The sequence below is a fragment of the Sorex araneus genome, chromosome 6 (assembly GCF_027595985.1).
Source record: "Sorex araneus isolate mSorAra2 chromosome 6, mSorAra2.pri, whole genome shotgun sequence".
Lineage (NCBI taxonomy): Eukaryota > Metazoa > Chordata > Mammalia > Eulipotyphla > Soricidae > Sorex > Sorex araneus.
The window spans coordinates 151,991,501-152,063,589 of record NC_073307.1 but is presented as its reverse complement, the minus strand read 5'-3'; the positions used below and the strand labels follow the sequence as shown (position 1 = coordinate 152,063,589).

The 72,089-nt window shown below is 36.7% G+C and overlaps 4 protein-coding genes across 4 annotated transcripts; all 4 read right to left on the bottom strand.

Annotated features, from left to right (window-relative positions):
* Positions 1 to 11,945: 11,945 nt before the first annotated feature.
* LOC101552426 (olfactory receptor 5D14-like) lies at positions 11,946 to 15,506 on the bottom strand. The gene is made up of 2 exons (XM_055143741.1): positions 15,337 to 15,506; positions 11,946 to 12,888 (listed from the first exon to the last, which is right to left on the bottom strand). The coding sequence occupies exons 1-2, from the start codon at positions 15,504 to 15,506 to the stop codon at positions 11,946 to 11,948; spliced, it is 1,113 nt and encodes a 370-aa protein (XP_054999716.1).
* A 5,620-nt stretch (positions 15,507 to 21,126) lies between these two features.
* On the bottom strand, positions 21,127 to 27,918 carry LOC101551887 (olfactory receptor 5D13-like). The gene is made up of 3 exons (XM_055143740.1): positions 27,910 to 27,918; positions 24,268 to 25,240; positions 21,127 to 21,194 (listed from the first exon to the last, which is right to left on the bottom strand). The coding sequence occupies exons 1-3, from the start codon at positions 27,916 to 27,918 to the stop codon at positions 21,127 to 21,129; spliced, it is 1,050 nt and encodes a 349-aa protein (XP_054999715.1).
* Positions 27,919 to 39,313: 11,395 nt separating this feature from the next.
* LOC101551627 (olfactory receptor 5D18-like) lies at positions 39,314 to 59,441 on the bottom strand. Its single transcript, XM_055143739.1, has 3 exons — positions 59,289 to 59,441; positions 51,853 to 51,950; positions 39,314 to 40,235 (listed from the first exon to the last, which is right to left on the bottom strand). The coding sequence occupies exons 1-3, from the start codon at positions 59,439 to 59,441 to the stop codon at positions 39,314 to 39,316; spliced, it is 1,173 nt and encodes a 390-aa protein (XP_054999714.1).
* Positions 59,442 to 66,050: 6,609 nt separating this feature from the next.
* On the bottom strand, positions 66,051 to 67,034 carry LOC101551355 (olfactory receptor 5D13-like). The gene has a single exon (XM_004621635.2). It carries the CDS (start codon positions 67,032 to 67,034, stop codon positions 66,051 to 66,053), a length of 984 nt encoding a protein of 327 aa, XP_004621692.2.
* Between the last annotated feature and the right edge of the window lie 5,055 nt (positions 67,035 to 72,089).

Genomic DNA, 72,089 nt, shown 5'->3' with positions numbered 1-72,089 from the left:
AGAGTCGGGAGTTAGCCCTGCGTGTTGTCATACATGCCCATCCAATCCCAAAAAGTGTGATGCTTTAACTATTCTTTATTTTTTCTTCAATTAGACTTTAGAAGTTCCACTACTAGAGAAAAAAAAATAGTGAAATTAAATGCTGATCCTGTAAATACCTTTTTAGATCCTGGTGACAAATCTTAAGATTTACAATGACATATAAGAACAGGATTATATAAACTATTTAGGAGACTGAATTTTCTGGCATAGTTAAAATAGAGGTTTGGGTAAATCAGCAGTTGAAAATTCACCAAATCATTTCTACTTTGTTTTGGGGTTTCTTATCCAATGACACTCAGAGCTTACACCTGGATCTTGGCAGTGCTGGAATAATATGCAGAGCCAGAGATTCAAACAAGAATAGGCTACATGTGGAAAATTGTCTTCAACTCTGTACTATACCTCTGGCCCTACATAAATTTTAGTACTGATTTTGCTTTACTCAATGAAGTTAGAAATGACTAAGAAAATATAAAATGTCAGAGGCTGGAGAAACAGTACAGCAGGTAGGGCATTTGCTTTGTGTTTTTAGAAACAGTTGGAGCCTGGGCATCCATATGTCCCACCAGGACCACCAGGTGTAATTCCTTTGTACAGAGCTTGGAGTAACCCCTGAGTATCCCCAAATGTGACCCCCAAACCAAAAATAAACCTAAAATTAAATATCAGCTTTCATGAATCATTTTTCTCTTAGCATTAAGAATACCTTTGGTTCAGTATTTTACATGAGATTTTTTTCACTGTCATTGTCACTGTCATCCCATAGCTCATCGATTTGCTCAAGCGGGCACCAGTAATATCTCCATTGTGTGTGACTTGTTTTTTCTGTTTTTGGCATATCGAATATGCCACGAGTAGCTTGCCAGGCTCTGCCATGCGGGCGAGATACTCTTGGTAGCTTTTTTTCAGGCATTATATCTAAAACATTCTAAGAAACAGATCAGTTTTAAAAAACAAATTGATGAAAACATAAATTTTGTTTTTTTATCATTTTAGTAATACTTTATAATTTTATCCAAGAATACATTGATAAAGGGGACTCATATCCATGTCTGTGAGGGAATTTAAGTACAAAGTTTTATTGTGAATACAGCCCTATGTGAAGGGAAAAAGAGAGAGAAAGAAAGAGAGAGAAGTAGAGAGAAAGAGAAAGAGTTGTGTCAAAGATTGCAGTCATAAATTCTTAGTCTTACAAATTTTATATTTATATGCAAATTTTCCTTTGAAACTTTGAATGCGATGCTATTTTTATCAACAATGTGTTGTTGCATTAAGGCAACTTGAACACTCTTCACTTAAACTTTAAACTTACATAAAGTTTAACCACTTTCTTTTAATAGACTAAGCCATCCAGACTAACACTAATGCAATAGTGGGTAAGTAGGCACACTAAAATTAATATGCACAAATATATGCATACATAAAATATATAGGCCTATGAATTTATGGGATAGAAAAATAGTTGAGGGCACGAGGTGCCTGCCTTGTGTCCATCTTATTACAGTTGAACTCCTACCCAAAGCTGTGTAAGTCCCCTCAGGCCCCACCAGAAGTGATCCCTGAATACAGAACCAGGAGTAAGCCCTGAGCATTGCCAGGTATGGACCTCAAGCAATAAATTTAAATTAACTAGATTGAATTCAATTAATGGAAGGTGCCAAGGGCCAGAGCTATAGTACAGGAGGTAGGGCATTAGACTTGCACATGGCCAAATGGATTGGATCAACAGCATCCTATGTGGTCCCTTGAGGCCACCAGAAATGAACCCAAAGCAAAGGGACATACATAAATAATGAAGAAATGGATACATTAATAAAATTTGTGTGTTTTACCTTATTAGCATAGAGAGAGAACCAACAGAGTGTGACTAATGGTGGGTGGGTGGAAGGGAATTATTAAACTAAGGACATTCCTTTCAAGGACAGATGTATGTACCAGAATGAACTTTGGAGCTATTAAAATAAGAAGTTGTTACTCTATCGTATGAGTGGAAAACTTGTTTTCAATACAGGAAATATCTCACTCTTCTAGAATGGAAGAGTTAACAAACCTAAATTGTTGCCTCTCCATGAAGCTTTATATTTGGGAATTCATAGCCTTAAACCCAGATTTGCAAACATATAAAGAACTTTTATAAAGGACAGAGCAAACTTCCCAAGCTGTGGCATAGAATAAGGCCCTCATGAGTGGTATATTTGATTGACTTTTACTAGATTAAGAATTGTATGTCTGCTTCTAGCTTGCTAAGAAATTTATTACATTTTCAATAAGAAATTAATATCTTATTTACACTGTGTTCTGTGTCTGACCCATATTCTTGATAATTAATGTAGACCCTTAAACATTGCGTATAATATAATATGTTTTATATCAAACCGATATTCCCTTTCTTACATCAAAGCACTTTGTACTTTTATAGGCCTATTTGTATTTTTCATTTAATATCCCTTAATTCTTTTCTCTTGATATATTAAATATTTATAGGTTTTACCTATTTTTTTAAATTTTTATTTTTTTAAAAATTTTATCACCATGTGGAAAGTTACAGAGTTCTCAGGTTTATGTCTCAGTTATACCGTATTCAAACACCATCCCTTCACCAGTGCCCATATTCCACCACCAAAATCCCCGGTATACCCCCCGCCCCGCAACCCAACTGTATAACTGATGAATTTCACTTTATTTTCTCTTCACCTTGATTACGTTCCATATTTCAACACAAAACTCACTATTGTTGTGGGAGTTATATCCCCAAACAAGATAACCCCAATAAGGAGGCATTTGATAATTAGTTTTCCATTCAAAGATTGTATGTTTTCAGGTTTTAGAAAAGGTCGGCCGCGCGGTTTGGATGTATCCCAGTCCCGCATCCCGGAGCCGTGTTAGTTGCTGCTCAGTGTCACCAGGGTTCCATCTGGAGAAGGTGTGCTGGCGGCACCTCCTCCTTCCGGCCCCCCGGTGTTGCTGGCCCCAATTCGGGTCCAGAGCATTGTCCGGGCCGTGTTGCTCACCAGAATGCCTGCCGCTTCTCTGTGGATTGTGTCAGCAAGATGGCGCCGAGCAGGTTTTACCTATTTTATAGAAATTCTAAAAAAGGCATTTTTTTATTAATGAATCACCTTGAGGGTACAGATACAGATTTACATATTCTTGTGCTTGTGCTTCAGTCATACACAGCTTGGGTACCCATCCCTCCAGCATTGCCTGTTCTCCACTGATGACCCCATTATCCCTCCCACCCCTATACCCTATCCTCCCCACACCCTGACTCTGTGGCAGGGCATTCCCCCCCTGTTCTCGCTCTCCTCCTGGGTGCTATAGTTAGCAATGGAGGTATTGGGTGGCCATCGTGTTTGGTCCATAGTCTGCTTTGAGCATGCCTCTCCCATCCTGAGTGGGTCCTCCCACCACATTTTTACTTGGTGTTCCTTTCTCTATCTAAACTGCCTTTTCCCCCAGCATGTGAGGCTGGCTTCCAAGCCATGTGGCAAATCTGGTACTTATTTCTGCTATTCTTGGGTGTTGGTCTCCCATTCTGTTGTTTTATATTCCGCAGATGAGTGCAATTCTTCTATGTCTGTCTCTTTCTGGCTCATTTAACTTAGCATGATACTTTCCATGTTGATCCACTTATATGCAAAGTTGATGACTTCGTCTTTTCTGACAGTTGCATAGTATTCGATTGTATAGATGTACCAAAGTTTCTTTAACCAGTCATATGTTCTTGAGCATTCGTATTTTTTGCAAATTTGGGCTATTGTAAACAATGCTATGATGAACATATGAGTGCAGATGTCATTTTGACTATACCTTTTTGCCTCTCCAGGATATATTCCCAGAAGTGGAATTGCTGGGTCAAATGGGAGCTCAAATTATAATCTTTTGAGGAGCGACCATATTGTATTCCAGAAGGGCTGAACCAGTCAGCATTCCCACCAGCAGTGTAGGAGGATCACTTTCTCCCCAAATCCACGCCAACAGTGGTTGATTCTGTTCTTTTGGATGTGTGCCATTCTCTGTAGTGTGAGATGGTACCTCATAGTTGTTTTGATCTGCATCTCCCTGATGATTAATGATGAAGAGCATTTTTTCATGTGCCTTTTGGCCATTTGTATTTCTTCCTTGAGAAAGTTTCTGTTTATTTCTTTGCCCCATTTTCTGATGGGGTTAGATGTTTTCTTCTTGTAGAGTTCAACCAGTTCCTTATATACCCTTGATATCAACCCCTGATCAGATGGGTATTGGGTGAATATCCTTTACCATTCTGTAGATTACCTTTGTATTTTTGTCACTGTCTTTTGGGGTGCAGAAGCTTCTGAGTTTAATATAGTCCCAGTTGTTTATTTCTGTTTCTACTTGATTGCTTAGTTGTGTGTCATCTTTGAAGATACAGTTAGCTTCAATATTGCGGGGGTTGGGGGTTTCAACCTTGTCTTCAATGTACCTTATGGATTGGAGGTCTTTAATCTATTTTGATCTGATTTTATGCATGGTGCTAGATCGAGGTCTAAGCCCATTCTTTTGCATGTAGTTGACCAGTTATGCCAACACCATTTGTTAAAGAGGCTTTCTTTGCTCCACCTCACATTTCTTGCTCCCTTATCAAAGATTAGATGTTCATACAATAGGGGCGGTGTGTAGGGAAATTCCACCCTGTTCCATTGGTCTGCGGCTCTGCCTTTGTTCCAGTACCATACTGTTTTAATTGTTACCGCTTTGTAGTAGAGTTTAAGGATAGGGAGGGTGATGCCTCCCATCATCTTTTTCCCAAAAATTGCCTTAGCTATTCATGGGTTTTTGTTGTTTCATATGAATGTCAGGATTGCATGTTCAATTTATTTGAATAATTTCATGGGTATCCTTATAGGGATCGCAATGAATCTGTATAGTGTTTTAGGGAGTATTGCCATTTTGACAATGTTAAGTCTTCCTATACATGAGCAGGGAATATGTTTCCATTTCCTCGCAACTTCTTTTATTTTATGGAGTAGAGTTTTGTAGTTTTCTTTGTAGAGATACTTAACCTCTTTAGTTAGGCTGATTCCAAGGTACTTGATTTTCTGTGGCAGAATTGTGAATGGCATTGTTTTTTTTATGGCACTTTTCTTTGTCTCACTGATTGCATATAGAAAGGCCATGGATTTTGGGGTATTGAATTTATAGCCAGCAACTTTACTATACAAGCCTATTGTTTCTAGGAGTTTCTTAGTAGAGGTTGTAGGATTCTCTAGGTATAGAATCATGTCATCTGAGAATAGTGAGAGCTTGATTTCTTCCTTTCCTATTTGGATGCCCTTAATGTATTTTTCATGCCTAATTGCTATTGCAAGTACTTCCAGTACTATGTTGAACAGAATTGGTGAGAATGGACATCCTTGTCTTGTCCCTGATCTTAGAGGAAAGACCCTTAGTTTTTCTCTATTGAGGATAATGCTTGCCATGGGTTTGTGGTAGATGGCTTTGACTATCTTGAGGAAAGTTCCTTCTAAACCCATTTTGGTGAGAGTTTTCATCATAAATGGATGTTGGACCTTGTCAAATGCTTTCTCTGCACCTATTGAAATGATCATATGGTTTTAATTTTTACTTTTGTTGATGTGATGGATTATGTTGATTGATTTTTGAGTGTTAAACCATCCTTGCATCCCAGGGATGAATCTGAATTGGTCGTGATGTATGATCCATTTGATGAGTTGTTGGATTCTATTTGCAATATTTTGTTGAGGATCTTGGCATCCGTTTTCATTAGGGATATTTGTCTGTAGGTTTTCTTATTAGCAGTGTCTTTATTTGCTTTTGGTATTAGGGAGATATGTGCTTCATAGAAACTGTTTGGGAGAGTTCCTGTTTTTTCAATTTCCTGGAAAAGCTTGAGGAGAACTGGCAACAGGTCCCCTTTAAATGTTTGGAAGAATTCACTAGTGAAACCGTTGGGCCTGGGCTTTTGTTTTTGGGAAAAATTTTGATTCCAGTTTCAATTTCGTTGATATCAATTGGTCTATTCAGATACTCCAGGTCTTCTTGGTTCAGTCTTGGGAGATTGTAAGAATCAAGGAATTAATCCATTTCTTTTAGTTCTCATGTTTCGTGGCATACAGACTTTCAAAGTAGTCTCTGATGATGTTTTGAAATTCACTGGTTTCTGTTGTGATGTCCCCTTTTTCATTTCTGATTCAGTTTTCTAGGGTTCTCTCTCTTTCTTTGTGAGTCTTGATAGTTGTTTATCAATCTTATTTATTTTCTCGAAGAACCAGCTCTTAGTTTCATTGATATTTTGGATTATTTTTTGGGTTTCCATGTCATTAATTTCTGCTATAACTTTTATTATTTCTTTCCTTTGGTTTGGTTTGGGTTCCTTTTGCTGGTCCTTTTCTAAGATCTTGAGCTGCAAAGTCAATCTATCTGTGTAGGCCCTTTCTTACTTCATGAGTAATGCTTGCGGGGGTATAAATTTTCCCCTTATCACAGCTTTAGCTGCATCCCATAGTTTCTGGTAGCTTTTGTCTTCATTCTCATTTGTTTTGAGGTATCTTCTGATTTATTGCTTGATTTCTTTAGTGACCCACTCATTGTTCAACAGTGAGTTGTTTAATTTTTCCAGGTGTTTGATTTGGTTCTCCTCTTCTGTGTGTGATTAAATTCTGTCTTCAGCGCATCATGGTCTGAAAACATAATTGATAGAATTTCTATGTTCCCGATTCTATTGAGATATGTTTTGTGACGCTGAACCTGGTCTATTTTGGAAAATGTTCCATGTGCACTGGAAAAGAATGTGTATTCTTTCTTTTTGGAGTGTAAAGCCCTGTATAGGTCTATTAGCCCTCTCTCCTCCATCTCTTCCTCAGAGCCATTGTTTCCTTACTGAGTTTTATTCTTGTTGATCTATCCAGAGGTGATAAGGCAGTGTTGAAGTCTCCAACTACTATTATGGTGCTATTGATGTCCCCCTTAAATTCTGTTAAGAGTTGTTTTAAGTATTTAGCTTGTAGCTCATTAGGTGCGTATACATTTAAGAGTGTGATTTCTTCCTGTTGCATATATCCCTTGATGAATAGAAAATAACCTTCGCTGTCCCTTCTAATCTTTTTCAGCCGGAAATCTATGTTGTCGGAACTAGTATGGCCAACCCAGCTTTTTTGAGGCAGTTGTTGGCTTGTAGGATTGTTTTCCATCCTTTAACTTTGAGCCTGTGTTTGCTCTGACTGTTCAGGTATGTTTCTTTAGGCAGCAGAAAGTTTGGTTTAGTTTCTGAATCCACTTTGCCACTCTGTGCATATTGATTGGGGCATTTAGACCATTGACATTAAGATAGATTAATGTCATGGAATTTTGTGCCATCTTTCTGTAGTGTTTGTTGTTCTTCTAGGATTTTTCCTTGTCTTATGGTAGCCCCTTTGGTCCTTCTTTCAAGTTTGGTTTTGAGTCTTTGAAGCTCCAGAGCTGTTGTTTATCCGTGAAATAGTGTATGGGTCCCTTAGGTTTAAGTGAGAGTTTAGCTGGATAAAGTATTCTTGGTGAGGCATTCATTTCATTGAGTTTTTTCACTATATCCCACCACTGTTTTTGGTCTTGGAGGGTTTCCTCTGATAGGTCTGCTTTAAATCTAAGGGGTGCTCTTTGTATGTGATTTCCTTCTTTGATCTTGCTGCTTGCAGTATTGTGTATCTACCCACGGTATCCGTATCTCTGACTATGATATGCCTTGGAGAATTTTTATTGGCATCCATTTTAGTTGGCACCCTTCGGGCTCCTTGGATCTGGATGCCCGAATTCTCTATCTCTGGGAATTTCTTAGCAGTGATTTCTTTAACTGTGTGTTTTCATTGGGATTAGTTCCCTGTGTTTCTGGTACTCAAATGATCCTTATATTGTTCCTCTTGAGGTCATCCCCTAAGACTCTTATTCTCCCTAGAGCCATTTTTAGGTCTTTTTCCATTATTTGTTGTTGCCCATTTGTTTTCTGCAGTTCATCTTCAAGCTCACTGATTCTGTCTTCTGCTGTAGCCATTCTACTGTTGAGGGCTCCTACTGAATTTTTTGCTAGAGTTTGTGGGGCAGGGGGAGCCCCCGATGCTTCAGTTTACTTCATTGCCTTCCAGCTTCTTTTTGTTTTGGGTGGGGGCCCATACTTGGCCGTGTTCAGGGCTTAGTCCTGGATCTGCACTCAGGAATCACTTCTGGTCATGCTCAAGGGACCATGTAGGCTGCAGGGGACAGAACCCAGGTCTACCACATGCAAGGCAAGTGCCCTACTCATTGCACAATCTCTCTAGACCTCCAGCTCTTTTATTTTAAGTTTTGGGTCATAGCTGGTAATGCTCAGAGGTTACTCCTAGCTCTCCACTCAGAAATCACTCCTGGCAGTGCTGAAGGGATCACATGGGATGTTGGGAATTGAACCCGAGTCAGCCGCATGCACGGCAAGTCCTACCTGTAGTACTATATCTTCAGCCCCTATATTACACTTCTTTTTATTGTTTGTTTGGGGGGTCACTCTTGGCTCTGCACTCAGGAATTACTCCTGAACGTGCTCAGGGGACCATATGGGATGCCGGAGTCAAATCCAAGTCAGCCATTTGTGCCAGGGAGCCCTCATTGCTTGACTATCACGTAAGCCCCATTCCAGCTTCAACTTTTTTTTTTTTTTTTTGCATTTGGAGACTCAGAGGGTTTACTCCTGGCCCATGCACTCAGAAATCGCTCCTGGTGGTACTCAGGATACCACATGGGATGCTGGGAATCGAACTCAGGTCAGGAGTATGCAAGGCAAATGCCCTACCCGCTGTGCTATCACTCCAGCCCCCCTTCCAGCTTCTTATCCCATGACACACCTTCATCAAGCCCTCTCTGGCACCTCTGTGAACGTGCTAAAGGTCTTCCTCTGTGACAGGTGACAACCATGAAAACATTCCACAAGTTTTTCTGACACTGCTACTCTGAATACAATGGAGTCAGGAAAGAATCCCACTTTGGGGCCAGATATCATCATGGCATACATCTAGGGAGGTTGGGGGATGGGTGGGCGTCCCAGGACACTCAGAAGGCAGATGTAAGAACACTTAGACAGGGCACAGGAATGGGGAAATGAAAATAAATAACTTTAATTAAAAATAGAGACATCATCCATCAGCCCAGTCTTACCGATTCATGATTAAATCTCTCCCAAGTGCACCCGGAGTTTATAGCAGGGAGTTTCATGTATTCACGAATTTCTGTGGCTAGGAGATCTCTTCTGAGATTTATCTGTACATAACCCTATATAAAAATATGATGTGGCCTATACTCCACAAAGAAATTGTACCAAATATAGGCAATATTTTTGACACCAGAACTCATGTACTTAAAATTTTCTTTAAAAACAAATTTAATGAAGAAGAAGAGATAGCTACTAAGTTAAAAAATACAGTTAAAAAGTTAAGTATATTCTATGCTTAAAATATATTTCAAGTGCTAATACAAGTAGTAGGGCTCTTGGCTGGCATGTGCAGGCCAACTCAGTTTTAATCCCCCTACTATACATACAATAGAATTAGAAAGACTCCTATATTCATTTTTCACTATACCTTTTCATAAAAATAGCTGCTTTACTGTAAGCCTAATTATTACTGAAAAATTGATGACAAATAATAGTCAGACGTTACCTATTTCTATAGAATATATATAAATATGTACAGAGAGAGTGAGAGAGAGGTTGATCTGGGAAGGCAATACAGAAGTGCATGCCTTTCAAGAATCCCACCTCCTATCAATCCTGGCATCAAATGCTCCCAAGCATTTGCATGTGGCGTTGGGAACCCCAAAGGAAAGTCAGAATTAAAATATCCTGTGTGTTCTTGGCACTGCAGGTTCCAATTTACACTGAAGCATCCTTTGGTGCTAGCTTTGAACTACCCAGTCAAGTTGGCAAAAATTAGTAGGTGTGTCCTAGGGGTCTTTTGACCACAACTGGAGGCCCTCCCAAGAAAAGTACCAATTATTCTGTGGTATGTCTTAAAAAATTTAAATTATGTTAGTGTTTTAAAGTGCATTAAGTAACAAAAAAAGAAAAAAAAACATTTAAACTCCCAATCTGGACATTTAACTCATCATTGTTTGAAAATTTATTTAAAAAAAATTTGGAACACACCTTTCTAATTTCATAATGGAGAAAATAGTAAGATGGTGAAGAAAAACACAGAGCATTAGCAAGGCTGACTTAGAACATGAGTTCATGGATAGCATCCATCAGAGCATGGAAATGGAATCAAGATTACAAAGACTCCTCTATTCATCTTGCATTATACTTTTTCATAGCACATAGCTTCTTACTGAAAGCCTAACAATTACTGAAAATTTGATAAAAACAAATAATAGTTGTGGGTTACCTATTTCTAAAAAAATTATTTATCTACATTGAGAATATTAAAAGGGTCTGGGGCAATAGCACAGTGGGTAGGGCTTTTGCCTTACACACAACTGATCGAAATTCTATTCCCAGCATCCCATATGGTACCCTGAGCACTGCCAGGGGAAATTTCTGAGTGGAGAACCAGGAGTAACTCCTGTCCATTGCCAGGTGTGACCCAAAAAGCATGAAAAAATAGATTTAAAAAATCCATTATAAAAGTATTATAATCAACCTTTGTGAGATGTTGAGTTAATTTCCTCACTTCTACATTCACCACAAACAGTTGATGTCAAACTTTAGTGTTCTGTAAGAGAGAGAAAACTATCACACTTAGAATCCAGGCTTAACCACATGATGTAACTTGACTCACAAAATAGCAGCATATAGATCTGAAAATGATATAAAATATGTTTTGGATTTGGGAAATATCCAAGAGAGATGATATGCAGATGAACTAGAAGAAAAAGATTAATTGACATAGCATGATATTAAATCTGAAGTTACAAGTTGGTGTCAGAAGAAATAATAAAAAAAGAACATAGATCAAATTGATATTATTATGCATATCATTGGAGAAATATTTGATTCCAAATAATACCTGTGCTTATGTCTTTGTCAACATACTTGTGAAAAATATAGCATACAGAAAAAAGCTTAGAAAAAGATACTGGGAACTCATATTTAAATGAAAATGAATTAGAAACCTCAATGTTTTTAATGGATAGCATAACTTGGTGACAAATGATAAGTACAATGCAGTTTTCAAATAAGAAAATGACGTGCAAATAATGAGTTATAATATGTCCTAGCATGTATAAGAAGATATTTATACTGAACTAAGCTTGTGATCGTAAATTTTCTGTCATATTCTGATATTTAAAAAAGAATTAGGTCAGATTTCCCTGTGTGATCTTGACACCGCAGTTTCCAAGTCTTTGAATAATTCAATGTAAACTATGCAGGATGGGTTTTTAGAATTGAACTTAGATTTATGAAATTATATTTAAGATATCATGTTCAATCTTTATATATAGTCTACTTTTGTATTAATGAGTAAATGTCTTCATCATAAGAACTGTTCATATTATATATGAGATACACATAAATGTATTTCAAATTCTTAAATAGAAATTTGAAAGGATATCAAATGGTACAGATCGTAAAGGAGAACTGTTAATGTTGTGAATTTTAATTAAATCTTAGTTTACAATTTGGAACTTTATCACTATTAATGTAAATAATGTTCTTATTGAAGGATAAAATATTTGCATTAAAATCATTTTAGAAAGAAAAGAGGGAAATTGGAAAATATAGAGAGCAATATTAAAGAATTTACACCCTTGAATTGAGATGTGGATGATTTCAGAATTTGAACGAAGCTAAGAAATTTTCAATTTACATTACAAGACATTAGACAGGTGAAAATATGTCACCTAAAATATTATAATATTCAAGATGAACTCGCTATAGAATAACTATACCAATACTTTCTAAAAAAGTAATCTCATATTTTGTTTTATATTTCATCACTGGATAATTTGATATGAAAGAATTTCCTAACTGTTTCTTTCATAACTTTGTTCCTAAGACCGTAGATCAATGGATTGAGCATGGGGATACCCACTGCATAAAATACATTGCCCACCATGAACATCAGCAATGAATTTTTGGAGTTAGGAACACAGTAGAGAAAGAAGAGGGTCCCACAGAAGACGACAATAGCAGTGAGATGAGAGGCACACGTGGAGAAAGCTTTCATCCTCCCCCTTGCAGTAAGCATCTTCATGACTGTGATAAAAATGTAAGCATAAGAAGTAATAATGATGATAAGGCAGCCTAATTCATTGAAATTTCCTGAGGCAATTATGACCATGTTGGTTATGTAGAGATCAGAATAGGAAACAGAGACAATGGCATTATATTCACAAATAAAGTTGTTAATGATATTTCTTCCTCTGAAAGATAATCTGAAGAGCAAACTGCAAAAGGTCATGGAAAAAAATATAGCACCAAAGTATGATGCAGCCACCAACATGGCACAAAGCTTCTGGGACATTGCAGTTGTGTATTGCAAAGGATTACAAACAGCCACAAACCGGTCATAGGCCATCACAACCAACAAGTACTGTTCTGTCATCACAAACATACATAATAAGGTGAATTGAGCCATGCATTCTGGGAAAGTGATGGATCTGTCTTCCACAACTAAGTTTTCTAAAAGCTTGGGTATAACAATTGTAGAGTTACAAAAATCAATAAAGGACAAATGTCTGAGGAAATAGTACATGGGGGTGTGGAGTTTGGGATTGCTCTTGATCACCAAGATCATGCCTAGATTTCCTACCACGCTGACTATATAGATGGTGAAGAACAGTAGGAACAGAGGCACCTGGAGATTTGGGTATTCTGAAAAGCCCAAGAGAATGAATGTGGCTTCAGCACTCTGGTTTTCCCAGTACCTGTGAATAAAATAGAAATGTTTCTTAAGAGAACTCAGAAACTAAATTTGGAATAAGTATATTAAATATAGAAGTAATGATTGATTCATAATTCTTAAATAGTGATTGGAAAATCCTTGCTTTCAACCATTTTGTCCATAAAGCTAAAATTGTTTGCTTTCTTAATTGATAGTAAATATAAAGATTGTGTACGTTCAATTATCTATAAATTAAAACAGATTATGGGAAACAACTACAGTACAACTGGTCATTGATTATTTCACAAGATGATACACATCATTTACAAACACGGTATTTCACAAAAATAACCAATATCTTCTTCCTGCACTAACATTTGCCTCAGAGACCTTGGCTCTATGCAAATAGGATGAGAAGGCTATTTGGGTATCCCAAAGAGGAACCTAAAGAGCTATGCTAGGAGTATCACGTCTCACTCAAGTGAGAGAAGGAGGAATCCAGAGTTCCAACCTCAGTCAATGGTTAAGAATCAGTGATGCTATCTCATTTGCCAAGACATCAAAAATCAGATGGGCCGGACATGTAATGCAATTCAGAGATGACCGCTGGACTAGAGCTGTTATTGACTGCACTGCATGGCCACCCACCAACAAGATCATCAGACTTCTTCGTCAAAACCCTGAGTGAATGGTTTGAGGCTCTTCCTCTTCCTGGAGTGATTAGATATCATTGGGCTACACAAGCATGTGACATGGACAAATGGAGATGTTACTGGCGCACGCTCAAGCAAATCGAGATCAATAGGAAGACAAGTGATACAAGAACAATATCTGGTTACAGGAGTATGGCAATTATGTCTCTGCCTAGTAAACCTCCAAGGTTTCATAGAATATATGTAGACACTTCTCTAAATATTCCCTGGGTTTTTCCAGACATTCTCTGAATTTCTTACCTCCAAGTTAACCTTATTTTCATTTGACTTGTTCCTCATGGTCAGAAAAATACTTATAATTTTAAAACTATTGAGTCATCAAGAGGGCCAATTTCACTCACTAGTAACTATATATATATCACTTATATATATGAATATATACATATATTATTAAATTTTCATGTCATATTTGTCATTTCCTTATTAGTATATGATTCTTGAGATCAAAATATGACAGAATACTCACATAATAAGTGGTAGATAGAACACACTAAGATAGAATACATGCTCAATAACATTGAGTGAATAAATGAATAAGTGAGCATTATATTTTGATGACATGGCAAGTATATTTGGATTTCACCTGGTTTGGGCACTTACCCACAAATCTTTAAAGTTTTATAAAGAATAAGAAAACTAAAACAATATTTTCACATGTATATGACAAAATTTTGGAAATCATATGTGAATGGAGACTATTTTCCAGCCAACTGATCTTATGACCTGATTGCTGGAACTTTTTGTCACACTAGGAACTACTGAGAGTGAGCGAGTAGCTAGAGGTTGAATAAACCTACCAGAGTCAACAATTTTATTCTGTATGCTTGGAATAAAGCCTCCATAAAATCCCAAGTGTTATGATTTGGAGAATTCTCTGTTGGTAAATAGGAGGAGATGCAAGGAAAGAGTTGTCATCTGTTTAAGGTGTAGACACTCTGAAATTTCCTACTTATACTTTTACCATCTGTGATTTCTTTGATGGTATATTCCTTAACAATAAGCAAGAGTACAACAAGTAAAGCCTCATATATGACTTAAGAACTTAATTAGCACCAAAATTGGGTCTTAAAAACCTCTCTCTCTTACCTGTGATCAGTGTTTGCAAAGGTTGAGTAAGAGTGTGAATTTGCAACTGGTTTACGAAGTAGTGATGGGAATTGCAGAGGGCTGAGATTTAAACCTATGGACTCTGATTATAGTTACAAGTAGAGCGTATGAAGGTTTAGTTAAGTATTAGCTGGTTAATTGTGTCTAAGAATTCTTACATATGGAAGACTCCCCAGCACATTCGAATGAGTTAGTGCCCCACAAATCATCAATTAGCAGATGCATGAATTGGAGGGAAGTCTTAGACTGCAAAGGACAACAAAATTAAGTAAATCTATCAGTTATCTCTGAATGTTGTAAATTGCAATGTATTACAATAATCTTGAAACCTGTTTCACAACAAGTAGTCGTAAGACCTTATGGGAAAAAGGATTTCTGAATTACATAAAATAGTATAGATTGGTAAAATCATACATTGGATAATTTTATCAATGCCCTAGCACTGATGTGGCAGGAAAATACGTTTCAAGATGCAGAAGTGATTTATACAACTTCTCAGAACCTGGAAACAACAGAGGTGAGTTAGATCACTCTCAGAAATTTCCATTAGGGCATCTGCCACCCTCTCTTCTGGATCCCCTCTGTGGCTTCCCTGATTGTTTGCTGATTCCATTTTCTTTGCTCCCTGTTGTCTCTTTGCTAATGACACTCCCTTGGATCCTGCTCTTTACTTTGGGATCTCATCAAAGAAAAAGCACGCTGCTTTGCTGTGCTGGAGGCTGAGACTTTGGAGAGAAAGTGTTCTAAGCATGCCAGCATAAAAATAAATCTGTTTCTCCCTGAGTCTGTAATTTGGATATTTGACATTATTCAGGTCAAATTCTGCAACATTTATCTGCATGATGCCTCAACACTGTTATGTTTTCTAGTATTTTTTCCTATTATGACATTCATTTTTTTTGAAAGCCTGGTTTCAAATACTTCCTGAGATTTCATATTGCACTAGGCAGATGGAAAATTATTCTACCATAGGTGGCCTAAAAAATCATAGTCCTGATTACTAATAGAAACTAAATGCTATGTAGTTTCAAATCAGTTACCATACAAAAATTTTAAGTTTTCATACCCACATTCATATGTATATATGATTGCATCATTCAAGTATCTCTGACCATTTTTTAGATCAAGTATCATTATTTTTAACATTTGATTCTACGATAGTTTCGCCATAGGAAATTTTATTTTTCAAAGGTACTTTAAAAACTTTATGAAAACAATATTGCATGCACATAATATCAATAAGCATATTTTATTTTGTGTATTTTCCATGCTTGGCTATTTATTCTTTGGGGTTAGTACAAGACCATCATACAGTGTAGGATTAAAAGTGAAAGCACAGCCTTGAAGGATAAACATAATTCAGTGTATTCTGACCCATCCCTTGTCCACAAGTATAGTTACAACATGGTTTATCCGAGTAGTAGTGTTGAGACTGAAAGGAAGCAACAAAAAGCTTAATCTTTTGATAAGTTTATTTATTTATTTATTTTTAGCTGATTTCACTGTGTCATTTCATAAGTAAACTGAACTTCTTTAAATGGCCTGAAAACCAATAATGGATTGCAAATGAAACCTGGGATGTTGGGGTCCTTACTATACCCGAAATTCCCTGGATCCCCCAATGCTGTGTGGTCCTATCAAAGGACCACCAGAAACAATACAATTGCAATTTAGAGGAGTCTTTACTGCCACCAGCTCTTGGGTCATCCTGCTAATAGCAAGAACTGCAGCCTCACAGCTGAAGCATTGGACTGTCATTAGGATAACCTCATCCTTGTGCCCCAGTCACTCTCCTATGAACCTAAGAAATTAGTTTAGTTCACTGGGTCCTCATCCAGGCACCTGGTAAATTCATGCCAGTGTTGAATCAGAAGAGAGAAAATGTGGCTATTGCAGGAGCACATGAAGTATACAGTACCCTTCGGGCATATCCCTTAGGAACTCAGCCCATTGTTCCCATTTGAAACCTGTGATGGACTTTCAGACCCTTTCGGGAAGTTTGGGGACTTAGGGAATGACACTGTTAAATCAGCTAAAAAATAAACTTCTAAAAAAAACCTAAACTTCTTTTTGCTCCCTTTCAGTCTCTCCAACTTCGCTTGACTGCCATCACAGCCTCCTTATTCCATTTCTACCATGAGCTCAGCAATATTATTGATGTTTTTGAAATGATAACTTGAAACTATAAGCCCAGTGTAATTTTATTCCTATTGGAACTGCTTCAGGAACATTGCAAAACATTACAAAGAATACAACACAGCAGATATATAATTATGAATCTACATATGTCTCTTTTTTTCTTATTGTTATTACTTGTGTATAAAGGCAAGGATAAGCATATTGAGATAAAGAAAACTAAAATTATTTTCTATTGAAAAAGATCAGTGTATAATAATACCAAATGAGATAAAAGAGAAGGAACAACTGAAGAAAACTAACTAGGTGACAAGGTAGTTAGATATCAGTTTATATTTTTATTTTCAAGGATTATTCAAACTTGATGGTCCTTGAAAAAATGGACCAAATCATGAAATAAATTGGCTCACCTGAATGTAGTAAAATTTGACTCAGTCATATGGAAGCTTCCTTGTTAAAATGAAAGGACACAAGAAAAGTTCTTGCCGTGAGACAAGTCTAAAGTATAATAAATCTAAAAATATAATATGAACACTAAGTGTATTCCAGTACAAGTGGCAGAAATAAGATCTTCTGTTTAAGGATTTAAAAATATGCTATGATGACAGAGACAATGGAAGACCAAATAGATGACATAATAACCATAATTGGTTTATACTTTCAGGACCTTAATGATGCAAACCCAAGAGAGTTTCACTCAGGAATTGCTCTAGAGACCACACAGAACAATTATATAAGATAACAGTTCATTTAATTTGGAGTATGTACCTTCTTCTAAGTCCTAGTAAACATTTTCATCTCGCTATGATATTCATTAATCTTTTTGTCAAATGTTAAATTAACTGAAAATTATTTTATATGTAGATACCTATGATGCAGAGAACATTCAAAGGAAAAAGCATCTGGAAGCTAAAATAGAAATAAGCATTTATCTAAATTATGTTGTGTGTTTTTACATAGAAATATGTCAAACTCTAATTGGCCATAAAGTTACATAATTAGTTCTCATACCTGTATTGTTTTTTATGTTCTGTCTCTTTAGTATTGTGTGGTGAGGTTAACTTTCCTTTTTTAAAAAAAATGTGTGTTGAAGCACTGTGATTTACAAAGTTATTCAGGGTTGATATTTAGGCATTGAATGTTTGAGCACCAATCCAACTTCCAGCCTCAACTTCCCTTCACCAGTGTCTGTCCCCAGGTACCCTTCCCATCTCCCCATCTGTCTCCTTGGCAGGAATATTTTTAAATTGGTTGTACTGGTTGGAACCTCTTGTTCCTAATGCTGTTAGTTTTTTTTGGTTCACATTTATAGCTGTACCACTTCTCTACACACCAATGCAAACAAGACCCTTGAGTTTTACCCCCTGTTACTTCCATCTGCTTCTGAGATGTTACTTTTTTTTATTTTAATGAGTCACCATGAGATACAGTTACAGACTTACAAGTTTTCATGATTACATTTCAATCAAACAATGTTTGAGTGCCCATCCCTCCACCAGTGCCCATTCTCAACCACTGATTTTCCCAGCGTCCTTCCCGCCACCACCACTCCTCATCCCCTGCCTCTGTGACAGCCACATTCCCTCTTAGTCTCTCTCTCGGTTTGGGTGTTGTGGTTTGCAATATAGGCACTAAGAAACCATCACATTTGGCCCATAGTCAACGTTCTGCACATATCTACCATCACGAGCGATCCCTCAACACTCATTTACTTAGTGGTATCTTTTCCATCCCACCTGCCTTTCACCCCAACACATGAGATCAGCTTCCAAACCATTCAGTGATTTTCCTGACCCTTCTCTCTTCTATCCTTAGGTATTATTCTCTTATTATGTTACTTTACATTCCACAAATAGGTGCAATCACTCTGTGTTTATCTCATTGTTGTTTCGATTATATTTTACTAATAATATGTAATGAAGAGCATTTTTCATATGCCTGTTGGGCATCCATCAGTCTTTGTCAGAGAAGTGTTTTCTGTTCATTTTGTATCTTCATTTTTTTTTCACTTTTTCAATTTCTTTTCTTTTTTTTTTTTTGATTTTTGCTTTTTGGTTCACACCCAGCGATGCATAGGGGTCACTCCTGACTCAGCACTCAGGAATTTACCCCGGTGGTGCTTAGGGGACCTATATGGGATGGTGGGAATCAAACCCTGGTTAGCCATGAGAACGGCAATCACCCTACTCTCTGTGCTATCTCTCCAGGCCCCTATTTTTCTTTTTTGAGTACCACTTTTCCCTTTAGAAGTTTCTTGGGGTGGGGAGCTCCCAAGTAGAACTCTAAAATGAATAGAAGACTAGGAGTTTCATTTAGCAGGATTTTAAGTGTAGCTACATTTAGTTGTCACAGTAGTGGTTATTTAATTGTGCCATTATCTTGAAATATCAAGAAATTATAACCAAGATGTATATATCAAGCTGGAAGCAGATAATATAGCAGTCAAGAATTTGGACAGATGCTGCTAAAAACAGTCGTAAAGTACAGACCAAAATGGCTGATAAATGAATCCCTTTTTAAGTTTTTCTGATAATTTATCTCTTTTTTTTAAACAATAGTATCAATCCTTTTAGAAAATAGCCTTCAACAAGCTAAGAATTACCTGTAGGGTTTCCAGGTCCATTGACCACTCCGTGGGACACTTTTCACCACCAAATGTAAACCTTTCTAAAACTCAGAAGCAAGTAAATCAAAGCAAGCAAATAGAAAAACCAAAATAATCAACTCCTCGCAGAATGTCTCCAGCCTGAGAACTAAACCTCGGCCCCGTGCCCGCCCAGGAGGGGAAAGGTATTTCTCTCTCTCGCCTCTTTCTCTCCGGGGATGAAGGGCGCGGTGGCCGCCATATTAAGACGACCACAGATGGGGTTTTCAAGCCTGCAATTATCTATCTGGAAGAAATATCCCTGGACTTCTTGTTAAAGTACATAAATTCAAAACCTTATTTGTCTTCACAGTAGGTCTGAATCTAGTGGGGTACTCCTAACAACAATAGTGAGGTTTGTGTTGAAACATTGAATGTAACCAAAGTAAAAAGAATGTAAAATGAAACTTATCAGTTACAAGGTAGGGGGTGGGGGAGCAGGATGGGAGGTGTACTGTGTGGGTGTTTGTTTTTTTTTTTTTTGGTGGTGGTATATGGGCACTGGTGAAGGGATGGTTGTTTCAGCATTGTATAACTGAGACCTAAGCCCGAAAGCATTGTAATCTTCCACACGGTGATTTAATAAAATAATTAAAAAAATACTGCCCTAATTAAAATGCTTTTCAAATGAAAACTAAAAAAAAAATAATAATAATAAAAAGTCATTTATTTTTATGATGCAAACTATCGCATTTACATGTACTTACATGCATATATATGGTATAAAATGATGAAAATAAAACAATAAACTTTAAGTTTAGAGGCATTAATTTTGTTTATGTTATCAATTTCCTTGATATTAATGAGCCTATCCAGGTTCTCCAAGTCTTCTTGGTTCAGTCTTGGGAGATTGTAGGAATCAAGGAATTTATCCATTTCTTTTAGGTTCTTTTGTCTCCTGCCATACAGACTTTCAAAGTAGTCTCTTATAATCTTTTGAATCTCATTGGTTTCTGTTGTGATGTCCCCCTTTTTATTTCTGATTTGGTTTACTAGGGTTTTCTCTCTCTTTCTTTGTGAGTCTTGCTAGCGGTTTATCAATCTTGTTTATTTTCTCAAAGAACCAGCTCTTGGTTTCATTGACCTTTCAGATTGTTTTCTGGGTTTCCATGTCATTAATTTCTGCTCTAATTTTTTTATTATTTCTTCCATTCGGTCTGGTTTGGGTTCCTTTTTCTGGTCCTTTTCTAAAATCTTAAGCTGTGAATTCAAGCTATCTATGTACGTCCTTTCTTTCTTCCTGAGGAATGCTTGCAGAGCTACAAATTTTCCTCTTAACATGGCTTTAGCCATGTCCCTTATGTTTTGGTAGCTCATGTCTTCATTCTCATTTGTTTCGAGGTATCTCTTGATTACTTCCGTGATTTCCTTCCTGACCCACTCATTGTTCAATTTCCATGTGTTTGCTTTGGTTCTCCGTGTCTGTGTGTGATTAGCTTCTATCTTCAGCGCATCGTGGTCTGAAAAGATAGTTGATAAAATTTCTGTTTTCTGAATTCTATTGAGGTATGTTTTGTGGCCCAGTACATGGTCTATTTTGGAAAATGTTCCATGTGCCCTGGAAAAGAATGTGTATTCTTTCTTTTTGGGGTGTAAGGCCCTGAATAGGTCTATTAGACTTCTATTTTCCATTTCTTCTTTCAGAGTCAGTGTTTTCTTGCTGAGTTTTGTTCTTGTCGTTCTATCCAGAGATGGCAGTGTTGAAGTCTCCAACTACTTTTGTACTGCTATCGATGTCCTCTTTAAAGTCTGTTAGAAGTTGTTTTAAGTATTTAGCTGGCATTCATTAGGTGCATATATGTTTAAGAGTGTAATTCCTTCCTGTTGTACATATCCTTGACAAATAGAAAATGACATTAGCTCTCCCTTCTAATCTTTTTCAACCTGAAATCTATGTTGTCGGATACTAGTATGGCCACTCCTGCTTTTTTAGGGAGTTGTTTGCCTGCAGGATTTTTTTCCATCCTTTGACTTTGAGTCTGTGTTTGTCCTGAGTGTTCAGTTGTGTTTCTTGCAGGAAGCAGAAAGTTGAGTTTAGTTTCCAGATCCATTTTGCCACTCTGTGTCTCTTAATTGGTGCATTTAGGCCACTGACATAGAGAGAGATTATCATGGAGTTTTGTGTCATCTTTCTGTGGGGTTTGTTGTGTTTGTGGGGTTCTTCCTTGTTTTACAATATCCCCTTTAGTCCTTCTTTTACATTTGGTTTTGAGTCTATGAAGTTCCTGAGCTATTGTTTGTCCGAGAAATAGTGTATGGTTCCTTGGAGTTTGAGTGAGAGTTTAGCTGGATAAAGTATTCTTGGTGAGGCATTCATTTTGTTCAGTTTTTTTCACTATGTCCCACCATTGTCTTTGAGCTTAGAGGGTTTCCTCTGATATGTCTGCTGTAAATCTAAGGGGTACTCCTTTGTATATGATTTCCTTCTTTGACCTTGCTGCTTGAAGTATTGTGTCCCTATCCACAGCATCTGTTATTTTGACTATGATATGCCTTGGAGTCTTTTTATTCTGGACTCTTTTTGCTGGTATTCTTCAGACTCCTTGGATCTGGATGCCTGCCTTCTCCAGCTGTGGGAATTTCTTGGCAATGATGTCTTTCACTGTGTTTTTTTCATTGGGGTTTCTTCCCTGTGCTTCTGGGACTCCAATGATTCTTATGTTGTTTCTCTTGAGGTCATCTCCTAGGACTGATTTGTTCTAGAGCCATTTTGAGGTCTTTTGCCATTATTTGTTGTTGTCTCTAAGCTTTGTGCAACTCATATTCAAGTTCACTGATTCTGTCTTCGGCTGTAACTTTCTACTGTTTAGGGTTCCTATTGAGATTTTTATTTCATCTATTGATTCCTTTATTTGTGTGACTTCTGTTCGTAGCTTTGAAGTTTATGCTCTCATTTCTTCCTATATTTTCTTCGTGGACCATTCCAATGCTTTATTTATATCCTTCCTTAATTTACTGGATGTCTGTTCCATGGTTGCTTGAAGTAGGTCGACTCTCCTCAAGATGTCCTCTCTGAATTCTTTATCTGAGAGGTCGTATAAGTGGGTAGCCTCTGTTGAGTTTTCTGGAATCTTTTCTTTATTTTCTCTATGTGGAGGGGATTTTCGCTGTTTCTTCATATTGTTATGGAAGTATCAAGTTGGATCCTTCTAATTGTCTATCTCTATTCCCTGTTGCTGCAGGGCAGGGGGCTGCTCTGGCTGTGCTGAATTGATGACGGTAGCCTTTTTCCTATTCTAGAATTCTTCCTTACTCTTGGACACTCCTCCGGATTTATGTGGGGTCTCTAGTGAAGGATTTAAGGCTATGCTCTATTTCCAAAGATTTTGTGCAGATTCTATTGTTCACTGATAATTACTGAGAAGTTAGTATAAGCTAGTGGTCTATTTGACATAGAGTGGTTGAGATGGCCAGTGCATTTTTCAGAGAAAAAGGTTATACAGATTATACTTAAATTAAAAAAAATAATAACTGAGGCCGCCACTGCTCCAGCAGGAGACCAAGACCCTTTTTGGGGGGAGCTCTGGGGAAAGCCGGGACGGCAGGTCCCATGTGAGAGCCATCTGCCCAGGTACCAAGTTTTTGAATAATTGAATGTAAATTATGCAGTTGGCTTTTTAGAATTTAATTTAGATTTACAAAATGATATTCAGGGTATTGTGTTCAATCTTTATGTATAGTCTACATTTATATTAATGAGTAAGTGTCTTCATCATAAGTATGTATGTCACAAGTATGTCTTCTTCATACTGTTCATACTTTGTTTGATATTCAGCTGTTAGAAAAGATGAAGTCCTGAAATTTGCACATAAGTGGATCAACATGGAAAGCATCATATTGAGTGAAATGAGTCAGAAAGAGAAGGACAGACATAGATAGAAAGACTGCACTCATCTGTAGAATATAAAGTAACAGAATGGGAAACTAACACCCAAGAGTAGTAGAGATAAGGACCAGGATGTCTGATCCATGGCTTGGAAAACAGCCTCACATGCTGGGGTGGGGGGGACAGCTCAAATAAAGAAGGGAACACTAAGTAAATGATGTTGGGAGGACTTGTTCAAGTTGAAAGATGCGTGCTGAAAGTAGACTATAGACTGAACATGATGGCCACTCAATACATTTATAGCAAACTGCAACTCCCAAAAGGAGAAAGAACAAAAGGGAATGCCCTGCAGCATAGGTGGGGTGGGGTAGTGGGGGTTGGGGTAAGGATGGTGGGAGGGATACTGGGAATATTGGTGGAGGAGAATGGGCACTAATGAAGGGATGGGTAAACGATCATTGTATGACTGAATTGCAAACACGAAAGTTCCTAAGTTTGTGACTGTACCTACTGGTGATTTACTAATAAAAAAATTTAAAAAAATAAAAAAGAAATACACACAAATTTATTTCAAATTTTAAATAGAAATTGGAAAGGATATCACATGTTATAAAGGCTAAATAAGGAATGCTAATGTGAATTTTAATTAAAATATTAGCTTTACAATTTACAATTTTGAGCTTTGTAACTATTAATATGAATAATATTATTTTTAGTAAGCAAAAGATTTGTATTAAGACCATTTTAGAAGAAAAAGAAGGAGAAATGGGAAATATATAGAGCAAAATGAATGAATTTTACACCCTTGAATTGAGGTGTGGATGAATTCAGAATTTGAACAAAGCTAAGAAATTTTCAATTTACATTACAAGACATCAGACAGGTGAAAGAATGTCACCTTAAATGTTATAATATTCAATATGGACTCAATATAGAATAATTATATCCAATACTTTCTAGAGAAGTAATCACATATTTTTTATATTTTATCATCACATAATTTAATATGAAATAATTTCCTAACTGTTTCTTTCACAACTTTGTTTCTAAGACTATAGATCAGTGGGTTGAGCATGGGGATAACCACTGTGTAAAAGACAGAGCCCACCTTGACCATCAACCATGAATTTTTGGAATTAGGAACACAGTAGAGAAAGAGGATGGTCCCATGAAAGACAGAAATGGCGGTGAGATGGGAGGCACAAGTGGAGAAGGCTTTCTTCCTTCCCCCTGTAGAAGGCATCTTCATGACTGTGATAAAAATGAAAGCATAGGAAGTAAGAATGATGATCAGGGTGCTTACTTCATTGAAGGTAGCAATAATATTGAGGAGCAGCTGACTGATGTAGGGGTCAGAATAAGAGACAGAGGTAATGGCAGCGTGTTCACAAACAAAGTTGTTTATGATGTTCCTTCCTCTGTATGATGAATCCAGTAGAAAGTAGCTAAGAGTGGTGGAACAAACTACACCCCAAGAGTATGATGCACCCACCAACGTAGCACAAAGCTTATGGGACATCACAGTTGTGTACTGTAGAGGCTTACAAACGGCCACAAATCGGTCATAGGCCATCACAGCCAACATGAATGTTTCTGTCACCACAAGGGAACACAGAAAGAAGAATTGAGTGACACATTCTGCAAACTTGATGGTTCTGTCTTCCACAACCAAGTTTTCTAGCAGTTTGGGTGTACCAGCTGTAGAGTAACAGAAATCGACAAAAGATAAGTGGCTGAGGAAGTAGTACATAGGGATATGGAGTTTGGGATTGATCTTGATCACCAAGATCATACCCAGGTTCCCTACAACAGCGACGATGTAAATTATTAAGAATAACAGGAACAGAGGCATCTGGAGAACAGGATATTCTGAAAATCCCAGGAGAATGAAGGTGGCTTCAACACTCTGGTTTTCTGGGATCCTGGAAAGAACAGAGCCAATTTTATTCAGAGAACTGACACACAATATCTAGATATGGAAAGATCTGTGAGTAGTGATATAATAGATATCTGTGTTCAGTGAATATCTTGCCTCAAAAACTATAATCTACTACCATCACAATTGTAAAATGTCAGGCAACTTTCTATAAAAAGAGCAATTGAAATGTCACTGGATTAAAGAACATAGGTAGAACTTAACAGCATACATTTAAAAAGATAAACCATAATATTTGCAGAGACACTTTGTTTACTAGTAATAAACAATCTAAAAGTTTGCATCTATTCATTAAAAATTTTGACTTTAAGGCAACATAGGCACTTGACAATTTTCCTACAACCTATTCTGTTTGACTATGACTAATTAAAATTGAAAATTAAACAGAGGCATGAAGTCATGGTTCATCTAAATTTGTTTTTAAAGAGTTCATATGTCTATATCTAAATTTTCTTTACCAAAAATCCATAGTTTATTTTCATTTGTGTCTTAATGTTTTCTACTTAGGAGAAGGATTTCTGTGAATAACAACTTTTAAGTTAATATTAAAATCACAATCTTTGCCCTTTATTAGTCTATTCAAATACTGCTTAGAGAACTTTGTGTTATAAATATTACTGTCATCCCATTGCTCATCAATTTGTTCGAGCAGGGCACCAGTAATGTCTCTCATTGAGAGACTTATTGTTACTGTTTTTGCATATCCAATACACACGGGTAGCTTGCCAGGCTCTGCCATGCGGGCTCCACTTAAGTTTTTATGTCTAATATATACTTTGCTGAAGACTAATGCCGTAGCAACAATAAATGTTCAACTTGGTCTACCTCTAACTTGCCAGGTGGAGAACATATTCCTTAGGTATTCTTTGTGATTTAAAAAATATGAAATTGGGGCTGGAGTGATAGCACAGCGGGTAGGGCATTTGCCTTGCACACGGCCGACCCCGGTTCTAATGCCAGCATCCCATATGGTCCCCTGAGCACCGCCAGGGGTGATTCCTGAGTGCAGAGCCAGGAGTGACCCCTGTGCATCGCCAGGTGTGACCCAAAAAGAAAAAAAATATATGAATCAATTGTTTTTTGCTTTGCATAGTATATTTCAAAGAAACAAGTTAAGTCTCTTCCATATGGTATACTCTTGACTTTTTTATTTCTCCATTCCCATTACTTCTACTTCTTCATTTCTCATGCTCATTATTCTTTATCATTTCCAATGAGTATGTTCTCACCAATATGACGATTTAATTTACAACAATATTTCCTATTTCACTTATGTTATCTCATTTACCATATAATCTTTGTGTTTTCTTCTACAAAGTCCAGTGCACAAGAAAAAGGTATTCTAGAATAGAGTGAGTATTCAATGATACAAATACCTGTTCAATAAATATGTGAACATGACTTTCACTACATAATGTCTATATCTTTCCATTTATTTTGATTGTACATTAAACCTGTGAATTCTCTAAATAATAAGAGCGACCAAAAAAATTTTATGTCTCTAGATTGACTTTGAAAGTTACCAAGAGAACCAGCACTGAGATCAGAGGATCAGAATTGTCAGTGGAAATTTGTTCTCCCTCAGAGAGACAAAAAATGAAGATTGACTTTATACTTCAGGTTTAATAATTAATCCTCTATTTATACATAAGAAATCTTCATAGAATACAAGGATAAGCAATAGGAGAGTATTCTTCAGGATAGGCAGGGATGTACCAAACCACTACATGGAAGTTCTGTATCCTTTCCCCATACATAACTCCTATCTGACTATTCTACATTATGTTTATCCATAAAAAGGCAAAGTGCTTCTTTAGTTTTGAACACACTCTAGCAAATCAATAGCACTGTCATCCCGTTGTTCATCGATTTGCTCGAGTGGACATGTCTCCATTGTGAGACTTGTTGTTACTCTTTTTGGCATATAAAATATGCCATGGTACCTTGCCAGACTCTGCCATGCAGGCAGGATACTCTTACTAGCTTGCAACCTCTCTGAAAGGTACAGAAGAATTGAACCCGGGTCAGCAACATGCAAGGCAAACACCCTCCCCACTGTGCTATTATCGCTCCAGTCCATATTGATTTGCTAGTTGCTGCTTCCTCCTCCTAACAAATCAATATAAAGCAAAAAGACAGTACTATAATCTCTTCTCTGTAGCCAGTTTAATAAGAGTACAGATAAAACTGTGGTCTTGCAAGTGGTATCTGAAGTAGGGATGTATATGGGTCCTGAGAGGAACTCAATAGTTCTGAAAAGTAAATGAGTAAAATCTTAAAACATTTCCATGTAAGTGTGTCAGGATTAAGTAGACCTGTAGATTCCTGCCATTGTCTAAGCACTGTGCTACTATGTGAAGTCTTCCCCAGATACACTGGGATTACATGCATTCCTCAATGAAAGAGTACTTGAATTAGTGAATACTAGTAATATGTGTTAGTGAAAATGACAATAAAGTGTCCAGATGAATTTGTTAAATCAGAAATACATTATAAACACACCTTTAGGCTTAGAGAACCAATAATAATCCTGAAATCTCTTGGGACTGAAGAACCCCAAATTAGCCTCAAATAAGGTCTCCAGGGCAAAAAATAGTGATGAGTAATCTAAATTGTAAATGTCCTGTATTGCTGTAAAAAATCTCAAGTGTATTTTTACCAGTATGTAAAATTACTGTCTCAGCTAATTCCTGATTGCTTACTGAAACCATGGATGCACTAAGCAAAAGAGGAAGGTCATTGCACATAAAATGCCATAAAAAAATTCTGGGTTATTATGGTTGTAATTAAGAGCTCTTTAGATTCCACTCAGTTATGCAATTTCTTCCAAAACCATGCAAAGTTACTATATGGATTCTACTCATAAACATAACTGCATCATCAATATATACCTGTCCTTTACTTCAACTGCACTTTTATATACCTTTTGTTAGTTTCAAGTTTTCTTCCATCACACATACTACATCATTTTAGTATATTTTCAATTTTACTAAATTTTACAAAAATTTCATGTAAAAATGAAATTTTCATCGATACACATATATCTTCAATGCTTTTCAAATAATCTTTTTCATCCTCTAGTATTATTGTGGCAAAGTCTGAGAGAGAAATTATTGGCTTAAGGATAACTTCAACAGCCAAAATCTGTTCAAGTTGTTCTGACCTTCACATTTTTCCCGCAGGTATATTTGTTCTTTCACTCCACCACCAGAAAACTGGTATAAGAACAGAAGATCTGGTCAATGTTCATAGTTTTTTGTTGAGTTCTAAGTGTTAATAACTGTGTTCACATGTCTGAACTTGTAAATTTCTATGAACACCTTTCTCAAATTTTCAGTGACACCTGTCACATTATTTTAATTGCCACCATGTATGCCCAGAAACATAAGTTATTTGAGAAACCATTATTTGTAAAACGCATTTTTATAAACAATGATGTTTTACTCTAAAATTTTTCTAGGAACACTGTGCATAACTGCAAATAGTATGACAAAATTTTTGTCCATAGACAGTTTAGAAAAACTGATCAAGAAAATCCTGAAAACATTCAGTTATATTCAGAGCTCACAGACTTTATAAATAAGCAAGACAAATTCAAAGATATGTTGCAATAAAAGTCACATTCACACATTTATGTATTGAACAAATATTTTGCTCATTAATACTCACTAGATTCTAATATGATTTCTCCTTTCAATTCTACAAATTGGAATTTGTAGAAGAAAATTCAGAAGCTGCATATGCACATGTTGTAAGATCAGGAATCAAATATTTCTAGTAAACTGAATTAAATAGGAATTAGGAAGTTAGGCTATAAATATCATTTGATTTTTGCAAAGATTGTTAAATATGAGAAAAAACATGATATCGTTCTTATTGAGTATAATAAAAACTAATTTTACTTACCTAGCTACAGAATAATTTGACTCAGTCATTTATGGAAAATTCTTTGCTAAAATTATCAACATCGGTAATTCCTGTTGATCATTTAGCAACTTGCAGACAATTGCAAACTTTAAAAATGTTATTAGGAAATTATGCATTAAATATACATTAAATAAAAATGAACTTATCTTTCACTGTTTTAAATATAACCACAGATGTGTTCACAAAAGAAGAAAATCCGAAAGGTAACTCTAACACCACACTGTTATGTGTCTATATATATAATACATATATATATAAAAACAAGGCCTTGGGGATGTTAACTCTAGAGAATGTTATTGCAATAGGGTTTACATGATTGCAAAGAGACTACTAGATAAAACACCTGATCTTTTAATTATCTTGAAAATACACTAATTAATGATCAAGAACAATCTCATCGTAGAAGTTAATTCATTAATCCTTTTTTTTTCAAATGCTTGTCAGTAGCAGAAACATATCGAAGAGATAATTCATCTACAGGCCATGATCTCTAATTTCTTCTTAAAATTGAACAATGACATACTCAAATGTTTAGTTCATATATCAACATCATTCAAATATTTATATTGAAGCATCTACGACATTATGACATAGAATTTCTAAATCTCTTACAACGGGTGTCAGCAAACTTTCATGTAGTAAAAAGGCAATAGTTTAATGGTTCCAGGGTAATACAACAATCTTCTCACACATTCCTCTAAGGAAATATTTTTGGATCATCTTTAAAGGATTATTCATAACAAGCAATACAAAATAAGTTGTTATATTCTGCTTTGATGGCAGGCTTGGGGGACTGAGGTGGAATAATTCTAAATACGGTGTGGGAAGTATAGTGATGGTGGGGTTGCTGTTGGAATATTGAATATAATCAATTATTGTGAATAGCTTTATATAAAATAATACATAAAATAATTTATGTTTATACATAAAATAATTTTTAATGTCCATATGTTTCATTGGGCTGGAGCGATAGCACAGCGGTTGAGCATTAGCCTTTCACTCAGCCGACTTGTGTTCTATTCCTCCGCCCCTCTCTGAGAGCCCGGCAAGCTACCGAGAGTATGGAGCCCTAGCGGCAGAGCCTGGCAAGCTACCTGTGTGTATTGGATATGCCAAAAACAGTAACAATAAGTCTCTCAATGAGAGATGTTACTGGTGCCCGCTCGAAAAAATTGATGAACAACGGGATGACAGTGACAGTGACAGTGATATGTTTCATTATATAGTTAATTAGTTTTGCAGTATAATTCAACAGATAATAAGAAATATTATTTTTTAAATTGTAAGAAATTTTAGAGCCACCAGAGAGATCTATGGAACAGGCATATCTGGAAACTGAACTCATAATTATATTATTTGTTTTATAAACTGCCTGACTTGAGAGACACAGACCTGGAGAATCCTAATAAATTGTCATAATAATTAGAAACAAAATAGAGGATACTTCTTCTGCTTCAATTCATAGAGTTTTTCCAAAATCATTAGTGTGTGTATCTTTATGTTTCAATGCTTAATTTACCGTATTGTAGAGACTATGTCTCTTGAATTCATGAAAACTTACAGGTACATCTATTCTAATACTCCTCAAATCAGTATATTGCTACTATATACTTTTGAATGATTTTATTTTGATCACGTGTTTACTACCAAATTTATATAGCAGACATTATTATGATTATGTGCATATTTATTTCATTATGGTGCTTAGGCTTGGGTTTGTGGAGGAGGTAATGTAGTTGGAGTATATGCATCGCATGTAAGAGGCTCAGTATAATCTGTCATATCCACAAGCTCAATTTACCAACCTACCCCAACATCACACCCACCATGGCATTACATGATAATAAAAGAACCTCCTGGAGCAACACCACTGCACCCTCAGCACAGAACCAGAAATAACCCCTGAACTATGGCATGTGTGACCCCCAAAACAGTACAGGAAAAAAAGCAATTTAGCATATTCTTTGTTTTTTCCTAAACGTGTATGTCTTCAACTGAGGTGAGAAGAGTAGGAATATATTAGGTAACCCTGTTCTAAGGATGTGTCAAATTCTATTATCAGTAGGCCAATAATAATGCTTCGTATTTTAACTACATCTCTGTTATGTAGTTAAAAGTGTGGTGCTTTATCTAGAGACAGGTAGGTACTTGTCTCGCATTCAGCCAAACAGGGTTTGATCCTTGGTACTACATATGGTATTCTGAGCACCACCAGGAATGATCCCTGAACACAGAGCCAGGAGTAAGCCCTGAGCACTGCCATATGTCCCATCCCACCCCCCAAAAGTGTGACATTCTAACTATTCTATTTGGTTTCTCCAATGAGACTTTTAGAAATTCCAATAGTAAAGAAAAAAATGGAATTAAATACTGATATAATAAATGCTCTTATCAAACCCTGATTACAAATTTTGAGATATATACATTGACAATGACATATAAAAGCAGGATTACATAAATTATTTAAAAGAATGAATATTCTGGCAGAGTTAATATCGAGGTTTGCCAAATTGGCAGTCCAAAATTTACCAACTCATTCCTAGTTTCTTTGTTTTGAGGGCGCTTATCCAACAAAGCCTAGAGTTAACTCCTAACAGTACAACAAGTAGGGTGTTTGCTTTGTGTTTGATGACCCAGGTTGGACCGTGGCCATCCCAAATGGTCTCTCAAGGACCACCAGGAGTAATTCCTTTGTGGAGATCTTGGAGTAACCCCTGAGCATCACCAAATGTGACCACCCCAAACGCCAAAAAAATGCCCCCAAATTAGATGTTAGCTTTCATATATCATGTTTGGCTTAGCACTAAGAATACCTTTGGTTCAGTATTTTACATGACATTTTTTCAGGGGTAAAATCTAAAACATTCTAAGCAAAAGTTTAGTATTAAAAGAAAGATTGATGAAAACATCAATTTTGATTTTTTATCATTATAAGAATGCATTATTTTTTAGCCAAGAATTCATTAATAAAGAGGACTCATATCCATGTCTACAAGAGAATTTATGCAAGAAGTTCTACTATAAATACAGACCTGCCCTTAAGATAGAGAGAGAGAGAGAGAGAGAAGGAAAGAAGGAAAGAGGGATAGAGAGAGTTATATCAAAGATTGCAATTATAAATTCTTAGTCTTGCAAATTTTATATTTCTATACAAATATTTCTTAGAAAATTTGAATGTGATGCTAAGATATTTTAATCAACAAGGTTTGGTTGTGTTAAAGCAACTTGAAGAATGCTTCACTTAAACTTTACTACTTATATAAATTTTAACCATTTTCTTTTAATAGATGAAGGCATCCAGACCAGGACTAATGCAACAGTGGGTGAGAAATTGCATTAAAAATTAATATACAAAAATATATGCATACATAAAATACATGGGCCTATGAATCTTTTGAAATATATAAAATCATACTTCAGTGTCAGAAAAATAGTTCAGGGCATGAGGTGCCCACCTTGTGTCTATCTTATCACCAATGAACTCCTACCCAGAACTATGAAAGGTTCCTCAGGACCCTTGAAATGATCCCTGAATACAGATTCAGGAGTATGCCCCAAACACTGCCAGGTGTGGCCCTCAAAGAAACAAATTTAAATTAACTAGATTGAATTTAATTAATGGAGGGTTCCAAGGGCCAGAGCTATAGAACAGGACATAGGGCATTAGCCTTTCACATGGTCAACCTGGATTAGTTCAACAGCATCCTAGATGGTCCCTTTAGTCCACCAGGAGTGAACTCAGAGCAAAGAGTCAGGGATAAGTCCTGAGCACTGGATTAAGTGGTCCAACGCGCCCCCCAAATAAAACAAAGGGAAAAAAAGGGGCAGAAAAGAAAGGTGCAAAATTTATCATTCAAGCAAACAATGAAGAAATGGATACATTAATAGAATTTGTGGTTTACCTTATTAGCATAGTGAGAGAATCAATAAAGTGTGACTAATGGTGGGTGGATGGAAAGGAATTATTAAACTGCAGGAAACTACTTTCAAGGACAGGTGTACATAACAGAATAGGTTTTGGAGCTATTAAAATAAGAAGTTGTAACCTTATCGTATGAATAGAAAAATTGTTTTCAATACAGGAAAGAATTTACTCATCTAGAATGGAAGGATTAACTAATCTTGTTGCCTTTCCATGAAGCTCTGTATTTGGGAATTCATAGCCTTAAAACCAGTTTTGCAAGCATTAAAAGAGTTTCTACAAAGGACAGAACAAACTTGCCAAGTTGTGACACAGAAAAAGGCACTCATGAATGGTATATTTGGTAGCCCTTTACTAGATTAAGAAAGGTATGGGGTGGAGTGATAGCACAGTGGGTAGGGCATTTGCCTTGCACGTGGCCAACCTGGGTTCGATACCCAGCATCCCATATGGCCCCCGGAGCACTGCCAGGAGTGATTCCTGAGTGCATGAGCCAGGAGTAACTTCTGTGCATCACCCTGTATGACCCAAAAAGGAAAAAAAAAAGTATGTTTGCTCCTAGCTTGCTAAGGGATTTAATAATTCTCCATTAATGAATTAATGTCTTATTTATAATGTGTTCTGTGTCTGACCCATATTTTACACAAGAAGAATTGTATTGCACTCTTTTTTTATTAATGTAGATGCTTAAATAGTATGTATAATATTCTGAAAATATAGAAAAATTCTTTTAGTTTTGTTCACAGGAGAATCTTCCAAAAATAGTTTCTGAATTAAATATAAAGTTTTTAAGTTTATGAATTTAGGTAATGGAGTTTGTATGTACTACATTTATCTTTGAAAATAACTTTTTATTAGTCTGTATGATCACAAAAGCTCAAATTTCAAATGACTTTACTTCAATTGAAATATGACTAGAAATCACAGGTCATATTGACTAACAAAAAATCCTTAGTATTCAATTTTCTGAATTAAATTACTTCAGTCATATTAGCTTATCCTAAACAATATTTTAAAGATTTAGGCAATTTTAAGTGCAATTTGAAAGAAAAATATTTGCATATGACAAGAATACGGTATTCATGTTCAAAGATTCTAAGGAATATAGCTCCAAATAGAATAGCACTGAATAAAACCTACAAATAGAATTAATCTCTATGTTTTAAATCCAGAATTTAGTTTGGAATAATTTTCTGACTCAAAGGTTGGAGCAATAGAACAGCAGGTAGGGCCTTTGCCTTCCACACGTCCGACCCGGGTTTGATTCCTCCATCCCTCTCGGAGAAGCCAGCAAGCTACCGAGAGTATCCCGCCCGCATGGCAGAGACTGGCAAGCTACCCGTAGTGTATTCGATATGCCAAAACAGTAACAAAAAGTCTCACAATGGAGACGTTACTGGTCCCAACTCAAGCAAATCAATGAACAATGGGAGGACAGTATTACTATTAATTTCCTGACAGATTCTTTCACATCATTCTTCCAAAAACTATTGATAATGGAGTATGGGATTGAATACTGTGTAAAACAAAGAAGTCATCTTGACCATGAGCCATCAATTTTTGGAGATGGGAACACAATAGAGGATCTATAGAGTTATATCAATTTGCAATGATAGAGATATACCAATTTATAATTTGATATAAATTTCATAATTAGCTCTCATATCTATTGTTTCTCATATTCTCTTTAATTTTGTATTGTGTGGTGAGGCTAATTTTCATTTTTAAAAAAACAGTGTACTGAAGAACTGTGATTCACACAGTTGTTATTTTTTAGGCATTCAAAGTTCCAGCACCAATTCCACCGCCAGCCTCAACTTCCCTTCACCAGTGTCTGTCCCCAGGTACCCTCACATCTCCTCATCTGTCAGGAATATTTTTAACTTGGTTGTACTAGTTTGATTCTCTTCTTCCCTGTGTTATTGATTTTGTGGTTCAGATATATATCTATACCACTTCTCTACACCCCCAATGTAAACAAGACCCTTAAATTCTGCCCCCCGGTTACTTCCAATCGACTTGTTGCCCCCTCAATTTTTAATCTTCTCTATTCTCCTCCTAATACTCAAGGGCCATGAACTATCTAGGCATTACCCATGTTATAAATTCCATTCTCTCATCCAGTTTTTACTACATACTGCAGCTAAGTGAGATCATACTGTGTTTCTTCTTTTTGAGACATACTTATCTTAACTTACTATGTCAACTTTATTCATATTGCAGAAAATTGTATGATTTCACCATTCCTTGCAACTACATGATATGTGTATCTATGCCATGTATTTATTAGTCACTCATCTACCATTGAACATGTATGTTGATTCCATATTTCAGCTATTGCACTAAGTTCTGAAATGAGTAATGATGTGTATGTGCCCTTTTGAATGGTTATTTTTGTTTCCTGAGGAAGATGCCTAGAAGTGAAATTTGTAAGCAATATGGCTGCTCAATTCTTAGTTCAGTTGGAATTCTCCATACTGTTTTTCATAGGGATTGAAACAGGCAGCATTCCCACCAACAGGAAGTGAGTGTTTTTTTTTTAACCACATCCCTGCCAACCTGTGTTATTCTCACTATTTTTAGATGTGCCATTTTCAATGCTGTGAGATATTTCATTGTTTCAATTATATTTTGCTAATAATAAGTGGTGATGACCAATTTCATAAACCTGTAGGTAATCCATCAGTCTTTCGCATAGACATATCTGCTCACTTTGTATCTCAAATTTTATAGGGTTTTTGGACTTATTTTTGTTTATCTTTTTTGAGTACTACTTTTCCTTTCAGACATTTCATGGGGTGGGGTGCTCCCTAGTAGTGTTCTAGATAAAGATAAAGATAAAGATGAGTAGGAGTTTAGTTCATAATTTTTTTTAACTCTAGCTAAAAATTTGGTCTCCCAGAAATGCTTGCATCATTGTGCCAGTATCTTGAAAGATCAAGACATTTGAACCATGATGTATGCATCAAACAGGAGGCACCAATAGCTATTGGAGAGATGCTACTGATTAGTAAAATTACTACTAATTTTACTAGTAAAATGATTAATGGAGAACAAAAGATTCACTTTTAAATTTTTCTGATAATTTATCTATTTTAATTCAACAGTGGTACCAGTCCTTTTATGGATTTGCCTTCAAGAAGCTAAGAATTGCTTGCAGGAGTCCCAGGTCAAATGACGACCCTGTAGGACACTTTCATTCACTGAATGTCAAACTTTCTAAAAGCAAAAAGCAAACACCTATATAAATGATAAGATGTCATTTATTTTTATGATACATGAGTATCACATATACATACACTTATAATATATATGGTATAAAATGATGAAAATAAAACAATAATATTTAATTTAAAAGCATTAATTATATTTCTGATTAAATAAGTATTGATGAATATTTATTGATAACAAAGGCTTTCACGAACAATTCTTAAAATCCATGAGACACTTAAAATGGTATGTTAATGTATCCCACAATTATTGAACTATTTCTTTTTATACTTCCAGATCTCTGAACCTACCTATTTGGGAGATTGATTTTTTTTAAGTACATAGACCCTTATACCATTATTAGCACTTCTCATAGTACTTTGGTTAAAATAGACTTATCTATACATAAACTTATATGGAAATATCTGATGTGGCCTATACTCCACAAAGAAATTGTACCAAACATAGGCAATATTTTTAACACCATAACTCATGCACTTGAAATTTTCTTTAAAAACAAATTAAATGAGAGAAGAAGAGATAGCTTTTAAGTTAAAAATATATACTTATAAAATATTTTAAGAGATAGTACAAATAGTAGGACTCTTGGCTGGCATGTGGCGGCCAACGCAGTTTCAATCCCCCAAATATATATATGTATATAAAATCCTATATATATATATAATAGGATTAGAAAGACTCCAGTATACATCTTTCATTATGCTTTTTCATAGCAAATAGCTGCTTATTATAAGTCTAAAAATTACTGAAAAATTGATAACAAATAATAGTCATGTGTTACCTATTTCTATAGAATATACATGTATAATATAGAATATAGAAAATATAAAGACAGAAAGAAAGAAAGTGAGAAGAGAGAGAAAGAGAGAAAGAAAAGAGAGATTGATCTGGGAAGGCAATATAGAAGTGCATGCCTTTCATAAAATCCACCTCATTTCAATCCTGGCATCAACTGTTCCCAAGCATTTGCATGTGGCATTGAAAACCCCAGAGTAAAGTCAGAATTAGAATGTCCCGTGTGGTTCTTGGCACTGCAGGTCCCAATTTACATTGAAGCAGCCTTTGGACCTAGGATTGAACCACCCAGTCAAGTTAGCAAAAACTAGTAAGTATGTCCCAGGGGTCTTGTGACCACAACTGGATACCCCACCCCCATAAAAATGCCAATTATTCTGTGATATGGCTTAAAAATTTAAATTGTTACAGTTTTAGAGTATATTTAGTAACAAAAAAGAAACAACATTTAAACACTTGACATGGACATTTACCTCATCGTTGTTTGAAATTTATTTTAAAAAATTAATCTTTTATTTCTTTTATGTTAAACTATTAGAGTTGTAAATTTATCATATATTCCCAAATAGTAAGTTGTATACAGTTTATGATTTGGTGTAAAAATTTTGGAGTAGACCTTCCTAATTTCATAAAGAAGAAAATATTGAAATAGTGAAGAAAAACACAGAACATTTACAATGCTGATTTAGAACATGAGTTCATGGATAGCATGCTGCAGTTCATAGAGAGCATGCATGGAAATGTAATCAAGATTAGAAAGATTCCTTCTTCCTCTTGCATTACTTTTTGTGATACTTTTTCAAATCACATAGATGCTTACTGTAAGCTATTATTGATAATTTGATAAAAATAAATAATAGTCATGGGTAACCTATTTCTATAAAATTATATACCTACAAAATAATTGAAAAAATCCATGATGAAACTATTATAATTAATCTTTGGGAGATTTTGAGTTAATTTCCTCTCTTCTACTACACAACAAACAGTTGATTTCAAAATTTAGTATTCCGTAAGAGAGAGGAAACTGTCACACTTAGAATGCAGGCTTAACCATATGATGTATTTTGACTCACAAAATACTAGCATGTAAGATCTGAAAATGATGTGAAATATATTTAGGATTTTGGAAATATCCAAAGGATATGATATGCAAATTAGCTTAAAGAAAAAGATTAACTCACATAGCATGACATTGAACCTGATGTTACAAATTGGAGTCAGAAGAAAGAATAAAAAAAGAACATTGATGAAATGGATATTATTATGCATATCATTGGATATATATTTGATGCCAAATAATATCCGTTTTTATATCTTTGTCAACATACTTGTTGTTAAAATTATAGCAAACAGAGAAGAGCTTGGCAAAAGGTATTGTGAACTAGCATTAAAATTAAAACAAATAAAAATCTCAGTATTTCTAGTGAATAACAAAACTTGGTGACAAATAATAAGTATAATTCAGTTTTTAATTAGGGAAATGACATGGTAAATTAAATTATAATATGCCCTAGTATGTATAATGAAAATATTTATATTGAACTAGGTTAATGATCATAAATTTTCTATGTCATATTCTGATATTTATAAAAGAATTAGGTCGGATTCCCTGTGTGGTTCTTGACACTGCAGGTACCAAGACTTTGAATAATTCAATGTAAACTATGCAGGATGGCTTTTTAGAATTTAATGTAGATTTATTAAATTTTATTTAGGATATTATTATTCAATCTTTATATATAGTCTACTTTTATATTAATGAGTAAATGTCTTCTTCATAAGAACTATTCATATTATATATGAGATGCACATAAATTCATTTCAGATTCTAAAATAAAAACTTGAAAGGATATCAAATGGTATAGATGCTAAAGAAGAAATGTTCATGTTGTGAATTTTAATTAAGATCTAAGTTTTACAATTAGGAGTTTTATCACTATTAATATGAATAATATTATTTTTAGTAAATAAAATAATTGTATTAAAAAAGAGAGAAATGGAAGACATATAGAGCAAGATAGCTGAATTCTACATCCTTGAATTGAGATGTGGATGATTTCAGAATTTGAACAAAGCTAAGAAATTTTCAATTTATATTGCAAGACATTAGACAGGTGATAGAATGTCACCAAATATAGTACTCAGGATGGACTATATATAGAATAACTATAACAGTAGTTTTTAGAGAAGCAATCTCATGTTTTGCTTTATATTTTATCACTGCATAATTAGATACGGAGTAATTTCCGAACTGTTTCTTTCACAGCTTTGTTTCTAAGACTGTAGATCAGTGGGTTGAGCATTGGGATAACCACTATATAAAAGATACAGCCCACCTTGACCATCAGCCATGAATTTTTGGAGTTAGGAACACAGTAGAGAAAGAAGATGGCGCCATGGAAAATGGTAATAGCAGTGAGATGGGAGGTACAAGTGGAGAAAGCTTTCTTCCTCCCTCCAGTAGAAGGCATCTTCATGACTGTGATAAAAATGTAAGCATAGGAGATTAGAATGATCATCAGGCTGCTTACTTCATTGATGGTAGCAAAGGCAAACGTGATCTTTTGGATAACGTGGATATCAGAACAAGACACAGAGACAATGGCATCATATTCACAAAGAAAGTTGTTAATGATATTTCTTCCTCTGAAAGATAATCTCATTAGGAAGCTGCACAGGGTGATGCAACAAAACACACCACAAAAGTATGATGCACCCACCAACATGGCGCAAAGCTTCTGGGACATCACAGTTGTGTATTGCAAAGGATTACAAACAGCCACAAACCGGTCATAGGCCATCACAGCCAACAAGTAGAATTCTGTCACCACAAATATACATATAAAGATGAATTGAGCAATGCATTCTGGGAAAGTGATGGATCTATCTTCCACAACTAAGTTTTCTAAAAGCTTGGGTATAACAACTGTAGAGTGACAAAAATCAATAAAGGACAAATGTCTGAGGAAATAGTACATGGGGGTGTGGAGTTTGGGATTGATCTTGATAACCAAGATCATGCCTAGATTTCCTACCACACTGACTGTATAGATGGTGAAGAACAGTAGGAACAGAGGCACCTGGAGTTTTGGGTATTCTGAAAAGCCCAAGAGAATGAATGTGGCTTCAGCACTCTGGTTTTCCAGGTACCTGTGAATAAAATAGAAAAGTTTATTAAGAGAACTAAGAAAGTAAGTTTGGAATAGGAATGTTAAATGTGGAAATAGTGATTAGTTCTTAATCCTTGAATAGTGATTGGTAACTACTTGGTTTTAATCATTATTGTCCATAAAGCTAAATTTAATTACTTCCTTAATTGATCATAAATATAAAATTTGTGCATTTTAATTAGCTATAAATTAAAACAAGTTAGTGAGAAACAAAAATAATACAACTGGTCATTGCAAGTTTAACATGACTATACTCAATATTTACAAGTACGTTATTTCACAAAAATAACCAACATCTTGTTACAGTATTGATATTCCCCTAAAAATTATCTGGATTCTTCTAGACATTCTCTAGGTTTCTTATTTCTCTGTTAATCTTATTTGCCTTTGACTTGTTCCTCAGGGTCAGAATAATTTCTCTCATTAGTAACTCTATATATACATATATAATTAAATTGTCATGTTATATTTGTCATTTCCTTATCAATATATTATTCTTTTGTTGTTGTTGTTGTTGTTTTGCTTTTTGGGTCACACCCAGCGATGCTCAGGGGTTACTCCTGGCTCTGCACTCAGGAATTACTCCTGGAGGTGCTCGGGGGACCATATGGGATGCTGGGAATCAAACCCACGTCGGCCACATGCAAGGCAAACACCCTACCTGCTGTGCTATTGCTCCAGCCCCAATATATTATTCTTGAGGTCAAAATATGATAGAATGCAACACAAAGAATACATGCTAAGATAGAACACACTAAGATAGAATAAATGCTCAGTAACATTTTGTGAATAAGTGAATTTGTGAACATTATACTTTAATGACATGGAAAATATATTTTGATTTCTCCTTATTTGAGCATTTACCTCAAATCTTTAAAATTTTCTAAAGAATAAGGAAAATAAAATAGTATTTTCACGTGTATATGATATGATTTTGGAAACCATATGTGAATGGCAAGTCTTTTCCAAGGAAAGGATCCTATAATATGATTGCTGGAACTTTCTGTCGCACCAGGAAATACTGAGAGTGACAGAGAAACTGGAGGTTGAATCAACCTAGCAGAGTTAACAATTTTATTCTGTATGCTTGGAATAAAGTCTCCATAAAATCTCAAATAATGTGATTTGGAGGCTTCTCTGTGGGTAAATAAGAGGAGATGCACGGGAAAAGTTGTAAAGTTGTTATCTGTTTAAGGTGTTGAATTCTGAACATACTCTCTCATACTTTACCATCTGTGAACTCTTTGGCAGTCTATTCCTTAACAAGAAGCAAGAGTACATTAAGTAAAGCCGGAATTCTCTTATATACCAAGACCCAACCTTGGTGCTAATTAAATTCTTAAGGTACATAAGAACCTCTCTTACCTGTGATCATTTTTTTGCAAAGTTTGAGTAACAGTATGAATTTGAAACTGGCTGGTGAGTAGTGATGTAGAATGCAGAGTCCGAGACGGCTGAGATGTAAACCTATGGACTCTGATTATACCCCCAAATAGAGAGTATCAAGATTTAGTTAAATATTAGCTGGTTAATTTTGTCTAAGCATTCTGACATTATAGAAAACTCCCCAGCACATTAGAATGACTTCATGTCCCACAAATCATCAATTATCGAATGCATGAATTGAAGTCTAATGCTAAAACATAGAACAAAATTAAGGAAGTAAATCTATCAGTTACCTCTGAATTTTGTTGTACCTTGCAATGTATAACAATAGTATTGAATCATGCTTCACAATAAGTAGTCCTGAAACCTTATAGGACAAATGCTTCCTGAATTACAGAAAATAAGGATATATATTGGATTATTTTAATAGACGCCCTAGTTCTAATGTGGCACAAAAAGGGGTTCTAAGATGCAGAAGTGATTTATACAACTATTTAGAACCTGGACACAGCAGAGGTCCATTAGATCACTCTCAGAAATGTCAATTAGGGCAACTGCCACACTCCCTCAGGATCGCCCTCTGTGGATTCCCTGACTGTATGCTGATTCCATTTTCTCTGCTCCCTGTTTGTTGCCTGTTTGCTAATTACACTCCCTTTGATCCTGCTCTTTACTCTGTGATCTCATCAAAGAAAATGCCTCCTGCTTTGCTTGTGTTGGAGGCTGAGACTTTGGACAGTGAGTCTTCTAAGCTTGCCAGCATGAAAATAAATCTTCTGCTCCCTTAAGAGTCTGCTATTTGTATTTGCCTGAGATCAGTCAGGTCAAATTCTGCAACATTTGCTTGATGCCTCAACACTGTATTTTTAAAAAATATTATTCCCCATTATTACAATCATTTTTATTTCCTGAAATTCGGATTTGAAATACTTCCTGATGTTTAATATTGCAGTAGGCAGAAGGAAAGTTATTCTAAATTAGAGTGCTATAAAAATTATAGTCCTGATTACTAACTGAAATTAAACCCTGTGTTGTAGGATAACATAGCCTCAGTAGTTTAGGTTTATTGGGTTACTCCCGTTACAGTGCTCCTATTCCTCTTTGTTTATTTGTAGCTTCTTTCTTGGTGTTCTGTTGACTTGTAAATAATGTTTTTCTCTTCTCCTTGAGTCCTTTGCATAGTTTATTCAGAGCAAGTCCTTTTTGTATGGACACAGGAAGACTTAACAAATGTTATGCTTTTGTAACCTGGGAGTCATTTGACTCTACATGATATTTTCCTCCAGGGCATCTGTTCTCTTGACCTAAGCCTCAGCTGCCCTTACTTCCTAGCACCCCCAAAGCACGGTCCCGACGTGGGACAAGAAGGACCCAGGGCAAGCGGTGAGTTGTGTGCTACCCTGGCATCGAGATGGGCCTGGCCAAAGTGCCTAATGCTTAACTATAAGTTAAGAGCTTGATCATGGACAAATGCTGTCATGATCCAAACAGTGATAACTAGATTTGGACCCTGCTAGGGTGAGGAATGACTAATCTGGCCTGAGCGCTGTAGTCTGAGATGAGGTGACCCCCGGAGAGCAATTCTAAAAGTTTTATGCATCTCTTGCTATGCCCATACAAAATGATTAATATTGTGAATGCTTATATGTTTACTGGACAAGGAGAGGAGAAACACAACCATGGGATTTCATCCTTGGATGGGTCCTGCTGAAAGCGTATCTGTGCTAGAGAATAGGTGTTCTGCTAGTGTTATTGAACCTTTTGTGCCTAGCATTTTATTTTATGGTTAAAATCTGTTCTAAACAAAAAGGGGGGAGATGTTGGAATATTTCCCCTTCTCCAGCTGCCTTCTGGAGTTTTGTCAGAAACCTTTTGTCACAGAAACCTAGCTGATCTTTGACCCGCAGATCTAAGGTGCTAGCCTAGTCTTTGAGATGTAAATTTCAGGTGCTGTCTAGTTTGTAGTTGTCATGTAGATTTCTTGCTGCAGCCCAGCCTGGTCTTTGGGATGTAAATCCGAGTGCTTTCAGCCCAAAGAAGGCTTCGGTTTTGGTTTTGTATCTTGTTTCCGAGGGCCAGACCCACTGAGAGAGAGATCAGGAGAGAAGTAGGAGGAGGAGAGAGAGAAGCCAGAAAGAGGCAGCAGTTGAGCAGTAGATGCAGAGAGAGGCCGGAGCTGGGAGTGCGGGAGATGAGAAAGATGAAAGATTGAATAAACGGTAACTAATCAGCAACTAGCTTGGTCCTCGTTCTTCCTTCGCCTGTCCTTCACCACCGGCCGTCCCGATCCAGCCCACACACTGCGGTTCCAGAGCACCGAACGCGGGTGGTGAGACAGAGCCGCCCGGAGAGCCCGCGAGTGCTCACCCCCCCTCGGCGTGCTTTAGTTTTTTACACTGTGTAGTTTCTAATCAGTTGCCATACAAACATTTTAAGTTTCATACACACATATGTATATATGTTATATATATAGCATCATTAAAATATCTCTGAACATTTTATTTATCAATTAACATTTTGCTAACTCTCATTTGATTCTGCGATAGTTACACTATGTGTAATTTTATTTTCCAAAAATACTTTAAAATTTACAGAAACAATACCGATTTGCAAATTCTATCAATAAGCATATTTTATTTCATGTGTTTTCCAGGCTTTGCTATTTGTTCTCTAGGCTTAGTGCGAAACCATCATACAGGTCAGAATTGAGAGTGAAAGCATCGCCTTGCAGGATAAACATAATTCAGTGGATTCTGACCCATCTCTTCCCCACAAACATACTTTCAGCACTTTGTTTATATGAGTGGTAAATGGAGATTGAAAGCAAGCAACAAGAGGTTTAGCGTTTTTAGAAGTTTATTTGGTTTTTTAGCTGATTTAACTGTGTTTATCCGTAAGTACACTGAACTTCCTTAAACGGCCTAACAGCCAGTCACGGATTGCAAATGGGACCTGGAATGTTGGTGTCCCTACACCACCAGACATTCACTGGAGTCTCCAAATGGTGTGGGATCACTTTCAAAGGACCACCGGAGACAATACAATTACAATTTAGAGGAGTCCTTACTGCCACCAACTCGCAGGCTGTCCTGCTAGTAGCAAGAACAGCAGCCTCACAGCTGAAGCACTGGCCTGTTACTAGAATAAACGCATCCTGCTGCCCCAGTCACTCTCCTATGAACCTGAAAAATTAGTTTAGCTCACTGAGGCCACATTCCGATACCTGGTAAATTTATACAAGTGTTGATACAGAAGAAAGAAAATGTGGTTACAGCAGGAGCACAGGAAGCATGCAGTTGTCTTTGAGCACTTGCCTTAGGACCCCAGCCAAGTGTTTCCGTTTGCAATCTGTGATGGGGGTTTCAGACCCTTGTAGGAAGTTCAGGTACTTATGGAGTGACACAGTTAAATCAGCTAAAAAATAAACTGCTGAAAATCCTAAACTTTTTATTGCTCCCTTTCAGTCTCTCCTACTTCCGGTGCTGCCATCACAGCCTTCTTATTCTGTTTCTAGCATGCTCTGCAATATTATTGACATTTAAGAAATAATAAACTTGAAACTATGAGCCCAGGTTAGTTTTATTCCAATTGGAACTACTCCAGGGAACACTGCAAAACATTACAAAGAATATACCACAGCCGATATATAAATATGAATATATATATAACTCCTTTTCTTATTGGAATTACTTTTATGTAATTCTGTAATTCTAAAAAAAAGGCAAGGATAACCATACTGAGATAAAGATAACTAAAATTACTTTGTATTGAAAAAAATCAGGCGCTGGAGAAGTAGCACAACAGGTAGGGCCTTTGCCTTGCACAGCCTACCCTGGTTCAATTCCTAGAATTCCATATGATCCCCTGAGCACCACGAGGATTTCCTGAGTAAAGAGCCAGGACTAACCCCTGAGCATTGCAGGGTGTGACCAAAGAAAAAAAAAAGATCAGTGTATAATAATACTCAATGAGGTGAGAGAGAAGGAACAACTGAAGTAAACTAAGTAGGTGACAATATAGATACTCGTTTATATTTTTATTTGCAAGGGTTATTCAAACTTGATGGCCTTTGAAAAAAAGGAACCACAAAAGAAATGAATTGGCTCACCTGAATGTAGAAAAATTTGACTCAGTCATATGGAAGCTTTGTTAAAATGAAAGGACAGAAGAAAAATTTTTGCTGAGATAAATTTCTATAACAAATGAAAAAATATAACATGAATACTGTGTATTCCAGTACAAGTGGAAGAAATAAGATCTTCCCTTTAAGGATTTAAAAATATGTAATGATTGTAGAGTAATGGGAGATAAAATAGCTGACAAAATGATAATTGGTGTTACACATTTATACCGTCATGACCTTAATGATGCAACCCAAGAGACTATCATTCGAGTATAGCTCTAGAGACCACACAGAACAATTACATAAGATAATAGGTCATATAATTTTCGGAGTATGTATCTTCTTCTAAATACTAGTAAACATTTTCATCTTGAAATGATCTTCATTAATCTTTTTGTCAAATGTTGAATTAAATGCTAATTATTTCATATGTAGATACCTGTGAAGCACAAAACTTGCAAGGGAAAAAGCATCTCAAAGCTAACATAGAAATAAGCATTTATCCTAAATTATGTTGTATGTTTTGATATAGAGATGTATTAATCTATAATTGGATATAAAGTTAAATAATTAGTTCTCATACCTGCATTGTCTTTCATATTCTCTCTCATTTAGTATTGTGTGGTGAGGTTTACTTTCTGATTTTTTTTAAAGTGTATTGAAGTACTGTGATTTACAAAGTTATTCTGCAATGATTTTTATGTATTCAATGTCCCAGCAGCAATCCTACTGTCAGCCTCAATTTCCCTTCACCAGTGTCTGTCCCCAGATACCCTTCCCATCTCCCCATCTGTATCCTTGGCAGGAATGTTTTAATTTGGTTGTTTGAATCTCTTATTCCCAGTGTTATTGATTTTGTGATTCAGATATACAGCTATACAACTTCTCTATACCACCAATGTAAACAAGATCCTTGAATTTTGCCCAATTACTTCCAGTCTGTTTCTGAGATGATATCTTTATTTTTTAAAATGTTAGTGAGTCACCATGAGATACAGTTACAGACTTACACATTCTCATGATTAGTTTTCAATCGAATAATGTTCGAGTACCCATCCCTCCACCAGTGCTCATTCTCCACCACCAATGTTCCCAGTGTCCCTCCTGCCACCACCACTCCTTCCCAACCTGTGCCTTTGTGGCAGACACATTCCCTCCTACTCTCTCACTCCTTTTGGGTATTATGATTTGCAACATAGGAATAAGCAGCCATCATGTTTGGCCCAATATCTACTTTTAGGACACATCTGCCATCCTGAGCAATCACTCCATCATTTTCTTAGTGGTCTATTCTTCATCCCACCTGCCTTTCCCCCAACGCAAGAGATCGTCTTCCAAGCTGTGGGGCAATCCTCCAGGCCCTTATCTCTACCAGCCTTAGGTTTTCATTGTATCACTGTATCACTCTCATCCCATTGATCATCAATTTGCCCAAACAGATGCCAGTAATGTCTCCATTCATCCTAGCCCTGAGATTTTAGCAGCCTCTCTTTATTCATTCTTCCCAGTGGTGCCACATTAGAGGCTCTTTCAGAGTAAGGGGAATGAGACCCATCATTGTTACTGTATTTGGCATATCAAATATGCGATGAAGAGCTTGCCAGGCTCTGCTGTTGGTTGTGGGCAGGATGCTCTCCATACCTTGCTAGATTCTCTGAGAGGGAGAACCAGGCTATAATAGAACTAGGCTATAAAAGGTCATATGGCCGCATTTGCAGCTGTGCGCTTCCAGGGACTTTGTTTTATAGGGTATTAAATAAATAAATAAGCCAAAAGTGTAATAAATAAATAAGTAAAAGGTATTTACGTTTGAGGGAAAACAAGCAGCACATTTTTATTTGATAAGAGAACTGAAGGTAGCCAGTGAGTCTGAGGCCTGTGCCATGGGGAGGAAAGTCAGGGACAGTCCTTGAAAGGAATGAACTGCGGGCCCCAGGAGAGAGACCTTGTCTCCAGCAGGACTTGGCGAGCACTGAGAGAGCACTCAGCACAGGGTGTTACCTTGAGAGTTCTTGTCTGGGCAATACTGGGTCAATATCTAACCTAACTTCACACACTTGTAAACAAAACAATGAGAACAAACACCAGTGCTGCTTCCTGACAAGGGGACACTGAGTGACAGCCCTGCAGGTCTCCTATTGTGTTGGTTTATATTACACAAATGGATGCAGTCATTCTGTGTCTATCTTATTCTTGTTTTGATCATATTTTATAGTAATTTGTGATGATGAGCATTTTTCATATGGCTGTTGGATATTCCTCAGACTTTCTCTGAGAAATGTCCATTTTGTATTTTAATTTTTATAGGGTTTTTGAATTTATTTTTCTTTTACTTTTTTGAGTACCACTTTTTCCTATAGAAGTTTCTTGGGGTGGGGAGCTCCCAAGTAGAGCTCTAAAGGAAATAGAATACTAGGAGAGTAATTTAACAGGTTTTTAAATGTAGTTACATTTAATTGTCACAATAATGGTTACTTTATTGTGCCATTATCTTGAAATATCAAAAAATTAGAACCAAGATGTATTTATCAAGCTAGAAGCAGCTAATAAACCAATCAAGGATTTGGAGAGATGTTGCTAAAAACAGTAGTGAAATACATACCAAAATGCCTGATAAACAAAGATGAAAGAATCCATTTTATTTTATTTTTTTTTGGATTATATGTTTAGATTCGGCCTTCTGGAACTGTGAGTTACCATGGATGGTCTTGGTCCACATGATGAACTCAGAGAGTCTCTCACCCTGTCCATTTTATTCTAGGCCATTGGTCCCAATGTGTAGGTCTTCAGGTGACCTCTTCGGTCCTATCTTGGCATTAAAATCACCGACAATGACCTTGTAGAAGGTGTGGTCTTCTTTGTATAACTTATTCAACTCCATGTAGAACTTCTTAATTTGTTCTTTGTCGTAGTTGGATGTTGGTGCATAGATGACGAAGATAGAAACTGCCAGCAATAAGCCACATATATTTAAACATAAGCATTCAATTTGGGTTGTTAGGCAAACAAACCAATGCTCATGGCCAAGTTTGTGTTGACGAGGACACCGATACCACCGACTCCTCTACTGTCACATGTTCCAAGAAACAGTTTTTCTTCCAGTGTCGAAAATGGTGTGATGTGATCGATGCCTTCTTGACTTGATCAATTCAATAACATTGTACTTGGTCTTCTGCACTTGTACCATCAGGTCCTTGATAGATGCTTTTGATTCCAGCGTATGTGCGTTAAAAGTGTAGACAGTCATTTTAACCCTTCTTCGTTTTGGCAGTCTAATTCCACCCTGAGATTTTAGCAGCCTCTCCTTGTCCATCCTTCTCAACACTTCTGTATTGGGTCTCTTTCAGGGTCAGGATAATGAGGCCCATTTTTGTTACTGTTTTTGGCATATTGAATACGCCACAGGTAGCTTGACAGACTCTGCCATGTGGGTGGCATGTTGTAACAATCTGCACGCTGACAAACATGCCACACACTTTGTGTATGGACATGCTGCTTCCATAGAGAAGGTACTGGCCTGATTGACATAGTCAATGCAAGGAGTCCAGCCCTGCACCTGTCTGCAACTCTGGATGGCACCTGTTGGCTCACTCTTTACCAGCTGGCACCATTACTGCCCCCTTGCCACGATGAGGTGGTGAAACATTGAGGTTAGAGAACCATGGAGTCTCCGGGTGGACAGTTCCACCAATGAAATTGATCACATCATATTCAATCGATGATTTTGCCTGACCAATGTTGCTGTTCTCCCAAAATTCCAAACAGGATCAGACCACCATCTCCTTCATGTGAAATTCTACTTCATGGGGCAGGGAGAATGGGCTGCATAGTTTAAGAAGAGAACTCCCAGAACGACCACCAACTGGAAACTCTTTGGCATTATTGTGGCAATATGGGAAGATTCCATCATTGACGATATCGACAAAGAATCCTATCAACTGGTTTAGTACCTCCATGATTGTGCGAGGAATGCCGAGAGAAAGAAAGCCACAAAAAGATGCCTGTCTTTGGAAATTCTCAAACTCATTCGCCAATGTGGTTTGGGTGAGCTTCAGGCAGTCACAAGAAACAGTCTGAGCTTGAAAAGCTGTGCAGAGAAGCCATAAATGAAAACCTCAAAGAGAGAAGAGCATCAGTGACTGCTGGTGTGGCAGAAGCCAGGAAACGTATTCACAATACCCGCCTGTCCTTTGCCAACTACAAGACCAAGATGACTGCCCTCCAACATCCTGATGGATCTATCATATCTTCCAGAATGGCAATGAAAAGGTTAACCATGACTTCTACTTGGATCTCTGTGATAGCCATGTCCACCTGACCACATATCAAATCCGCAGGATGGATATATTGTTCCCAGAGTTCTCCCTTCTGAAATCCCAGTACAGACAAGGTTAGACCCAAACACCTGAAGCATCTGCTGAGAGTACTGGTCAATAGACTGGCTCAGCTCTCCACATGCTACCTGTCTGAATGAAATGTTCCGTCCCAATGGAAAACCAGCAGGACTGTCCTGTTGTACAACAAGGGAGACATCCACGACATTGGCAACTATCATCTGATCTGAATGTTGTCTGTTGTCTACAAGTTATTCAGTCTAGTCATCCAGAATAAGATTGGCAGAACACTAAATGAAGGACACACTCTGGCAAGCAAGGTGGGTACCGAAAAGGATTCAGCACAATTGGCCTTACCCACACTGTGACCAAACTCATTGAGGTTTCGTGAGAGTTCAAGATGCTGCTCTGTCTAACATTCATTGATTTAATGAAGGCCTTTGATTCTGTTGAGACTGACTCGGTCATTGAAGCCCTAGCCAAACAGTATTCAAACAATATATCAGGACCCTCTGTGAACTATATTACAGATTTGACACCAGGATCTCACCATTCTACAAAGAAGTGATCATCGACGTAAAGAGAGTGGTTAAGAAAGGGTGATACAGTTTCACCGAAACTCTCAGTGTCACTCTCAAGAATGTCATGTGATGACTGGAATGGGAAAGAATGGGAGTGAAGATAGACACTCAGCAACTACACCACCTCCACTTTGCTGATGACATTACTTTCATAACACCAAATATCAGCCAAGTGGCACAAATGCTGGCCAACTTTGTGAGTATGGCAAGGTCAGACTACAGCTGAATCTCACAAAGACAATGTTCATGAGAAACGGACTAGTTCCTGACGTTCCATATGCTTTCAACAGGACGAACATCTCTGAATGCAGCAGTTATGTGTACCTAGTTCGAGAACTCAACATGACAAATGACCTGGCACTTGAACTGAGCAGGCAGAGGAGAGCAGCGTGGAATGCCTTCAAGAGCATTGAAGAGGTGGTTAAAAGGATGCAGAACCTCTGGCTCTGGGCACATCTTTTCGACTCCACCATTCTTTCTACACTAACATGAGCCTCAGAGGCCTACAAAAACAAGATGAGAATGCTATTTGGGTATCCCAAAGAGGAATTCGAATAGTTATGCTTGGAATATCACATTTCACTCAAGTGAGAGAAGGAATCTGGAATTCTGACCTCTGCCAAGGATCAAGAATCAGGGACGCTGTCTAATTTGCCAAGACATCAAAAATCAGATGGGCCAGACCCATAATGCGATTTAGAACGAACCACTGTACTAGAGCTGTTACTGACTGGGTTCCACAAGATGTCAAAAGAACACGTGGCAGCCCACCTATGATATGGTCAGACATGATCATTGAAAGCCTGAGGCTCTTAGTATTCCTAGAGTGGTAAGACGCCATTGGGCTACACTAGCACACGACAGGAACAAATGGAGATGTTACTGGCACTCACTCAAACAAACTGGAGGTCAACAGAATGACAAGTGATACAAGTGAATACTTGATACCAAATAACACGTCTGTTTATATATTTGCCAATATGCTTGTTGTCACACTATAGTTTACTGAGAAAAGTTGGACAAAAGGTGTTCATGTTATAATTAAAATTAAATAGATATAAAAATCTCATTAATAATAGTGAATACCATAACTTGGTAATATGTAATAAATCCATCTCAGTTTTAAAGTTAGAAACTGTGGTGGTATGGTGTGGCCAACAGGCCAACTGGTACCTGTGGGGCAACTGCATCAGCAGCTGATGGTCCCTTCGGACTTCCAGATACTCCCAAATTGCTGCTGTGCCTTTGACCAGACCCCCAAAACTTGGGGCCTAGTTTGCCAAGAAATTTAAGGACAAAAATTTAGGTATATGGGAGCCACACAGACAAATCACCTCTGGCTCAGCTATCACTGTTACTGTCCTACCTGTCCTACCGTTGTTCATCAATTTGCTCGAGCGGGCACCAGTAACGTCTCCATTGTGAGACTTGTTGTTACTGTGTTTGGCATATCCAATACACCACAGGTAGCTTGCCAGGCTCTGCCACACGGGCGGGATACTCTTGGTATCTTGCTGGGCTCTCCAAGAGGGACAGAGGAATGGAAACCAGGTAGTCCGTGGGCAAGGCAAATGCCCTACCCACTGTGCTATGAGCTCATTTATTGGCCTTATTTTAGAGACCCATAAATCTCAAAAAAGATCAAAAGACACATTTAGGGCTGGGTGGGCAGAGCAATGAGGGTGAGCATATGCACCCTGCAGGGCATATGGGAGTAGATTATTTCTCTGGAAAATATGGAAATTAGAGCTATGATCCAAAGACACACAAGGAATCTCCAAACCAAACAGCTCGTTGCAGAGATGTCCACAAACTTTAAGCCAGGCCAACTTCATTGGGGTGCCTCAGATGGGGGCAAGTGTCATTCCTTCACCTGCTAACTAAGCCACATAACGGCCATGATCCAGAGACACACAGAAGAATCCCTGAACCCAGCAGCTCACTGAAGAGATGCCTCTGGTCTTTAAGCTAGGCTGATTTCACTGGGGTGCCTCAGACAAAAGCAGTCATTATCCCTCCGCCTGTCCCCTAAAAACCCCAGTAACTGCCAACTTCCAGAACCCAATAGAAGTGAAGGTTTGTGCATTCAGTGATGACAAACTCCAGGTCTCAAGGAATAGGGGATGGGCTGGTCCCTCTCACTTCCCCCCCCATCTTCATGGAACCATGGAAGTCATACCTCAAAACTGCCTCTGGCTGCTATTTAAGCTCCTTACAGACCCACAGACACATAGAAGAATCTCCAAACCGAGCAGTTCGCTGCAGAGATGCCTCCGAACTTTAAGCCAGTACAACTTCACCAGAGTGCCTCAGACAGGGGCAGGCATAGTCCCTCCACCTTCCCCCTAAAAACCCCCGAGACCACTAGCTTCCAGAACCCAATGAGAAGTGCAGGTTGTCTTCACTGGGGCACCACAGAAGGGGCAGTTTGAGTGTCCTTCCCTGCCTCGAGAAGAATCCCAGCAGCAGAAAACCTCCAGAACCCAACCACCACCATGCCCAAGGGCACTCTCCACATGGTTGGACGAACCTCACCCAAGAGGGGATGAGCCTCACCCAAGATGGGATGAACCTCACCAAAGAGCATATTGGCTGGGAAACCCAGGTATGCGGGAACCCTTGACTGAGATCTCCAAGCCAGCTTGAATTGGAACTAGGCTTCCTCCCCCCAGGTCCCCAGTTTTCCAGTAGCTTGGCAGTCATACCAACTGTCCCCATCACCATGTAATCCCATCAAAGGCCAAGACTGAGAGACTATAAACTAAAGCTCCAGGAAGAGAACAACACAGAATTTCCTGCACATTATATTCTATCCATAACAAGCAATTCAAAACAAGTCATCTAGCATTGCCTTTACTGCAGTTTTGAGTGGTGGTGGGACTGCTGTCTAAATATGGAATGTAACTGTAGGGAGCCATTTTACCTTACTGATCTTATCCTGTCACTATTTGTTTATCACTAGCTAACCCCATGCCACACCTAGCAAAGGTTGCCACTCCTAATCTTACTGATCTTATCCTATCAGCATTTGTTTATTACTAGCTAAAGCCCATGCCACACCCTGCATTTCTATTGGGGGTCCTGGAATGCATAGTATACCAGCTCCTCCCAGCAGGGAAGTATAAAATACTGTAACTGCCATAGAATAAATGCCTTTTCTCCCTCCTCCGGCTCTGCTTCTGTTCATTCAGCTGCGTCCCCTTCTAAGCCCCACGAAGGGTTCTCCCTGCTGAACAGAATGAGACCTTCACATCGACTTCCACATGTAACCAAAGTAGAAAGAGAGTATGGGGGAAATTGTCTGCTACAGGCAGGGAAAGGGTTGGAACAAGGCAGTGAGGGATGGGATACTTGGGATTTTGGTGTGGGAAAATGTGCACTGGTTGTTATTGTATCTCAAGGTGAATCAATAAAAAGGAGGAAATTTTTTTTAAATACAATTAGAAACTGACTTGTCAAGAATGAGTTGTAATGTGTACTGGCATGTATTATTAAAATATTTATATTGAACTAAGATAAAGATCATAAATTTTCTATATTGCATTCTGATATTTATCAGAGAACTAAGTCTGATTTCCTTGTGTGATTCTTGGCTTTGCAGGTACCAAGTCTAAAATTCTTCATAGAAAATATACTATTTATATTAGATATGAAATGCATATACATTTACTTCAAATATCTTAAGTGGAAATTTGACCGGAGAGCACATGGAAATAGAAAGAATTATGCTACACATTTTAATTAAGACCTTAGATTCACAATTATGAACTTTTTCACAATTAATATGAATACTGTTATTTTATTAAATAAAAAAATTGTATTTAGAACATGGCTGGAGGTATAGAATAGTGGGTAGAGCATTTGCCTTACATGTGGCCTGCCCAGGTTCAATTCCTCTGCCCCTCTCGGAGAGTCCTGCAAGCTACTAAGAGTATTCCACATGCATGGTAGAGCCTGGCAAGCTACCCATGATGTATTTTATATGCCAAAAACAGTAACAACAAGTCTCACAGTGGACTCATTAATGGTGCCTGCTCAAGCAAATGGATGAACAACGGGATGACTATGACAGTGAGAGTGATTTGAGCATATTAGAAAAATGGGAAACATGCAGAGTAAAATAAAGAATCTCATATCCTTCCCTGAGATTTGATTGATTCCAGAATTTGAATAAACTTAAAAGATTTTAAACTTACATTATTAGACATTAAAGTGGACAGGTACTAGAACGTCACCTAAATAATTACAATATTCTAATCAATTTTGACCAAGAAACTCTTAGAAAACAATAGACTTTTACAGTAAATTCACAGTCTATAAAATCAATACCCAAAAGTCCATGGCCTTCCTATGCACAAATAATAGGACAGAGGAAAGTGACAGGAAAAAATGCAATTCTGTTCACAATAGTGCCCAGAAAATCAGGTACCTAGGAATCAGCTGAACTAAGGAGGTAATGGGCCTCTACAAAGAAAACTATGAAACTCTACTCCACGAAATAAATGAGGAAATGAGGAAATGGAAACATATCCTCTGCTCATGGATAGAGAGAGTCAACATTGTCAAAATTACAAAACCCTCCAAAAAGATTCAATGCAAACACAATTCGGATACCCATGAAATTCTTCAAAGAAATGGATTAACCAATCCGGAAATTCATATGGAACAAAATCTGCCCACGAATCACTAAAGCGATTCTTGGGGAAAAGACTATGGGAGGCATCACCCTCCCCAACCTAAAACTCTACTACAAAGCGGTAACAATTAAAACAACATGGTACTGAATCAAAGGCAGAGCCACAGACCAATGAAGCAGGGTAGAATATCCTTACACAAAACCTCAAATGGATGATCATCTAATCTTTGATAAGAGGGCAAGAAATGTGAAGTGGAGCAAGGAAAGTCTCTTTAACAAATTGTGCTGGCATAACTGGACAACCACATGCAAAAGAATGGGCATAGACCTCGACATAACACCTTGCATAAAAGTCAGATCAAAATGGATTAAAGACCTCAATATCAGACCACAATCCATAAGGTACATTGAAGGCAAGGTCGGCAAAAGCCTGCACGATATTGAAGCTAAAAGTATCTTGAAAGATGACACGGAACTGATCAACCAAGTGGAAACAGAGATAAACAAATGGGACTATATTGAACTCAGAAGTTTCTACACTTCAAAAGAAACAGTGACCAGAATACAAAGGCAATCTACAGAATGGTAAAGGATGTTCACCCAATACCCATATGATAAGGGGATGATATTAAGGGTATATAAAGCACTGGTTGAACTGTACAAGAAGAAAACATCCAGCCCTATGAGAAAATGGGGCAAATAAATGAGAAGAAACTTTCTCAAGGAAGAAATACAAATGGCCAAAAGGCACATGGAAAAATGCTCTTCATCACTAATCATCAGAAAGATGCAGATCAAAACAACTATGAGATACCATCTCACACCACAGAGACTGGTACACATCCAAAATAACAGAAGCAACCACTGATGACGTGGATGTGGGAAGAAAGTGACCCTCCTACACTTCTGGTGGGAATACCAACTGGTTCAACTCTTCTGGAAAACATTATGGTCGCTCCTCAAAAAATTATAATTTGAGCTCCCATTTGACCCAGCAATTCCACTTCTGGGAATACATCCTGGAGAGGCAAAAAGGTATAGTTGAAATGACATCTGCACTCGTATGTTCATCACAGCACTGTTTACGATAGCCAGAATCTGGAAAAAATCCGAGTGCCCGAGACTGGTTAAAGAAACTTTGGTACATCTACACAATGCAATACTATGTAGCTGTTAGAAAAGATGAAGTCATGAACTTTGTATATAAGTGGATCAACATGGAAAGTATCATGCTAAGTGAAATGAGTCAGAAAATGAAAGACAGACATAGAAATATTGCACTCATATGTGAAATATAAAATAATATAATGGGAGAGCAACACCCAAGAAAAGTAGCAGTAAGCACCAGGAGGTTTTCTCCATGGCTTGGAAATTGGCTTCACATTCTGGGGGAAAGGACAGCTCAGAATGAGAAGGGAACACCAAGCAAATTGTGGTTGGAAGACCCGCTTGGGTTGGGATATACGTGCTGAAAGTAGACTATAACTTGAACCTCTTTTGCAAACCACAACATCCAAAAGGAGAGAGATAACAAAAGGGAATGCCTTGCCATAGAGAACAGGTGGGGTGGGGGATAAGGGAAGGGGGTGGTAGGGATAATGGGATCATCTGTATTGGAGAATGGGAACTGGTGGAGTGATGGCAACTCGAGCATTTTTTGACTGAAACACATCATCACCATCATCATCATCATCATCATCATCATCATCATCATCATCATCATCATCATCATCCCATTGATCGTCAAATTTCAGAGTAGTCTCAGTAACATCTCCATTCATCCTAGCCATGAGATTATAGAAGCCTCTCTTTACTTGTCCTTTCCAATGTTGCCACATTGGAGGATCTATCAGGGTCAGGGCAGTGAGACTCCACTTTTACTTGTTTTTGCATATGAATATGCCATGGGGAGCTTGCAAGGTTCTCCAATGTGAGCAGGAATCTCTTGGTAGCTTGCCAAGTTCTCCTAGATGAAGAACTAGGCTACAAGATGTTGCACAGCTGAGTGTCTCTTGCCCCCACTCCTGGCTGTCTTCCCGGGGCCCCTAGGAGGGGGTGGACTTCAGTTTCCCTTCCCACCCCGAGCAGAGTTCTTGCGGCCAAAGATCTCCAGAACCTAGTAACAGCCATGCTCAAGGCCCCTTTCCATACGTTCTGACGAGCCTCACACATGAAGGAACCGGTAGAGGAACCCAGGTGTGTGGGATCTGGGGCTGAGACCTCCAAGGCTGCTCGGATGGGGACTGGGCCTCTTCCGCCCAGATTCCCTGTTTTCCAGTAGCTAAGTGGTCACATCCAGGGACTGCCCCTGATGCTGTGTAATCCCACCAACATCCAACATCCAGAGACTATAAAATCAAACTCCTGGAAGACTGAAACACAAGCACGAAACTATGTAAATCTGTAACTGTACCCTCATGGTGATTCACTAATAAAAATAATAATAAATTTAAAAAAATTAAAATATAAAAGTAATGGGCTGGAGAGATAGTAGAGTATATAAGGTACTTGCTGGGTTCTATACTTGACATCCTCTATGGTCTCCTAAGCCCTACCAGGAGTAATTTCTGAGTTCAGAGCCAAGAGTGACTGAGCCCTGAGTATTGCCAGGTGTGGCCCCCTAAACAAAAAAGTAACAAGCTTTGTTAAGAATTGAAGAAAATAGATCCCTTTATACTACTAGTGGGAATAAAAGCAGGTATCTGAACAGTTTTTGTATACTTGCAGTTCATATATTGTAATATGGTTGCTAATGTGATTTATCACATTACCTATTTTCTCCATTATACTATGCAGTTAAAGCCTTATAATTTATCATTAACAAATGTGTGCCCTCAAACACTATCAGTTTTATTTTTCCTACCCCTCATTTCATAATAACCACCAGAATTTACTGGTTCTCCCCACCCCCCTGGAGGTGAGGGATTTCAAGTTTTGGAGCCACACCCTGTGGTGCACAGGGTTATGTCTGGCTCTGAGAACCATGTCCTCTGAGATCAAACTAGGGTCAACTATGCAAGGCAAGCACTTTCACTCCTCTGTTTTCTCTGTCTGGCCTCTACTCCAAGAGTTTTTTTTTTTTTGGCTTGCTTTTAGGTATGACTTTTTTAGATTCCACATGGAAGCAATATCACGTAATAGTTATTGTGCTTATTTTGTTTACATAATGTGCTCACAATCCATCCATATTATTGAAAATAGCAAGATACCTTCCTTTTTCATGATCAAATAATATTCCAGTGCATGTATATTTTGTGCATTCATTCATCTTTTATGGGCATCTGTCCCATTTCCATATCTTAGCTATTGTGAGCAATGCTGTGATAAATGAGCAAATGCAGATATTTTGTTGAGATCCTTTTATTTGTTTGGATATATATCAGAGATGAATTGATAAATGGTTTGGTAGGTGTATTTCCAATTTTTTGAGAGGCCACCATGTTGATTTCCATAGCAGTTGGACCAGTTTACATTTTCTATTGTATGAGGATTCTCTTTAGAGATTGTGCTTTTGATTTGTGTTTCCTTATTGATTAAGGATATTGTTTGTTTTTCTTTATTGTTTCTGTTTTTAAAATTGTACATTTTTAGGGAAATTCCATTCATTTTCTTGTTTTTACTGGATTGTATGGTGTATGTGGGTATTTGAGTTTGTTTTTTAATTATAAATTGCTTGGGTGTGGGTCAGGGGTGAGTTAGGGTCTCCTCCATCTCTGTCCTGGATTGGGGCCCTCCCAAGTCTGGGGATTGAACCAAAGTGGATCAAATTCAAGGCAAGTGCCCTAATCCCTGAACTATCTCCCCAGTCCTAAGGTTTATTTAATCTTTTGGTTTTGGGACTCACCTGGTGGTGCTTAGGGCTTATTCCCATCTCTGTGATAAGGAATCACTCCTGGTGGGACTTTTTGTGGGTCTCCAGGGACCATCTGTTGCTGAGGATCAAAACTGGGTAAGCTGCATGCAAGGCAGTTACCCTGACCTTCTCTGCTGTCTCTTCAGCCTTGAATTCACTATTTTGAATTAATTCCCTGAGTGTATTCTTTTTAACTTTTGAGTCTTCAATTGGAGAAATATTTTTAGAGGTGAAGTTTTTCAGCTTGATGGAATCTGTCACTGCCACTGTCATCCCGTTGCTCATCGATTTGCTCCAGTGGGCACCAGTAACGTCTTTATTGTGAGACTTGTTACTGATTTTTTTTGGCATATCTAATATGCCATGGGGAGCTTGCCAGGCTCTGCCAGGTGGGTGAGATACTTTTGGTAGCTCTCCAAGAGGGGCAGAGGAATAGAACCTGGGTTGGCCATGTGCAAGGCAAACGCCCTACCCGCTGTGCTATCGCTCCAGTCCATAGAGTGCTATAAAAAATATATTTCTGATTACTAATTGAAAATAAATTTTTGTAGTTTCTAAAAGTTTATTTTCAATTAGTAATCAGAAGTATATTTTTGTATAAGTTTAAGTTTAAGGTTTTTTGTATAAGTATTTTAAAAAAATATGTTACACAATTTTTTTTTTTTTTTTTTTGCTTTTTGGGTCACACCTGGCGATGCACAGGGGTTACTCCTGGCTCTGCACTCAGGAATTACTCCTGGCAGTGCTCAGGGGGCCATATGGGATGCTGGGAATTGAACCCGGGTCGGCCGCGTGCAAGGCAAACGCCCTACCCACTGTGCTATTGCTCCAGCCCCATAAAATATATTATACAAATTTTGTATAAAAAATTATACAAAAAATATATACAAAATATTATACAAAAACAAACAAAATATTGTTTGTTTTTCTTTATCGCTTCTGTTTTTAAAATTGTACAATATTTGTATAATATATTTTTGTATAATTTTTGTATAATATTTTGTATAAGTTTCTATATGCAGTTACTATAGAAACATTTTTAATTTTTTTTTTTTTTTGCTTTTTGCTTTTTGGGTCACACCTGGGGATGCACAGGGGTTACTCCTGGCTCTGCACTCAGGAATTACCCCTGGCCGTGCTCAGGGGACCATATGGGATGCTGGGATTTGAACCCGGGTCTGCCGCGTGCAAGGCAAACGCCCTACCCGCTGTGCTATCTCTCCAGCCCCAAGAAACATTTTTAATTTTCATACACATATACGTATATAATAGCATCATTAAAGTATCTCTGATCATTCTATTCATCAATTATCATTTTGCTAACTCTTATTTGATTCTGCAATAGTTACACCATATTTAATTTTATTTTACAAAAGTAGTTAAAATTTTATGGATACAATATTGTGTGCAAATTCCATCTCCAAGCATACTTTATTTTGTGCATTTTTCAGGCTTTGCTATTTGTTCTCTAGGGTTAGTGTGAAACCATTATACAAGTCAGGATTGAAAGTGAAAGCATAGCCTCATATCATAAGCATAATTCAGCTGATTCTGACCCATCTCTTACAAGCATAGTTTCAGCACTGTTTATATGAGCTGTGAAGCGGAGACTGAAAGGAAGCAATTAGAAGTTTAGCATTTACAGAAGTTTTTTTAGGTTTTTTAGCTGATTTAACTGTGTCATTTCATAAGTATATTGAACTTCCTTAAACAACCTGAAAGCCAGTCGTGGATTGCAAATGTGACCTGGGATGTCCTGTCTCTACACCACCCAAAATTCACTGGAACCTCCATATGTTGTGTGGTCACTATCAAAAGACCACCAGAGACAAAACAATTAGAATTTGGAGGAGTTTTGATTGACACCAGCCAGCATGCTATCCTGCTAGTAGCACGAAAAACAACTTCACAGCAGAAACACTGGCCTGTTACTAGGAAAATCGCATCCTGGTGCCCCAATCACTCTCCTATGAGCCTGAAAAATTAGTTTAGCTCACTTGGGCCACGTTCCTGAACCTGGTAAATTTATGCAAGTGTTGATACAGAAGAAAAAAAAAAAACGTGGTTATAGCAGGAGCACATGAAGCACACAGTCGTCTTTGGGCACATCCCTTAGGACCCCAGCCCATTGTTCCCGTTAGCAATCTGTGACAAGATTTCAGACTTTCGAAGGAAGTTCAGGGACATATGAAATGACACCGTTAAATCAGTTAAAAAATAAATTTCTAAAAAAGTCAAACTTCTTCTTGCTTCCTTTCAGTCTCTCCTACTCCCGGTTACTGCCCTCACAGCCCCCTTATTCCATTTCTACCATGTTATTATATATCCATTTCTAGCATATTCTACCATAATATTGCTGTCAGTAATATTGTTGACATTTTTGAAATGATAAGCCTGAAACTATGAGCCCAGTTTAATTTTATTCCTATTGAGCTACACTGAATAACAATGTAAAACATTACAAATAATATAACACAGCAGATATATAAATATGAATACATATAACTCCTTTTTTCTTATTAGAATCATTTTGGGGTCTAGGTCAAGGATAAGCACATTGAGATCAAGAAAGCTAAAATTACTTTCTATTAAAAAAGATCAGTGTATAATAATACTAAATGAGATGAAAGAGAAGGAACAACTGAAAAAAAAACTAGGTAGGTGACAAGGTAGATAACAGTTTGTATTTTTCTTTACAAGGATTATTTGAACCTGATGGTCCTTGAAAAATGAAGCACAAGAAATAATAAATTGGCTCACTTGAATGCAGAAAAATTTAATTCAGTCATATGGAAGGTACTTTGTTAAAATAAAAGGACACAAGAAAAATTCTTGTTGAGATCAATTTCTATAAGCTTAATAAATCTAAAATATAATATGAATACTAAGTGCATTTCAGTATAATTGTAAGAAATATAATCTCCCCTTTAAGGATTTAAAAATATGCTATGATAGCAGATACAATGGGAGAAAAAATAGCTGATAGAATAACCATAATAGGTGTTATGCATTTATACCTCCAGGACCTTACTGATGCAAACCCAAGAGAATATCATTCAAGTATGACTCTGGAGACCACACAGGACAATTATATAAGATGATAGTTTATTTAATTTCAGGTGTATATGCTTTCTTATAAATACTAGTAAATATTTTCATCTTGAAATGATATTCATTAATCTTTTTGTCAAATTCTGAATTAAATGTCAATTATCTCATATGTAGCTAACTATGAAGTACAGAACTTTCAAAGGAAAAAGCATCTGAAAGCGAAACTAGAAATAAGTATTTATCTTAAATTATGTTGTATGTTTTTACATAGATATCTATCAATCTACAATTAGATATAAAATTAAATAATTAGTTCTCATACCTGCATTGTTTTTCATGCTCTTTCTCATTTATTATTGTGTGGTGAGGTTAACTTTTTTTTAAGTGTTTTGAAGCACTGTGATTTACAAAGTAATGTAGTGTTGATTTTTTTTAAAAAAATATTTATTTATTTATTTTTGCTTTTGGGGTCACACCCAGCGATGCTCAGGGGTCACTCCTGGCTCTAGACTCAGGAATTATCCCTGGCGGTGCTCAGGGGACTATATGGGATGCTGGGAGTCGAGTCTGGCAGTATTGATTTTTAGGCATTCGATGTTCCAGCACCAACCCCACCAGAAGCCTCAACTTCCTTTCACCAGTGTCTGTCCCCAGGTACCCTTCCCATGTCTCCATCTGTCTCCTTGGCAGGAATATTTTTCATTTGGTTGTACCAGTTTGAATGTATTGTTCCCAGTGTTATTAGTTTTGTAGTTCAAATATATAGCTATACCACTTCTCTACACTACCAATGTGAACAGACCCTTGAATTCTGCCCCTCCTATTACTTCCAGTCTGCTTCTGAGATATCTTTTTTTATATTTTAATGAGTCATTATGAGATAAAGTTACAGATTTACAAATATATATAAATATATATATATATATACATCATGAGTACTTCATGAGTATGCTGAACGATAGCACAGCGGTAGGGCGTTCGCCTTTCATGTGGCCAACTCGTGTTCGATTCCTCCACCCCTCTCAAAGAGCCCGGCAAGCTACCGAGAATATCTCTTCCACACGGCAGAGCCAGCCTGGCAAGCTACCCATGGCGTATTGGATATGCAAAAATCAGTAACAATAAGTCTCACAATGAGAGATGCTACTGGTGCCCGCTCGAACAAATAGATGAGCAATGGGATGACCGTGACAGATGAGTACTTATCAATCAAACCATATTCCAGTACCCAACCCTCTGCCAGTGCCCATTTTTCATCACCAATGCTCACAGTGTCCCTCCCGCCACCCCCACTCCTACCCACCTTTGCCTCTGTGACAGACACATTCCCTCATACTCTATTATTTTGGGTGTTATGATTTGCAATATAGGCAATAAGCAGCCATCATTTTTGGCTCATGGTCTACTTTCAGCACGCATCCACCATCACGAGCAATCCTTTTAACCATCATTTACTCAGTGGTCTCTTCTCCATCCCACCTGCCTTTTCCCCCAACACATGAGGTTGGCTTCTTAGCCATGGGGCGATCTTCCTGGCCCTTATCTCTACTATCCTTAGATGTTATTCTCTTATTATGTTACTTTATATTCCACAAATGTATGCAGTCATTTGGTGTCTATCCTATTGTTTTTTTAATTAATATCTTTCTAATAATATGTGATGATGAGCATTTTTCATATGCCTGTTGGGCATCCATCATTCTTTCTCAGAGAAGGCTCTATTCATTTTGTATCTTGATTTTTATAGGGTATTTGAATTTATTTTTAATTATTTTTTTGAGTACCATTTTTCCCTTTAGAAGTTTCTTGGGGTGGGTAGTCCCCAAGTAGAGCTCTAAAGGGAATAGAAAACTAGGAGTTTCATTTGACAGGTTTTTAAATATAGCTACATTTAGTTGTTGCAATAATGGTTACTTTATTGGACAAGTATCTTGAAATATCAAGAAATTAGAACCAAAATCAAGCTGGAACAGCTAAAAACCAATGAAGGATTTGGAGAGATGCTGCTAAAAACAGTAGTAAAATACAGACCAAAATGCCTAATTAACAAAGATGAAAGAATCCACTTTAAAATTTTTGTGATGATTTATCTGCTTTTTTTTTTAAGCAATAGTATCAATCCTTTTATGGAATAGCTTTCAACAAGCCAAGAATCACCTGCAGGGTTCCCAGGTCAACTGACCACTCTGTGGAACACTTTTTACCACCAAATGTAAATCTTTCTAAAAGTAAAGAGCAATCAAATAGAAAACTCTAAATGATAAAATGTAATTTATTTTATGATATACAAGTATCACATTTACATAAACTTATGTGCATTTGTAAGGTATAAAATGATGAAAATAAAACAATAAACTTTAAGTTAAAGAAGATTAATTATGTTAATAGTTAAGTCATGAGGCATGAAATGTTGTAAAAAAATTAACAATAATAAAAATATTTTTAAAAGATGAAACTATTATAATCAATCTTTAGTTGATTTTGAGTTAATGTCCTCAATTCTACATAAAGCACAGGGAGTTGTTTTCAAATTTTAATGTTCTATAAGAGGAAATTTTAGTATTCTATAAAAGGGAGAAAACCGTAACATTTGGAGTTAAGCCTTTAACATATGATGTGATTTGACACAGAAACTACTAGCATATGAGACCTGAAGATGATAAAAATGTTTTCAGATTTGAGATATGTTTTTCTCTGGCTTAACATTTAACATAGGTTATTAGACAAATGACCCGAGGAAGATGACAGGCAGATGAATTTACATATAAAGATTAATTGACAGAGCATGATCTTAAATCTGAAGTTACTAGTTAGTATAAAATAAGTAAAGCAAAAGGACATTGATCACAAGAATATTATTATGCAATTATTGAAGTAAAAATTTGATGCCAAATAATGCCCGTGTTTATATATTTGTCAATAACCTTTCACCTAATAGTGTACTGAGTAAAGCTCGACAAAAGATATTGGGAACTCATATTACAATTAAATTAATATAAATATAAAAATCTTATAATTTCTAGTGAATAGCATAAGTTGGTAACAAATAATAAATCTAACTCAGTTATAAAGTTAGAAACTGAAATGCCAAGAATGAAATAAAATATGTGCTAGCACGTATAATTAAAATATTTATAGTGAACTAAGCTAGTGATCATAAATTTTTTTCTATTGTATTCTGATACTTATCAGAGAATAAGTCTGATTTCCCTGTGTGATTCTTGGCACTGCAGGTATGAAGACTATGATTAATTCAATATCAGATATGCAAGATAGTTCATTTTTAATTTAATCTAACTTTGTAAAATTATATTTAGAATAATATGTTCAATGTTTTTTATTGTATTTTTTATAATAATGAGTAAAATTATTCAGAGAAAAATACTGTTTATAATAGATATAAAATACATATACATTTACTTCAAATATCTTAAGTAAAAATTGACCTGGATATAACAGGGAAATAGAAATATTTATGCTACAAATTTTAATTAAGATCTTACTTTTACACTTATGAGCCATATCACAATTAATATGAATAATGTTATTTTATTAAGAAAAAGTTATATTTAGAACACATTAGAAGGAAAAGAGAAGAAGGAAAAGGAAATATGTTGAGCAAAATAAAAGAATTGCACATTCTTAAGAAAGATTTGAATGATTCTATAATTTGAATAAACTGAAAAGATTTTAAACTTACATTAGTAGACATTAAGCTGGATTGGTTTTAGAATGTCACCTAAATAATTGCAATATTTTAGTCAATTCTGATACCTAATAACTACAACAAATATTTTCTAGAAAAAGTAATTGCATATTTTGCTTCATATTTTAATCACCATATAATTTAACTTGAAATAATTTCCTAACTGTTTCTTTCACATCTTTGTTTCTAAGACTGTAGATCAGTGGGTTGAGCATGGGGATTACCACTGTGTAAAAGACAGAGCCCACCTTGACAATCAGCCATGAATTTTTGGAGTTAGGAACACAGTAGAGAGAAAGGATGGTCCCATGGAATATGGTAATGGCAGTGAGATGGGAGGCACAAGTGGAGAAAGCTTTCTTCCTCCCCCCTGTAGAAGGCATCTTCATGACTGTGATAAAAATGAAAGCATACGAAGTAAGAATGATGATCAGGGTGCTTACTTCATTGAAGGTAGCAAGGACATTGAGGAGAAGGTGACTCATGTAGGGGTCTGAATAAGAGACAGAGGCAATGGAAGAGTGTTCACAAACAAAGTTGTTTATGACATTCCTTCCTCTGTATGATGAATTCAGTAGAAAGTAGCAGAGAGTGGAGGAACAAACTATACCCCAAGAGTATGATGCACCTACCAACATGGCACAAAGCTTATGGGACATCACAGTTGTGTACTGTAGAGGTTTACAAACGGCCACAAATCGGTCATAGGCCATCACAGCCAACATGATTGTTTCTGTCACCACAAGGGAACACAGAAAGAAGAATTGTGTGACACATTCTGCAAACTTGATGGTTCTGTCTTCCACAACCAAGTTTTCTAGTAGTTTGGGTGTAATGACGGTAGAGTAACAGAAATCAACGAAAGATAAGTGGCTGAGGAAGTAGTACATAGGGATATGGAGTTTGGGATTGATCTTGATCACCAAGATCATACCCAGGTTCCCTACAACAGTGATGATGTAAATTATTAAGAATAACAGGAACAGAGGCATCTGGATTACAGGATATTCTGAAAATCCCAGGAGAATGAACGTGGCTTCAGCACTCTGGTTTTCTTGGATCCTGTAAACAGCAGAGCCAAGTTTATTCAGAAAGCTGACACACAACATCCAGAATACATAAGTTAAAATAAATAAAGATTGGTGAGTAGTGATTTAAAGATATCTGTGTTCAGTACATATGTTTACTAAAAAAACTATAATCTACTACAATCATAATTACAAAGTATCAGGGGACTTTCTATTAAAATATCAGTTTAAAATAAATTTGAGAAAAGAGCATAGGTAGATCTTATCAACAATACTTAAAATAATCCACCACAGGATTTGCAGAGGTACTTGTTTTACCAATAACAAACAACTGAAATTTTTGTATCTATGTGTGGTTAAAAATCTCGAATTGAGGATAAGTCACACACTTTTTTTCCAGTTTTCATGCAGCCTCACTGGTTTAATTATGATGACTTACACTTGAAAATTAAGCAGTGGCCTGAAGTTTATATAAATTTGTTTCTTAAGTGTTCACTGTATCACTGTTATCCCATTGTTCATTGATTTCCTGGAGCCTGCGCCAGTAACATCTCCATTTGTCCCAGCCCTGAGATTTTAGCAGCCTCTTCTTACTAGTCTTTCCCAATAATTGGAGGCTTCTTTCAGGATCAGGGGAATGAGACCTTTCTTTGTTATTGTTATTTGGCATATGAAATACACCACAGGGAGCTTGCCAGGCTCTGCCATGCAGGCGGGATACTCTCACTAGCTTGCCGGGCTCTTCGAGAGGCATATATATTTATTTCCCTATATGATGATGTGTTACATGGCTGCTTTGCAGCCACGCAGTCCAGGAAGAACTTATTTGTTCTTATAGATATATAAGAATTCATATATCTATATCAAATTTTCTTTACTGAAGAAGCCATAGGTCATTTTTAATTGTATCTTAATATTTCTGCTTTGAAGAATTATTCCTGTCAATAATAAATTTTAAGCTAAAAATAAAATTACAAAGCCATTTTTCAGTATATTGTCATTCTGTTTATATGCAATATGTAACTAGCTTATATACAATAATTATAGTTCAGTATTCCAGTGTCACATATAAATGATATATAGTATATGAACAGCATTATATATGTAATACTGTTTATGTGTTACAAATAAGCTTTATTGTTATATGCCTAATATTTCATTTGCTGAAGACTAGTATCACAGCATCATTAAATGTTCAAAATAGCCTACCTATAATTTAATTAAGATGGGAAACAGATTTCTGAAGTGTTTATTGTGATTTTTTAAAAAAAATTATATCAATTGTTTTGTTTTTGCTTTGCAGTGTAGGTTTCAAACATAGAATACATCACTTCCATATTGTATATTTTTGACTTCTTTATTGCTTCATTCACATTACATCTGCCTGATCTATTCCTCATGTCATGATGCTTTATTAATTTAACATTTTCAATGATTATGTTCTCCACAATGTGGCATTTTAATCCAGGCAAGAAGAATTACCTATTTTACTTATTGTTCTTGTTTACCATATTATCTGTTTGTTTTCTTCTGCAAATCCAATCCACAAGAAGTTATACTTAAATATATGGGTATTCAATGATCAAAATACCATTTCAATACATAAATATATGAATGTGACTTTCATTACATAATAAATTTATCTTCAAATTTATCTGGATTATACATAAAGCCTGTGGGTCTCCTAAAAGGTAAGTACTACCAAGAACAGTTTAAGTTTATAGAGTGACTTTGAAAGCTACCAAGGGAACTAGCACTGAGATCATAGGATCAGAATTGTCAGTGGAAACTTGTTCTTTCTGAGAGGGAAGAAGAAATTAAGGTTGACTATGTACTTAAGGTTTAATGATTAATCCTCTATGTCCACATAAGAAATCTTCATAAATGGTGACAAGGATGAGCATTAGAAAAGAATCCTCCATTTAAGTGAGGGGTGCACCAAAAGATTTGTGGAAGTGAATCCTTTCCCTATTCATAACTCTTGAATATCCATAAATCTTGATTATTCTACTTTCACTGTATCACTGTCATTCTATTGCTCATGGATTTGCTCAAGCAGGTACCAGTAACGTCTCCATCGTGAGACTTGTTGTTACTGTTTTGGACATATTGAATATGCCAAGGTAGCTTGCCAGGCTCTGCCATGCAGGCGGGATACTCTCATTAGCTTGCCGGGCTCTTCGAGAGGGACAGAGGAATCAAACCTGGGTCGACCACGTGCAAGGCAAACGCCCTATCCGCTGTGATATCACTCCAGCCCTATTCTACTTTATGTTCATAAATTTAAAACTATATCCCAGTATTCAAACAGCTTATTGAGTTTTGTCCACACATCAGCAAGTCAATATATACTGAAAAAGCAGTACTTATAACCTCTTATTTATAGTCAGTTTAACAAAAGTACAGATAAAACTGTGGTCTTGCAATTTGATATCTGTTGGGATGTGTATGGGTCCAGAGAGAAGCCCAATGGATCTGAAGAGTTAATGATTAAAATACTATAAAATTTCCATATAAAATGTGACAGAATTAAGTAAAATTGTGTGATTCCTGCGGTCTTCAAAGAGCTGTGCTATTATGGGAATTTTTTTTCAAACATATTGGACTTGTGTTCAATCCCCCAAAGAGAGAGTATGTAAATGAGTGATTTCTAATTATACATTTAGGAAAAAGTAACAGTAAAGTTCTAGATGAATTTGTTAAGTCAGAAATACATTATAAACACAATAAGAAAGAAATAATAATCCTGAAATCTCTTGGGGCTGAAAAATCTTGAATTAACCTAAAATAAGATCTCCAGGGTAAAAAATAATGATCAATAGTATAATTTGTAAATTCCCTGTGTTTCTGTCAAAATGTCTCAAGTGCATTTTTCTACTACTATGTACAATTATTGTCTCAGCTACTTCCTGATATCTTACTGAAACCTTGGATGCACTAAGAAGTAAAGAAAGGTCAGGGGCCAGAGCCATAGCGCAAAAGTAGGGCATTTGCCTTGCATGTGGAATTCCCAGCATACCATATGGTCCTCCAAGCACTGCCACTAGTAATTCCTGAGTACATGAGCCAGGAGTAACCCCTGTGCATCGCTGGGTGTGACCCCACCCCTCAAAAAAATCATTGCATAGAAAATGCTATAAAATTATTGTCTTTATTACTGGTTGTAATTAAGCAGTCTGTAGTTTCCAATCAGTTATGATTTTTCTCTAAAACCATGCAAAGCTACTAAAAATTCGACTCACAAACATAACTGCATCATCAATATATACCTACACTATATTTCAGTTGATCTTTTCTAGTTTTTTTTTATTTGGTAGTGTCATGTATTCTTCTATCACACATATTATATAATTTTTAGTCTTTTTTCTAATAGAACCCAAAACCTTAGAACAAAATTTTCATCAATATACATAGTGTTTTGGGGCTGGAGTGATAGCACAGCGGGTAGGGCGTTTGCCTTGCACACGGCTGGCCCGGGTTCAATTCTCAGCATCCCATATGATCCCCTAAGCACCTCCAGGAGGAATTCCTGAGTGCAAAGCCAGGAGTAACCCTGGTAATTGCCAGGTGTGACCCATAAAGCTTAGATAGATAGATAGATAGATACATACATACATACATGCATGCATGCATGCATGCATGCATACATACATGCATACATACATACACACATGCATACATGCATACATATGTACATACACACAGTGTTTTTATACTTTTTCAAATTTGATTCTGTAAGATTATTGTAGCAATGTACGAGCAGTCATGGACTGAGAGGGAAATTATTGGCTTAAGGATCAATACAATTGTTGAAATCTGTTTAAGTATGCTGACCTTCACTTTGGATATACAGATATATCTGTTCTTTCACTCTATCTGTTCTTTCACTCCACCTCTAGAAAAATGACATAACTCTGGTATAAATAAAGAAGATCAGGTCAATGTTCACAGATTTTTATTGAATTCAAAGGAATTGATAACTATCTTCACTTATATGAGATTATAAATTTCCATGAACACCTTTCTCAGATTTCCAGTGACACCTGTCATATTATTTTCCTTTCATAGCCACCAAGTACCCCCAGAATCACGAGTAATTTGAGAAACCATTATTTGTAAAGTGCATTTTTATCACCAATGATCCAATGATGTTTTGTTCTATACTTATTCTGAGCCATTATATAATTAAGCATATCATTACTATGTATAACAGCAAAAATTATGACATAGTTTTTGTTTTTTGATAGTTTTGCATAATATGATGAAGAAAAACCTGAAAACATTCATTTATATTCAAAACCCTTAGGCTTTATGAATAATCAAGATAAATCAAAAGACAGATTTATTATAGAGTGAAAGTCACATTCACATATTTATGTATTGAATAAGTATTTTGATCACTGAATACTCACTATATCCTAGTATACCTTTTTCTTGTGAATAGGACTTTGGAGAAGAAAATTCAGAGGCTATATATCAACATCTTGCAATTTCAGGAATCAAATATTTCCAGTAAACTGAACTAAGTAGGGATTAGGGAGTTAGATAATAAATAGTCATTTGAGTTTTACAAAGTTTGTTGGAACATAAGAGTAACATAATATCCTTCTTAAGTGAGTATAATAAAATTGAATTTACTTACCTTACTTCAGAATAATTTGACTTATTCATTTATGGAAAATTCTTCACTAAAATTATTGATTTTGGTAATATCTGCTGACCATTTAGCTTCTTTGTGAGATAATAGTAAACTTTAAAATGTTATTAAGACATTATATATTAAATATATAAAGGAAAAAATTTTTGTCTTTTACTGTTTAAAATATAACCACAGAGATATTCACAGAGAAGGAAATCTTAAAGTTGAATGTAAAACCACACTGTATTATATTTGTTTATAAACAAGGCCTTGGGGATGTTTACTCTAGAGAATATTATTGAAGTAGTGTTGCCCATGATTACAAATAAGCCATTAGATGAAACAAGTTCCTCCCTGATTTTTTAATTATCTTGAACATCCACTAATGATCAGGATCAATCTCACTATAAAAGTGAATCCATTAAACTTTTGTTTTCAAATGTCCTTAAAAAGTATAAAAATATAAAAGAAAATTCAACTAGTGAGCATGATCTCTA

Coding starts and splice junctions, on each gene's coding strand:
- LOC101552426 (XM_055143741.1), bottom strand. CDS start 15,506: ATGCAGATAAATGTTGCAGAATTTGACCTGAATAATGTCAAATATCCA. Junction 12,889..15,336: donor TTCTTTGATGAGATCCCAAA/GTAAAGAGCAGG, acceptor TTTTATTCACAG/GTACTGGGAAAACCAGAGTG.
- LOC101551887 (XM_055143740.1), bottom strand. Junction 21,195..24,267: donor ATTATTTCATATTAAATTAT/GTGATGATAAAA, acceptor AACTTCTAACAG/ACTTTAAAGAGGACATCGAT.
- LOC101551627 (XM_055143739.1), bottom strand. CDS start 59,441: ATGACAGTGGCAGTGACAGATTCCATCAAGCTGAAAAACTTCACCTCT. Junction 51,951..59,288: donor AGACAGCAGAGAAGGTCAGG/GTAACTGCCTTG, acceptor TTGGCAAACTAG/GCCCCAAGTTTTGGGGGTCT. Junction 40,236..51,852: donor CTGATGCAGTTGCCCCACAG/GTACCAGTTGGC, acceptor TTTTATTCACAG/GTACCTGGAAAACCAGAGTG.
- LOC101551355 (XM_004621635.2), bottom strand. CDS start 67,034: ATGTTGTGTGTCAGCTTTCTGAATAAACTTGGCTCTGCTGTTTACAGG.